We start from the raw sequence: 72,089 nt of genomic DNA, 5'->3' as shown, positions 1-72,089 counted from the left end.
TGTGAAATCCAGCAGATATCAAAACAAAGGTCCATATATATCTCAGCTCTACTTTTGTTTTTTTTACATTTCAGTGGACTGAACCCCCACTAAAAGAAAAAATAGTATTACAATATCTTATTTACAATGTCTTTATAATAATGTTTCATAACGGGTAGGATAATTCCACCCTTCATATTCTTCTTTTTCTGAAAATAGTATGTGAACTTCTTTAGCCGTTTAATCTTCCATGTAAATTTGAAAATCAACCTAACAGTTTTCATGTAAAACTTTGTTGGAATTTTTACTGGAATTACATTGAATGTATAGGAGAGATAGTGGTGAATTTACATCTTAGAGAAATGACTGCATGACATGATTTTTCTGGTATTATGGTAATTATATTTACATATTTTCTAATATTCAGGCAGTCTTCAATAAAACCACTTTGTCATGGTGTAGTACATTGTTCAGTAAATGCTGCATTTGAATTGGCAATATTTGCTTTAAAATGGTCACATCTAGATCTATGAGAAAAATGCTCTTCTAGTTGCCTTCTCATCATGTATTTTGTCTTTTTTGATACCAATTCCTTTCTTTTTTTGGTAGCTGGAATCACAAACAAGCTGGAAATATTTGCTGTTTTTGTTCTCTAGAAGACTTTGAAAAATATTTCAAAGATGTATTATTTGAAAGCAATTTTTAATTTATGTCATAGAAAAAAAAATAAAGCCTTAGACTTCTAATCCAGAATTTCCACTTTACTTTTCAAAAAACTCAATGCTGTATAAACCCTTTAAATTTTAATTCAAAGTACATATTTGCATGTCAAATAATTTAGCCCTCTAGTGTAACAAGAGATTAAACCCCCTATTTGAGCTCTACCAAATCTATCAAAATAAATTAAGCTTGAATATTTATTCATTATCACAAATTGCCTTTGAGATTAACTATTTTATTTAGAATGCTATTCTAAATGAACACTAAGTGTGGTTTGAAACTACAAATACGTACAGAATAAATCATTGAGACTTGATACTCAGGACTTCCTTTGAGGAATAACTTGCAATTTCAATTCCACACAGTACATTTTTGATCATCCTCAAGTAGTGCTCTTTGATCTAATCTAACAAAATGCAAAATTGTTCTTCAATTTGCTCAGATTAACTCATATATAGGATATGGGCTAAAGAAGAAAGGAGGGGACTTTCAATTAAAATGTAACAAGAATATGTCTTCATTTCTTACCACAGTTAGATTAGACTGTGATCAGTGACCCATTATTTGTTACAGAATAATCATAGAGATTGTTGTTCTGTTAACTGACTTCTAGGTTTTAAGAATGAATTTTAAATGGAAATTTTATTTATAAAAAATGGAGACAGCACTGCAATAAAGTCATTGACAGATGCTGAGAAACTGTAATTAATATATTTTATTTTTATTTTGCTATATAGGAAAACTCATAGTTTAAGAGCTTTTCTATGGATACTCCTCCCAGATAGAGAATAAGGAGAGAAAATATATCTAAATTAATTTACATAAAATCTGGTGGTGCAGAACATTCATTTCTCTCAGCAGCTCCCTCAAACTAATGAGCTGTCATACTAAGGGACAGCCTTCTAAAGTTGTTCGACTCCCACAGAAAGAATTGAAGGGTGTTAGCAATATCTATCGATAGATATTAGAAGACAAGTTTATGTAAGTATTGATATTAGCTATCACTCTTTTAATATTTTATCAAACTGTTAGTAGAAAAACCAGTCTGTCTACTTTCCTCACCTTTTCTCAAAAGTATTATATTTGGCATTATTCTACTCCTAGCTTACCTTTTGTTTTTGTTGATTATATTGTTGGTTAATATACAATCATCTTAATGAGTTGATTAAATAGGGAGAAAAATTAATCATTTCTAATATCTTCAGAAGACCAAAGCAAATGTTACTTTAAAGCTGTTAATTACTCAACTAGGACAAGTGTTAAAAATAAATGAAAAAACAAATCTTCACCATATTGGATACATTGATATACAAAAATGAGACAAACTCCAACAGATATTCTGAGATTGAGCAAAAATATCTAAGTACATTTATTAATTCAATTATTTATTCATTAATATATTCACAATTTAAATAGATACATTTAACAACTGTTTGATATTTAGTCCATACCACAGTAATAGTGACTATAGTTCATGGACTCTGTCCTCAAACACTAATCATACCAACAGATAAGATATTTTTGTCCTCACATCAGTAAAAGATGCATAAGGTAAGTAAATTGCTAGGAACATAGGTTCTGCCTTCAGCTTTTCTGCATTCCAAACTGCTGCTTATTTTTATCTAACTAAAACACAAGTCGCATCAGTCTAAACCTCAGTATACTTGTTCGTAAGATCAGGCTAATAGTAACTGCCACCTAGAGACTTTTTAAGCAAATGAATGATTTTATATAAACTTCTGTTTTAATTATTATGACTGTTAATAGAATTCACAAATCTGTTGTCTTAGCACACATGCAGGTGTTTTAAGGGCTCCTATGCTCCATCAGTCTTATTTTGAAACATTTTGAAACATATCAAAATATTAACTTGCCATACACAGTGAGAAGACTCCTTCAGTCCTTAAATAAGTCAGAAAAAAAGTCAACATAATTATGTAAATGTTTAGATCAGTTATGAATTATAAAATAAAGTCTAAGATCTGTAAAATCATAGGTTTCCATGTTGTCAGGAATACTGAAGTGACCTAGAAACTAATTAATTTTCACTCAATTCTCTTTCTCAGCCTTATTCTGAGTATATTTTCAGCCTTTGTTTTCTAGCCTTTGTTTTCCAATAGCTTTGAAAATAATCGCCAAGATTTTATGTGACATTTTCTCCTGCTCTCCTTTTAAAGACAAAACTAAGAGGTCACAGTGAAAATCTTACAAAAAACAAACTAATTATGCTGTTATCTTATAGAGGGAGACTGATTATCATTAACCACAAAGATTCATCTGCCAGAGGAAAGAAAAAGGTAATGTATTTTTCCCAAAAGGGAGTAGAAAGCATGGTGCTAAGAATGCAAATTTTAGAGTCAGAAAGACCTGCCTTAGAATGCATCCACAGTTGGTTAGTTGTATGAGCTTAGAGAAGTTAGTTAATTTCTCTGTGCCTCAGTTTCTTCTCCCATGAAACCAACAGGTATAACAATTTTACTTATTTCATAGTGCATTTTTAATGGTTAAATGAAGGAATGCTAGTAAAGTGTTTAAAACATGCACTGAACTTTGTTAACTTAAGCATTTGTAACATACTACTAGATTCAGTTAATCACTTGGCCTCTTCTCCAGCTGATAAGTAAGCATACAGATTCTGTTTAGGTTACTTAAACCCAGTTATAACTACCAGGAAGTTGAATTCTGCAGACACTTGTAGGACATTTAGTTGGCTCAGAGAGCAAGTAAAAAAAAAAAAAAAAATCACTGTACTTTCCATAAGTCAAAACCTTTCTTGTTTTTCAAATAAGCAATTTTCAGAGGTGTCACTCAGGAAGGTGACACCTGTATTGTGAACGTGCACAGGGAGGTGGTATCAGGGACATGCTGTCAATTCTTATGACATTGAAAGAAAAGGTGACAAGGACAAAGGGCCTTGATGACTTGCACCTGACACAACTCCACTCATAGAGCAAAGGAGACAAGATCAAGTTGAGACTGCCAGGGACAAGGGGATAAATACATTAAAGAAATCTGTAAATAGAAAAAGACATTAAACATGAAGGTAAGAAATAAAAATTTAGGGACTTCCCTGGAGGCGCAGTGGTTAAGAATCCACCTGCCAATGCAGGGGACACGGGTTCGATCCCTGATCCAGGAAGATCCCACATGCTGCGGAGCAACTAAGCCCATGCACCACAACTACTGAGCCTGTGTGCCACAGCTACTAGAGCTCACACACCTAGAGCCCGTGCTCTGCAACAAGAGAAGCCACCGCAACTAGAAGCCCGCACACCACATCGAAGAGTATCTACCGTACGCTGCAACTAGAGAAAGCCTGCTCACAGCAACAAAGACCCAATGCAGCCAAAAATAAGAAATTAATTAATTTTAAAAAAAGAAATAAAACTTTAAGTATAGAACCTTTCCTTCACTAACAAGCATATGTTATCTAATAGTAGAAGTGAAACTAAAAGATTTTTCTTCTTTTTCATTAATCTCTTTATGTCTTTCCTCAAAAGAAGAAATATGAATGACAGACAAGGAAAAAGACACTAATTACCTCAATATAAAGTGATTGGAAAGGGAAAACATAGGAAGAGAATGTGTTTGAATGTAATAAGCAATGTATGTGATGTACCTTAAACATATCAGGCATTTGATAAAGGGTAGTAGCTTTCAACAGCATCATAAAAACCTATACAGAATCCCCAAATCATCATATTTTCCACTTTTCTTTAATCCTAACTCATTTCATTTCACTTGGCTTTGAGGAGGAGAAATCAGTATCTTCTGAGACCTCTTTATCATAAGTACAGCATTACTGCATGCAAGAAATATACAGTGTAAGGGAATTAGCTATCACTTTTCAAAAATATAATATTTACTTCCCATCCCTTCTTTCCCCTTCCTCCCTCCCTCCCTTCCTCCTTTCTTCCTGAACAAGAATATGAATATTCTTAATATGTACTGTTTTGCATTCAAATGAACCTGGAAAATCTATATAAGGGTAAATTCACAATTATATCATTATATTTTCTTGGCCATAAGTAGAAGATGTAAGTCAATGGTGGTTGTTATTCAAAAAGAACCTCCACAATTTTATTTCAAAATGGCCACTGCCATCATAGTTGATTTACCATCACACTTCAGAGGAACAAGGTTCACACATCTGATTTTGGTGGAATCTTTTTATGAAAATGCAGTATGACTTTGTCAAATATCAGCTAATATTAATCATGTATACCTAAAACTTCATGAAAAGGAAATGATTCACATAACTAGAATCAAACAAAGAAATTCACGAAAGTAGAACTACCTAGATATAAAACATTGTTAATAGGCTTCCACATTTATTTTTTGAGAAACTGATAAATTATAAATGAAGTCAATGTTATTCCATTGGGATGCAGTTATTGAGCAATTTCATTTAAAAATATGTAATATTCTTTTGCTAAAAGGGAAAAAGCTCTTGAACATTAAAATTGTGGGTTCATATCTCAGTATTACATAACAAAAAGAATATAAAACTGAAACCAAGAAACTTAGTTATGCCAAAAATCTATAGTCTGACTTTGCCTCTATCATATTCCTGCACTATAATTTTCTTTATATATAATTAAAAGATTGTGTTTAGTCATACTTTGTTTCCTTCCTACTCTAGCATTTTGTATTTCTAAACACATAAAAGATAGTATAATGTTATTACAAATCACAAATGTAATGATAATATTGTAGCTAACGGAGGTTAGCAGGAAGTCCATTGTAAAATATCACAAAGACTCTCTTTCTGACCGAACTTCAGCCAGTCTCCTCTAAGCCATGTTCTCAACTAGGCTTCCACATTTGAACTTCCATGTCAATCTTTGCATTCTCAAGATTCCTACTAAGTCGGTTTAGCCAGAACCCTCATCTTTGATATCTGACTACTCTCCATATCTGATCAAATTCCTCACCTCGCCAACCCTAGGTAATATCTGAAAATTCTGACCTGCCTTCAGCAAGAAATCTGTTAGGTCTGTTTAGCCAGAATCTGGCTAGAAACATCTTCATGTTTCCCATTAGTTAGTGTCTATCCACTCATCGCCCCCCTTGCTTTTGGCTCTAAATCCCCACTTTTTTTTTGCTGTGGTCAGAGTGGAGCCCAAATGCCTCTCCTCTACTGCAAAGCCTCAGTGGGGTAGTCCCTTCTTGAATGAAGTCTTCCTTACCATCTTTAACAACTATTGGACTCCTAATCATAACTTATTTTCAAATGTCAATCAGATGTTGTTTTAGAAATCTGTTAGTCACTTAAATAATCCAAGCCAGTTTCTTACCACTTACATTTGAATTACAGTAGTTATGTTTAGATACAAATTATAAGATTACACCTAATTAACCATTAGGTCATTTCCCATTGAGATCAGAGTGACCTGCCATTTTTTGGGGTGTCCAGGATGTCTGTTGACAGGTTTTTATTTCTTTTTAGTTTCTTGAATAAAGAGGTTTTTTTAAAAAAAAAAAACCCTCAATTTTTAGTTGTTTTAAATCCATTTGCTAAGCTTCTGGCAGATTTTTTTTTTTCTTTTTAAAGGTTCATTTCAGTTTTTCTCCTCAAAGATTTATCAACAAACCCATTTGCGTGTATTCTCATAATTACAGCTTTATATGATCTTCTCTCAGTGAACTAAGCTGGTGAAGAGGAGAACAGAATCAGCCCATTACAACAAACATCTCATGCGGAGAGGCAGTGGGTGGTTGCACTAAACAGCTTCAAGGAGCTGAACACCAAAGGCTCTCCTGAGATGCAAAAGTGATGATATTCAACTTGTTAACACTGAGGTTTCAAACCTACTGAGTAGTGCACAGATATGGAAAATACAGAAGAGTGGAGAGTCACAGCTGGAGTTATTGGTTATAGGAGAAAAAATAAAACCTAAATAAATCCCTAGGTAAATGGAGGAGAACATTACTACCAGTAAATGAGCTGAGAAATCTTCAGTCCTGAAAGAGACCTGGACCACAGGGAATGGAAGCCAAGGCTGCAATACAGATACAGAGGTTTATTTGTAAGACCATGCATAGCTGAAAGAGTGTACAGTTTGAGACTGTGAGAACAGTAACAAACTCATGGCTTTGCCACTTGCCAGGAAAATTACTGAATGCCTTTGAGGCCATTATATCACCTATAAGATGGGAATAATACCTATTTGGGAACGTTGCAGCAAAGGTTGGGGAAAATCACCTACACAATATTCTATATGGTGGCTTATTGATATGAATTTAAACATAGATTTTTTTTTTCTGGTATAAAATTACCAAGTTAGGTGGACACTTAACTGATGATCTTAGGATTCTAGTTTTAAAGATTTGTAAATCATATTGTGTTATCCATATACATGTAGCCGCAATATTCTTTTTGGTGCACTCATTTAATTACAATCACGTTTGTTACCTCATAAGAAAAATTTGTCCTTCAAAAGGTAGCTTTATAAGTAGTTCAATTTCAAAGAATGTTGTTATATCAAAGCTAGCAGTGTTAGGTATTTTCCACTTGTGTGCAGAGAGGGTCTTTGTTGAACTAGCACTTCCTGAAGTTAAGGGTATGCTGTGTATTTTGCAGCATTTCTTCAAGAGCAAAAGAAAGATCTACAGATTCTAGTATTGACTTATCTTAGGTTTCTACAAATGCAAAACGTGTGCCAAGGACTTATAGAGTTGTAGTTTATTTGAAGATGCAGAAGAGGAAAAGCCAATTTAGGTTTACATTACCAAAATTGTTGCTCTGGGCAACAGTGCTTGATTCCATTAGGAATACCGGACAAGAGTCCAAATGCCTGCCATCATTCTCAACCTAAAGGATAGGAGGTGGGAGCATTTTACTCAGCTGTTCAGTCCACCACTCTTCCCAAAACTTGAGGGTTTTCCCTGGGGTGTTAAATACTCACACTTCTGAGTTGCATCTGTGTGCATCCTGAGGAACTCTGAGAGATGCAGAAGTGTCCCGAGGGAAAAAAACAAGACTAGTTGAAGTGAGATGTTGTCAGCTCAAACATGTCTCTCTCATAGCTTCTAGTGATTTGCTGGCAATCTTTGGTGCTCCTTGGTTTCTGCTGCATCACCCCAATCTGTGCCTTCATCTTCACATGACATTCTAATTATAAGGACACTAGTCATATTAGATTATGGGCCCATCTAACTCCAGTATAACCTCATCTTTATTAAATGCGTCCACAGCAATCCTATTTACAAATAAGGTCACTCCTGAGGAACTGGGGGTTAGGACTTCAATGCATGAATTTTGAGAGGACATAATTCAACTATATAAGTAGTAGCACGTGTTTGTATATCTACCAAAATAATGATTTTATAATTATAAATATTACTATATTGTTACATAAAATCATTATGTTACACATTTAAATTTAAATTAATGTAGGGATTTACTCACATACTTGAAATTGTTCTTGCTTTTAAATATCAATACTTCCTGTATCTCTGATCCTCTAGTGTAAATTATTCTTCTGTCTGGCATATAGACAGAATTTCTTTTTGATGCAGGTGTGCTGGTAGCAATTCCTTTATTTTTAATAAGTCTGAAAATGACAATTTAAATTTCATTCTTAATACATTTACTTACTATTGATAGGTTTTGGTTCATTTTTTATAGTTATTTGAATTGTTTCTGTTGAGAAACAAAATGATCAGTTCTAATCATTACCTCTTTGAATGTAAACTTTCTTTTTTCTTGTAGCTGTTTTGAGATTTTTTCTCTGTCTTTTTGTTAAACTATGATCTCCTATAATGTAGGTGACTTTTTATTATTCCATCTTTCAATGTAAAGAGCTTTAAGTCTGTAGCTTGATGTATTTTATCAGATTTGGAGATTTTTTATTCATCATCATTTCTAATATTACTTCTGCTCCATTATTCCTTACTAGTTCCTCTAGTGTTCCAGTTAAATATATGTGAGGATTTCTTACTCTGTCTTCTTTACTTCCTATTTGCACATCTGTCTTTTCTATCCTGTGATTTCTCCAAGTGTCACTTTGGCTATTTTACTCAACCTCTTACTAATTCTCTCATCATCTCTGTCTGTTATGTTGTTAAACCTATCAACTTACTTGTTAATATTACTTATTGTTTTTTTTTCAGATCTACAATTTCTATTTTTTAAATCTGTCATGTTTCAGTTTCCATTTCTACACTGAAATTCTAAACCTTAGACTTTTATTTTGTTGAGTATAGTGAGCAAAATTATTATTTTTAACAATTTTTATTTGAGATAATTATAGATTCACAAGAAATTGCAAGAAGTAGTACAGAGACACCCTGTGTACACTTTACCTAATATCCTTATGGTAATATCTTGCAAAATTATAGTATATCACAACCAGAATATGTGCATTGATATAGTCAAGATATAGAACAATTCTATTACTGCAAGAATCTCTCATGTCCTTTTATAACTACACCTACTGCTTGTATCCTTGTTCTTGTCCCCTGACAACCACTAATCTTCTCCATCTGTTACATAATAATAAAGTTGTGATAATGTAACATAAAAGGAGTCATAAAGCATGTAACATTTGGGGATTGGGTTTTTTTCACGCAACATGATATTCTGGAGATTCATTCAAGGTGTTATTATCATTGTTACTCCTTTTTATCATTGAGTAGTATTCCATGATAGGTATATACCACAGTTTGTTTAACCATTCACCCGTAAGTGACATTTGGGTTGTTTCCTGGTTTGGCTATTACAAACAAAGCTGCTTTGAACAAACATCCATCCCCAGGTGTTAGTGTGAACATAAATTTTCATTTCTCTGGGATAAATGCCCAGGAGTGCAATAGCTGGTTCAGATGGTAATTGCTTGTTTAGGTTTTTAAGAAATTGTCAATCTGCTTTACAGAGCCACTGAACCATTTTATATTCCTTCCAGCAACGTGTGAGCAATCCAGTTTCTCCACATCCTTGCCAGCCTTTAGTGTTGTCATTACTTTTGATTATAGGTATTCTAATAAACATATATTTATAACTCATAACAGTTTAATTTGCATTTCCCTAATGGCTGAATATATTGAATGGTTTTTCATATGCTTATTTTCCTACTAGATTAGATTTTCCTACCTAACTAGCCTTTTCAGTGAAATGTCAGTTTATGTCTTTTGTCCTTTTTCTTATAAGATTGAGAGTTCTTTTATATATTTATATATTTTGGGTACTACTACTTTGTCTGATAAGTGGCTTGCAAATGTTCTTTCCCAGTCAGAACTTGTCTTTTCATCCTCTTAACTAAATCTTTCACAGGGCAAAATTTTTAATTTTTATTAAGTATGATTTATATATATATAGTTTCTTTTATGGATCCTGTTCTATTGTTAAGTCTAAGAATGCTTAACGTACCCTTCTTAGGTACTGATGATTATCACCTATTTTTTTCCCAAAAGCTTTATAGTTTTTGTTTTTATAGTATTGTATTTTGCATAGTATTGTGTTATGAGCTAATTTTTGTATCAAATGTGACATTTATGTTAAGACTTTTGGAGGGCAGGGGGGACTATGGGAATCTTATTGCTCCAGCACAATTTGTTGAAGTCTATCCTTCCATCATTGAGTTGATTTTGCTCCTTCTCTATTCATTTGCAGATATTTGTGGGGGGTTATTTCTAGAGTCTCTACTCTGTTCCATTGATCAATTCTGGCAATATTCTGCCAATGGCAACTGATAACCGCAGTTATATAGTAAACCTTAATTCTAGGTATGCTGATCCATTCATTTTCTTCTTTTTCAAAATTGTTTCAGCTATTTTAAGTTTCCATTTCCTTTGCCTTTCCACATAAATTTTAGGACATCATGCCTATCTCTATAATGAATCTTCTAGGATTTTTTATAGGAATTGAATTAAATCTATATATCAATTTGGGTAGAATTGTATCTTTACTTTGTTGAATCTTTCAATCCATGAACACTGTATGTTCTATTTAAACACAGCATAATTTCCTTAAATCTTTTATTTCTTTAGTTATGATTTTGTAGTTTTAAGCATACTAGTCTTTTACATGTTTTGTTAGATTTACATCTAAGTATTTTATTTTTAGAACAACTGTAAATGGTGTTGTAACCTTTTTATTTTTTGTCCAAGAGTTTACTGCTCCTATGTAGAAATACAATAGATTTTGTTTGTTTATTTTGTATCTTGTGACCATACTGAACTCACTTAGTTCTAGAAGTTCTTTTTGCTGTTGTTGTTGTTGTTGTTCTTGTTTCTTAGTTTTCTTGGTATTTTCTCCATGGAAAATTATGTTGTCTGTAAATAAGTTTCTTTTCTTCCTTTCTAATCTGCTTACCTTTTATTTTATTCACTCAGTCATTCCTTTTTGCCTTATTCCATTGGCTAGAAATTGCAGTACTATGCTGAAAAGGAATGTGGAGAACAGAAATTCTTTTGCCATGTTCCCAACCTCAAGGGGAAAATTACTAATTTTTAGGTATGATACTTGCTGTACTGTTTTAACACAGGCATAGCTTGGAGATATTTGGTAACATTTTACCCACAGTCGGACTTCTTTGAAAATCAGAGTCAATTCTCTCAAACTCTGCTGCTGCTTTATCAACTAAGTTTAATATTCTAAATCCTTTGCGGTCATTTCAACAATCTTCACAGCATCTTCACCACGAGTAGATTCCTGCTCAAGAAACCACTTTCTTTGTTCATCCCTAAGAAGAAACTCCTCATCTGTTAAAGTTTTATCATGAGATTGCAGCAATTCAGTCACAACTTCAGGCTCCACGTCTAATTCTTCAAGAATTACCGAAATGTGACACAGAGACATGAAAATGTTGGGAAAATGGCACCAATAACTTGCTGGATGCAAGGTTGCCACAAACCTTCAATTTGTAAAAAATGCAATATCGTGAAGCACAATAAAATGAGGTTTGCTTGTATAAGCCTTTTATCAAATCAGAATCCTCCCTCTAAATCTGCTCAGTTATTATCATGAATGGGTATTGAATTTTCTGAATAAAATTATATGCTCTTGTGACTTTTCTTTTTTAGCCTATTAATATGGTGGAGTTTAGTGATTGATCTTCAAATAACGAACCAGCCTAGTATCCATGGAATAAATAAACTTGGTCATGGTATATATTTCTTTTAATATATTGCTGAATTATATTTGCAAATATTTTGTTAATTTTTGCATCTATATTCATGAGGGATATTGGTCTATATTTTCCTTTTTTTGTAATATCTCTGATTTTGGTATCAGGGTAATGATGTCCTCTTAAAATGAGTTGAAATGTTTCCCTCCTATTTTGTGGAAGAAATTGTCTAGAATCAATATTCATTCTTCTTTATAAATTTGGTAGAATTCTTCAGTGAAAACACATGGGCCTAGAGATTTATTTGGGGGAGTTTTAAATGAATGAATTCAATTTCCGTAATAGTTATAAAGCTACCAAAATTATTATTTCATATTAGATGAGTTGTGGAAGATTGTGCTTTCCAAGGAATTGATCTACTACACCAAAAGCTAAAGTTATGAGTATCAAGTTTTTTCTAGTGTTCCTTTATTATCCTTTTGACATCGACAAGCTCTTTAGTGATATCCCATTTGGTTCCATTCCTGACACTGGTAATTTGTGTCTTTTCTCTACTTCTTTGTCAGTATTTGAGGTTTATTAATTTTATTGATCTTTTCAAAAAGTAGCTTTTTAATTTTCCTTGTTGTTTTTCTGCGTCTGTTTCATTTATTTCTGCACTTACATTTTTATTGCCATCTTGCTGCTTGTTTTGGTTTATTTTGCTTTATAATATAATTATTATTTTTTTTTTTTAAGAAAGAGGTAAAAGTACCTGTAATTTTGATAATTTCTTGACATGGTAAAATAATTTTACGTTACAATCCAAAGGTGGTAGGGTGAGGAGGAGGGGCAGTGGAACAATCCAACAAACAAAAAAGAAATTGAGAGACACACGGTAGGAGGAGGGAAGGGTTTTAGCTGGAAGGGGTCTGGAGAGTGGGTAGGGGCACAACTAAAATGCAGTTGCTTTGTTACTGAGTACTCTTCATGGGAAAACAGCATCCTAACTCTTTATCTACATCATACTGGGAGTAAAAAAAATGATGCATCCAGGTGGAAATATAATTGGGGGTTGGAAGACGAGACAAGGAAAGAATAAAAGTCAGAAATAGACACTGAGATAGTCACCAGCAGATTGACAGCAGATATTGACTCTCCAGTAGTGGTAGAATAAAAAACTGGGGGTGTTATGGGTTAGTACAAAAGCTGTAACAAGTAATATCTCCGGAAGATTTGAGATATAGAGGCAACTTTTCTATGGTTTTGACTTACCTGACAGATTTCTATATACACACAATATGTACACGCCCGTGTGGGCATTTACACATATGCACACAAGTGACTGCTTTCCCTAGAAGTAAAATTCCAAAAAGAAAGCCCAGAAGGAGCAGCAACAACGGCAGCAGCTGACCTTCACAGCTGCAGACACCCCCCCACTCCAATTTACCAGGGCAGGGGGGTGCAGGTGACAGGTAACAGAGTAGGAAGGCATGTGCGTGCATGACTATGTGTAGGTGTATTACGGATATATGTGTATGTAAAAATCCTAGTTATAAAAACATCTGCAGGAGCTAGGGATTTGGCTGAAGGTCCAAGGTGTTTTTTGTCATGATCAGGTTCAGGTTCAAAGTGGAATGTATGTAGATGTGAAACCCTAAGTCATCATCAGGGCAACTGTGGCAGGCAGGATCCAACGTCCCACAGCGGCCAGAGACACTAATCTTTCCTCAGGAAGAGAGGAGTTGATCCACTTGACTCCAATTTCTAAAAAATACCTAGCCTTTTCTTCTAGTTCCCTCAGTTCCTAACCAACTAACCATCGAAAGGAAGAAAACACGAAGCCCAAGATATTAGCTTGTCTCCCCCAAAGGAAGGAAAAGTGGAAGAGAGAAAGCATATGTATTCTTGTTCTAACATATTGGGCACACAAACCTGGAGTTCTCCAGAAATTAGGACAGGTTTATTGATTTTATTTTATTATGAGGTATTAGGGAAGGAAATAGAAGACCTGTAAAAAAGAGGTAAGTCTGTCACAGAACTACATGACAGTTTCATTAAACTCTAACTAAAAACACAGAGAAGTGTGATTACTATTTCCAGCCAGTTTCCCCATCACCGTAGTCATGTAACAAACTAAGGTGATGTGGGTCTTGAGCCAGACTCACAGAGTCCCCTGGCCTTGGCCTCTGTACAGTGTTTCTGCATTTGATCTTTTTGATATTTTTCCAGATCATGTCATGTAGAAGGACATATTGATTCTTTAGCTCTGATATGATGAGCTAAAAGCTGTTATGTTCTTTCTCATCAATACCTGTCAGGGTGCAGGACAGTCCTCCACATGGGGATATTTAGCTTTTTTGGAAACCGATTTGGCTCTTGTAACATAATATCTAGAAATCTGATGCAGATGAGATGCAGCTCTCAACATTCTTAGTTCTGCAATTGTCTTCTCCTAAATGGACACCCCAAAGTTGTTCCCATCTTCTAACATAGGAATTAGGAGTTGTACCCACATTTTTATGGTGCTTCATTTCAGGATCAGCAGCCAGATCTCAGGTTTCACTGTCTCAAAACTCTCCGCTAACTCCTGGTTGCTTTTTAGCATCACATTGGGCATCACAAATACCGTGGTTCCTTGGAAGCCCTCTTCACACTCACCCAGTCTTCGCTTCTTGGAAGTGGGATCTTGCAGTCCATTGTGGCTATTGGTGAGAAGAATAGTCAGGGGCCAGCAGACTCATGTCTGAGTGGATCTGAGTTAGGTTATATATGTTTAGGATTGGTCCTTTCAAAAAACTGTCAAGTTCTGGGCTTCCCTGGTGGCACAGTGGTTGGGAGTCTGCCTGCCAATGCAGGGGACACGGGTTCGAGCCCTGGTCTGGGAAGATCCCACATGCCATGGAGCAACTGGGCCCGTGAGCCACAACTACTGAGCCTGCGCGTCTGGAGCTTGTGCTCCGCAACAAGAGAGGCCGCGATAGTGAGAGGCCCGCGCACCACGATGAAGAGTGGCCCCTGCTCTGAGCAACTAGAGAAAGCCCTCGCACAGAAACGAAGACCCAACACAGCCAAAAATAAAGAAAGAAAGAAAGAAAGAAAGAAAGAAAATTTAAAAAAAACCAAACTGTCAAGTTCTAACAACTTTTTGAGAAAATGCTTTCCACCAAGTCTTCTGCCTCAGTTGTGATCTGCTCTCTGAAAGAATCAACCTTTGAATGGTGGGTAGCGTCAGAGGAACTAGAGGAATCTCATGCTCCCTGGAGGTGGCTCCCCTTGCTCGGCTCACACACAGCTTGCTGATTCCCACCCCCAGTTCCTTCCTCCCACTTGCTCTCCTGCTGCCTGCTGCCTGATCACACTCTATAATTATCTTAATTACTCCCTTTACATGTATCAGTGTTCCAATTTTTACTTCAACCATCAAATAGAAAACTTGAGAAGGAAATTGAATTTGCCCACATATTTGCCATTTCCATGTTCTTTCTTCCTTCCTGATGTTCCAAGTTTCCTTCTTTTAGAGAACCTCTTTTAGCTATTCATTTAGGGCAGGTGTGCTGACAACAAATTCTCTATTTTCCATCATTTCAGAATGTCATTATACTCCCTGTCACTCCTAACATTTTTAAGCAATGGCTTTTTTTCTTCATTTCCGATGTTCCAAATTTCTGTTATCATTTCCCCTTTGTATTAGTTTCCTAGGACTGCCATAACAAAGTACCATAAACTTGGTAGTTGGCCTACAAAAACAGAAATTTACTGTTTCACAGTTCTAGTTGCTAGATGTCCAAAATCAAGTTGTTGGTAGGGTTTGTTCCTTCTGAGGTCTGTAAGGAAACATCTGTTCCATGCCTCTCTGGGTCTTCACATTGTCTTCCCTCTATCCTTGCCTTTGTGTCCAAAATTCTTCTTTGTATAAGGACACCAGTCACATTGGATTACAGCCCACCCCGATGACCACATTTTCACTTGATTCTCTCTGTAAGAAATCTGGGGGCTTCTATATACTGCTTTTTGGGAGGGGGGGACACATCAACCCATAGCATCCTCTTTTTGAAGAAATTCCTTTAAGTAATTTTTTTAGAGCAGTTCTGCTGCAATGAGTTATTTTAGCTTTGCTTCATCTGAGAAAGCTCTTATTTTACCTTTCCTTAAATAATATTTGCCCTGAATACTGAAACTGTGTTTAAAGCTTTTTTCTTTCAGCACTTAGCACTGTGGCACCCTTACTCTCTGGAGTCCATGGTATCTAGTGAGAAATCTGCAGTCATTGAAATTATTGTTCCCTACAGACAGTGTTTTTTGTTGTTTTCTGTTTGTTTGTTTTCTCTAAGAATTTTTTAAAGACTTTTTTCTTTATCTTTCATTTTCAGTAGTGTCTGGTCATGGAGTCCTTTGTATTTACCCTATTTGGGATTCACTAAGCTTCTTCAACTGGTAAGTTTATATCTTGGCACCAAGTTTGGGAAGTTTCTGTTTGTGATTTTTTTCAAAAATTTTTCCACACTTTGCTCTATCTCCTCTCCTGATACTCCAAATACACAAATAATATAAATATTTTGTTACATGACATAAGTCTCCTGTCATTAATTTTTTTTCCTCTCTGTTGTTCAGATTGGATAATGTATCTTTATCTTCAATTTCACTGACTATTTCCTCTGTTATCTCTATTCTACCAATTAGTCCCTGTATATAGTGAGGTTTTTTGTTTTTTTGTTTTTTCCCAAGTAACGTGTATCTTATATTTCTTTGCTGAAACAAATTTTCCTTTTGGTTTCAAATATCTTTTAAATTGTTTTCTGGAGCTTTGTGAAATTAATAGTTTCTTTCAAGTCTTTGTCAAATAATTCCAATCATGGGTGTGTCTTCATTTTTTTTTTCCATATGAAATGAGATTTTCCTGGTTCTTCAAATTCCAAGGATTTCTGAATTTTACCCTAGACATATTAAATGTTATACAATGAGACTCTGGGTCTTGATTAAATCCTGTGGCAAACGTTGATAGCCTTCCATGGGCTACTGTTTTAAAGTCAATTCTGATTCCAACCCTTTTTGCACTATTCAGAACTGTTCCATGTGTGCACCAGTCAACATCCAGACCTGGGTGATGGTCTCTCTGTTCAATTCTCAAAGTGTTTGGTGCGCTGAATGGGATCAGATGCACACATGTGGAGTTTGAGGATGAGCTCAGAAAGTCATAAATAGCTTAGTGTATCTCCTTCCTCAGCACTTTCCTCTCCACAATGTCCCTTGTACTTCCTGGTTTCTTTGGGTTCTGGGTTCGTCTCTGGAACTCTATTCAGAAATCTGGTGTGTTATATACTCTGCCTTGCTGGGCACTCCCAAAGCTGCTCCTGCATGCAGAGCCAAGCAAAACAAGGACAGAGAAAAAAACCAACCAACCAACCAACCAAACAAACAAACAAATGGATTTCCACCCATTCTTTTGGAAATACAGTTCCATAGAAGGAAAAAGAAGGCTCCTCTCCATTAGAATTTTGGCTCCTTCAGGCTTTTATTGCTGCCAGCTGCTGCTCTCACAATGAGATTGCTTAAGGGTTAGAGCGAAGGAGAATGGAAGAAAGAAAACAAGAGATAAAATTATATACTCTCTCTGAGTGTTAGGGGTTCCTTTTCACACTCCTTGAGCCAAACCAGAGGCTTTCTCTTTGAGCTCTCTCTGTTTGTGCCCCAGTGGCATATTCTGGTGCTTAAGTTTCAAACCATGAGATATCAGAAGAGAAAAAAATAGTAGATTCACTGCAGCTTTGATAGTATTTTGGATTCTAATCTTCTCCTCTATACTGCCTGTTCTATTTGCTTATGAGGGTTCTCAGTATTCATTAGGACACATAGTGTGTATATACATCTTATCCAGAACCTGAACCCCAAATACATATTTTTAGTGTAGTTTTATTTTACTAACACCAAAAAGGGAAATACATGGACAGAATAGTACTGACCAATTTCAATTCTTCAACACTGATATATAAAATCCTACATAAGATAGCTTCTTGAGTCCATTGCTTTGTAACATTTCAAGAAGAAAAGCAAAGCAAAGCAATTCTGTATGTCATGTGTATATTATATATTAAACATACACAATAAAAGAATAGTAAGAAATAAGGAAATGATGTTCACCAGTTTCAGGAATTTGATTAACTCTGGGGAATGAGAAAGAGGAAAAGAATAGTATGTGGACCTATAGTCTATGTCTGCAAGTTTTGTTTTTCTAAAAGAGAAATAAAATCATCTACAGGTAATATAATGTGTGTTTAATCATAATAATGAACTGATAGGTATATGTAATATTTATTTCTGCTGTGTTTTCTATGTTTGAAACATCACAATGAAAAATTAAAATATTAGAAATCTTATAAAAACAATTATTGTAATCAGCACACAAAGTGACGCTTATGAGCAGAAGCATTTTGGAAATAATATTCTTATACTGTTAACTGTAGTAACAATAATTCTGCAGGGGGATAATAGCAATATGGACATAGCGATTAAAATTAAACCCTTGCTAACAGTTTTAAGTCATATTTGTAATATTATGTGATGATAGAGTTTCGTATAAAAGACATCATTTGTAACACAAAAGTGACAACAACATATATCTCCAAATACAAATGATAAACCATTTGGGGCACATATATTTGAGCTGAAACTAGTGGGCTGGTGGATTAGATAAGAGAAGCAACACAGTGAATTAATACATTTCAAATCTAAGTGTATGTGTACTTATTAAAGGAAAATGTACATTTGCTATTAGCATAGCAACAAGTTTGAGTACCTCTAATTGATTTAGGAATTATTATTCTTACAAGACTCAAAAAGTCAAGTTATTTGGTAAAGTGGAAGTGATATTGTCATTTGAAAAGTGATATTGTCATTCAAAATTTCAATAATAAACATATATTATAAAAGGAATATAGATTTTAAAAAATACACTCCAGTGTGGTATATTTATTTGCCAATTATTTTCATTTGTTTGATTTTGTCCTACTCTAAACTTACACATCCAAAACTGAAAAAGAGATTTAATCATTCCCATTGTCATGACGTTTTGCAACCTTGTTTTACTGAGGACAGCACAGTACTTTCTTAAGGCCTGACTTATCTGGTATACACTGAATCATCTAAATCCTTTCAATCTTTCCTTTTAAGAAACAAAAAAGTAAGGAAAAAAAGCTATTACTAATTTGGTCCTTTATTTATCTAAACTATGTTATTATTATTTCGCTAATATTATTTTTCTCCTATTTCACAGCATTCGGGTAGCAGAGTCATCTGAACATAATTAATACACAATACGATGTGTAGACTAAATAAATTAATAAAGAATTATAAATACTTGGAAATTATTATTATTCTCATACTTTTTAGACTAATTTATATAAATCAGTAATCGTATAAAACTACTTTAGTTTAAAATAATTGAGACTATTTCAAAGTACAGTATATGAGTTGTCTCCCTCATTTTCCAAAATGGACATTTGTAAAGTGAGTCTATGCCCTGGATTTAGTTTTTCTTTTTTTAGTTATCAACAATCTAGCTGAGATTAAAAGTTATCAGCATACTGAAAACCATGTAATTGAAGGAATATTATCTCTTGGCTTTACTCTGAGTCTGAGAGAAGAACATAGCTACTAGAATAATGCGATAGTAAAGAGCCTTGATAAGGTCTAGTAACCCAACCATTGAAATGCACCATGGACAGGTATCGTGTGCTTTATTTCCCTCTAGTGGATAAGTAAATGAATAAATACAAGGAAAAAAGTCAGTTGTGCTTTGATGTGCTTGCTTAAAAGCCATTTATAATATTGAGATGTCTCACGTGGAGTACTTAGAGAACTGCACTGTAAAATTTGCAAACAGAAAATACATATGTGCTTATTATCAAATAAGTGTGCTGAATCAGTAAAATGAATTGCTAGAAAATCTGCGATCAGTATCATTTTTCTGTATTCTTAAAGTCAGTGCTCTTGAGGCAGAAACAATGAGATAAAGTGATGCTTTTCCTCTTTCAAGTTAATATAGGAAAGTTACAGAACAAATATTAAGAAAAGGAAAATTTAAATGTCATTTTTATTTGCTTTTGAGAGAATTAACTTTTGTAGATAATTAGTGTTTACATCACTAGCAATTATTTTTGATAAGACCAACTCTAAAATCATTTGCATCACCTGAACAGATGGTCCTAATGGTCCTGGGCAGAAAAATCATTAAAAAAGTAACATATATACTTTTTAAAAGACAGATCATATGCTAAACATTTAGATAAAATATTTAATTCCCAGGCCAATATCATAAGTGATGTACCATTTTCACTTTCACCATTTTACAGATAGTACCTGAAGGAGACTGGTAAAATGTTGCTTCTAAGGTGACAGGAAATGGTAGAGCAAGGATTTAAACCCAAGTAGGCTGGCTCCAGAATTTATAGTCTGTTAAGAAAGCCTCAAGGCATGTTATCTGGTAGAAGAATCTGGTATAATTTTAAATACTTACCATACCAAATGGATACTTGAATAATCTGGATTTATTTTTAGCATAAAATGCTAACAGAAATTGTTATTGAATTAGGGTTTCATAGTACACTATTTTATTCAACTGTATAATAAGATACAAAATAGAATAAAAATGTGTTTTTAAAATTTCTAATAAAATAATTGTTTAATATACATTTTCTCAGCAATTTTAGGATATCAGTGATATAATTTGTAAAGAGTACTTTCATAAATTTTAGGCTAAGTTACATACTTTATTGTTTGAAACATTCTGGAGAAAGTTGACACAAAACGATGAAATAGAGAAGAAAAGTGAGAGCTATTCTCAAAGATAAAATTACTTTTAACATTTGAATTAAGTATAGAAAATCAAGAGAACTAAATATCCTAATTTTTCAATAGTCAGTATAAAATACCTTTTAAAATCAACTGGTGAAAACATATATTGAAATTGTTTTTTAGGATATTTTTCTATAAATGGGTTAAATATGAATCAATTACTTTAATTTTAACAGTCCCATTATCTCAAGGACAATGTTTTCCATTTATTGAAGATACATTTAATTTTTTAGAAAATTAAATTAAATTGTGGAGGAAAAATAATTTTCTCCACAAGAGATATGAAAATACCAGTAAGTTCCCGTGCTTTATTCATATATTTGGGTAACATTTTTTGAGGAGAGATTACCAAAAATATTTAAGCAATTGAAGCTTCATTGGAAAAAAATTTATTATTTGTGGAAGACAACAAATGGTGGTCAATTTAATCAGTTTCCTATAATTTGCAATTTCAAAGAACACTTTCATAGGTTAAATATTTCTATTATAATCACTTCTCTGCACACTGGAAACCAACCCTGATCCTAGAAATTCCATAAAATGAAATTCAACAGAAGATAAATTTGTTTTGGCTGCCAACCACAAACTTTTAGTTGCTGAAATGAAAGCAGTAAAAGGCAAAACTGAAGCAAACCAAGTAAAAAGTCTTCACCTGATCACAAGTTTTATCTGATACATTTAGAAAAACAATTGCACCTTTCCTTTTGGCTTGCACTGTCATCATACATTATCCTATTAGTTTTAATTGGAAAATGAAAGGAATTAAGACAATTATTTTAGGCTTTCTTTCTAATCACAGCTTATATTCATGACTTGCTTCATTACTAATGTTGAGGTAAACATAGAAATGACTAGAAAAATAGTGTTTGTGACAGAAAAATAGACTTTGTATATGAAAAGGATTGCTTTTGTTATCAATATAATTCTTAACACTTGTATTTATTGATATATGACCTTACTTTTGAGGACCATGTATATCTTATACAGTAGACTAGAGTTCAGGTGCCTCATTTAGTTGTCTCAGCCAAAAGGTAGCCCTAAACCAACAATTTATCTGTCAATTGATAGTGATGGCCAACATCTGTGCTGAGTAGATTTCTAATGTCTGTACATATTGGAAGATTTGTGTATGTTTCATTTTACTATATTCACAATATTCATTGGAATTTTTCTGACTATGGTTAGGAATAATTATCAAAATATATTTATGTATCTGGAAAACTATCAGAAACTGCCACTAACTTAATATAAATAGATAAAGAAAAACACTTTTATAAACAATTCCATATTTTCCTCATTTATTTTCAAAGAAAAGTCTAAGAAATGCCTAAGAAAGAGATATTATGTTGTAACAAACTGATATTCTCTATCTCTTTAAAATAAAACCAAAAAATGAACTTCTAAAAAATATTCTAATTTAAATATAATTTAGAATAGAGCAATTTGAAATTAAAAGGTATAGAAGTAAAAAAATAAAGTCAAAAGGAAGAGAAATAAAAAATCATTGTCAATAGTTTGGTTAATTATGCTGTAGTTTGATAAAGAATTTTATAATTTTTAGGAGTAATTAAATACATTGTTTATTCAGCATAATAAAAATTATCATACTTGCATGAAGACATGTCCTAGATTTATGTAAAGTGGTAAATGTAAGCCAGCAATTATAAATATTTGTGAATAAATTTAGCAGAAGAACAACTGAAACATTAAAACTTACTTCATCAATGTTGAACTTAAGCATCTAAAATTGCTCGAATAATATAAGTGTGGAAACATGAGCTTTAAACATTTTTCACTGAAGGCTAAAGAGCTTATTTTGTCAGAAATATTGTGGGTAGATCATAAAGGGGCCAAGTGTGGAAGTTTGGATTTTCCAAAGATGGCAACCACCACATTTCCAGAATTTTACCACTCCTGAGTCATTAGGGGTTGATAACATCTTCTTCCCTTGAAACTGGGCAGAATTTTCTAACTAGGTCAACCAAGAAAGTGCAGCAGAAATGATTCCATGTGATTCTGAAGCAATGTCACAAAAATGATATGTCCTTCAGCCTTCCTGTGATTGTAACCAAGCCACCCGATTTTGCAGAAACCCAAGTATCCTGCAGAGACACCTTGGAGAACAGTGGAAGTGCCCTGCTGAACATCGTGCCCATAGCAGGCAGCACATGGCGGCCATGCCAATGATCAATCCTGAAAGTGAGTTCTCTGGTACCCAGGTGAGGCATACAGTTGAACTTTTGAGAGAGATGAGCAGTTTCCACCAGACCCATGTTTAAATTAATGAATAAGTTTTTCAGAACTAACTTATTAAAGTAGTTTATTTTTTTAAGGAATATTTCTGACTTGTGTAATGAAACCTCCCAAGAGGCCTTGTTAATGTTTCTTTACTAAATGAATGGTTGTCTCTTATTTTTTAATGTAAAAATTTTCATTTGAGTTTCTTAAGACTTAGGCCATGTGTGATAGACTTTTATTGTTTTGTTTCTGTCCCCTGGCCCCCCCACAAAGGTTTTGGTAAAGATCCAGTGAGATGGTTGAGCTCCCATGATGTTTCCTCCATTTCTTAACTTATTAAAATTTGTCTTACATAAAAGTAAAAACTAGGGCTTCCCTGGTGGCACAGTGGTTGAGAATCTGACTGCCAGTGCAAGGAACACGGGTTCGAGCCCTGGTCTGGGGAGATCCCACGTGCCGCGGAGCAGCTAAGCCTGTGCGCCACAACTACTGAGCCTGAGCTCTAGAGCCCATGAGCCACAAGTACTGAAGCCTACGCGCCTATAGCCCATGCTCCGCAACAAGAGAGGCCACTGCAAGGAGAAGCCTGCACACCGCAATGAAGAGTAGCCCTCGCTCACTGCAACTAGAGGAAGCCCACCCACAGCAATGAAGACCCAACACAGCCAAAAATAAATAGATTAATTAATTTTTTAAAAAAGTGAAAACTAGTCATTTCAGGGAACTGCTTAATATATGATTGGTTGTAGGAATAATCCATTTCTCTTGGGTCATTCTCATTCTCTTATCTATTCTAATTTTTCCAGATACCCAGAAGCTACAGCTGGTGGCTTGACTGCACACCTTGTAACAGTTTAGTCATATGTGTTCTTGCACTGTGGTAATCTGTTGGAACATAGAAATAAATATTGGAAACTATTTTCACTCAAACTCTCTGTCTCTGTGTCTCTCAAACTCTCTGTCTCTGTCTCTGTGTCTCTCTGTCTGTCTCCCTCTGACTTCTCTCTCTCTCTCCAATCAAGACCCTTAGCAAACCCAGAGGTAATCTTAAGGCTTGCTTGTCCACATAAACAGATAAAGCTAGTCTGAAGTAATTAAAGCACTGTTTTAACTTCATCTGGTACTATCTATCTACTTATATTTTAAGACAAATAACGTGACAGATACCTTGAAAAGTACTTTATATACTTATACTATTTAATGTAAAACATATGCATCAATTCCAAATATCAGAATAATAAAACCAGTAATTATGAATATGCACAAAATCACTAACTTCAAGTAACCCTCCTACCCAACTTCTTAAGATACTCCTGCAATTGAATTTTTGCTTCTGGGACCACATGTTAGAATATCAAAATGTTATAACAAGGGTCCCTCAAGAACTGTGTAGCTCAATTGAATAAGCTTAAGAAATTCATACAGCATTTGTATCAGCATAAGGCATCTGGAACCCTTGCTAATCTGAGTTCTACCAGACTCCACTGAGGGTCACTCATCTCTACTCAGGCTTCTCTTGATAAGATTTAAAATGATAACTTGAGCTGCCAACCATCCAGAAATCATATTACAATTCAAAAATTAAGAATATGTGATTATAATAATAGGAAGCTTCAGAAAACATGCAATTGAATTTAGCACTCAGGTGAAGAATATAAATGATTGCCCTTTATTATCTTAAATGGGTATATTTGGCTCACATTAGATTATTAATTCTACCTTAATAGATAAAAATTACATTAAATCTGGAACTTATTCATTTATCCAACCAATAGTTGTTAAGAAGCTAATGTGTGTCAGGTATTCAGGGAATCTAAAATTGAAATTAGTTTTAAAATGTATAAATAAATACATTAAAACAGAAAAAGATCCTTGCTTTCACGTGTTACATTCCAGTGGAGGGTGAGAATAGTGATAAAATTTAAATTAAAAACTGTAGAATGTATGTTGGATGGTGTGAAATGACATTTTTGGTTTCTGCTTTCTCTCCTTTTTTTTTTTTTTTTCTTCTCTTTCTATGTTTTAAGTTTTTTAGAATTTTTTTTTAAATTTAGAAGTCACTTTGCAGTTATTTTTTGGTGGTCACCCTAGTGGTTGTTCAGCATGTATATATCCATTTTCCCAGCCAGATATTTTTAAATTTAAATATTATAATTTTCAGTTCTAAAATTTGCATTCAGTTCTCTTTTGTTTTTTGTATTCCTCTGCTGAAATTTCTTTTCTTTTCATTCTTCATTGTGTATTTTGTTTTTTTACCTCATTAAGCATAAGTATAGTAGCTGCTTTCTGATAATTTCAACATCAAGTCATCTTGCATTGGCCTCTGTTGATATTATTTTTCCTTCAGAATGGGTCATTTTTTTTTTTCTTGTATGTCTATTGATTTTAGGTTGTAACACTGACATTGTCAATATTATGTCATGGAGAATCAACATTCTGATATATTCTTGTGAAGATTGTCACATTTTTATTTAAGCAAGCCATTAACCTGGTTATATTCAAACTGTTTTCAAGGCAAAATCTGTTTTACGTTGGTGGTGATGGTGCAGGGGCAACTCATTAATCCTTTTATACTCAGTGCTTTGAGTCTGTCTGCACATGCTTGGCTTGTGGTCAGCCAGAGACAGGTAAAGTTAATATACAGAATTTGGGACTACCATAGTTTAGGTTTTTTGTTTGTTGTTTGTTTTTGATCAGTAACCCCTCTCACTCTGCATGGGCCAAGGAGTCCCCAAAATTTTCTCCCACTCTTTTCAGGCCAGAAAGATGATGGACTTTTTCCCTCTTGGGTCATTAGCCACCATTAGTCACTCAGCAAACCTTTCCCCCGAGATTCAACTGCCGTCCAAAATGTGTCTACTTTGTTTTGTTCTCCAAATCCCTCCAGTAGTTTTTGCTTGTGTGTGTCCAGGGTTTATATTTATGAGAAAATAATTTTGTTAAAATTTTACAAAGCCATCCTAGCAGCATAAACAGTACTTGACATTTGGCAGACTTTTTCTTTTAAGAAAGAGTAAAATGAAAAGCCCTGGAATAATCCTGGTCATTTCCATGTTACTGTAGTATCACTGAACCTCTGACAGTACATGGAAAATTACTTTGTGCACAAAGAGAAAAAACATCTCTCGAGCAGACATAATTCTACAACTTGTTCTTTTGAAGTTTTAATGAGGAAATTATCCTGCACTTATAAGAGAAAGTGACTTTCCGATCCAGGTATACATAGAGACCTGTTTTGGGGCTTTTAGTTAATCCTGGAGAGTAAATCAATGTGAATACAGTCTTGATCTCATTATGTAGAGAGGAGTCAGAAAATTGATTTAACTTTTTTCTTTGCCTACTTTGACTATCATAGCCATTTCAATGATTACTAACTATGGTAATAAAAAAAACATACTATAAAAATCACTCCTCAATTTCTTCCCCCCAAAGGAAAATATGTATTGCATGTTCTAAGACAAATTATTCCCTATTTCAACAAAACTCAGTAAACATTATTACAATAGTGTCATTTCAACTGTGAATTCTTAGTCCTGCTTCCCTGCTAGCTACTGTATCTGCTCAGTAAGAATTCTGTTATGAAACAAAACTGTTGCGTACTGTGGAAGATGGAAATATGCAAAGGGTAAATGAAAATTACTGTTCTGTTTAATGCATTTTTAACACTCTGTTACTAATTCCAGTGCTCTAACTAGAAAAGCAAATTGCAACAAATCCTTAACAACTACAATCTAGGGTGCAGTTAGTAGGGAGGAAAAGCTGACTGGTGAAAAACTCTGATGAAAAGAAATAATCGATTTATACCTGAAACCATCAGACAGGTTTCATAATTGAGCTGCCACTGTAATTCGTTTTGCAACACCAGATAACTAATGCATATAGCATCTCCCCCATACAGATGCAATAGACACAAATAACCTTAAGAACATAGAAGATAATTATGTGGAAAAATTAACATAATTAAGAAGTGATGAATTTTGAGTGTTTATTGCCTTTGTTCATTGTATAATATATTTAATTGCAGGTTTATATAATTTTTTTTGTAAATAATGACTGTATTTAAGAAGCAACTCATAAAATTTCTTTGATTTAACAATTGGCTCTTGCAAGGTGGTATGAGCTGGCTCCAGCAAACCACTCCATCCCTCTCAAACCATGCCATTCCCTACTCAGCAGTGCTTCCTCCCTTTCTGGCTGGCCATCTCGGTAGTTCCTTGTGAAGGTGACATTGTGTTTTCATGAACCTTCTGCATCAGAATCACCTGGTGAGCATAGCCACATTCAACCAATACTGGTTGAACAGACTGGTTTTGACATTTGACAGAATAGGTTCCTAATTCCAGATCTACATGTTTTGGGAAAATGCTCAATGACGTCATCTGAAAATGAGGGACACTATGACCATTCTATGAAATAATGCCTGTAAGGGGGTGGGCACAAGAGAAGTGCTTAATAAACAGAAGTTTTCTGTGCCCCTTCACTCCTTGCTGGGACAAACTCTCTGATCATGGTACCCTTTTACTGGCCATGGCAGTGCCTCATCCAGGCATTCCTGCTTCAGAATCTTTCCTCCTACCTTCTGAAGTCCAAATGCCAATGTCTGTCATTCCTTGTTAGGACAGAGAAATTATCTTAGCCAGCCTCCACTTAACCATCTCTTCGCCAGCACTCGGAAGAGTACTGATGCCTATGTACCTGGCCTATTCCTGTTCAGTGCTGTGGCTCACATTTATCTCCTCACTGGGTTGTGGGCACACCAAGAGTTAATCAGGTGTGTCACCAAAACATTCATGCCACTGTTACTTGTAGCTGTGTGATTCATTAAAAATTAGGTTAACTGATAGTTCAGGAGGAGAAGAAAAGGCCAAATGCTTTGGAAACACTTGAGTTTTAAAAGTGGAATTAGGTATGGATGAGAAAACAGTGAAGAACTGAGGAAAACATACAAATCTCTAAAGATCCTGCTCTTGGATTTGTTCAAAAACCTGTCACTTCACTTTAAAGAAACTGAAATTAGTAGTGGTAGAAAGTGCATTATGGTGAAAAGGCCTAGTTCCTACAACCAACAACCAACCAATGGACGAGTATATGTTTATGTTTTAAGTTTAAATAAATTATTAAAATTGTGCTTGTATACTTCATTTTTTATAATTCTCTTCTTTAACTGATTTTTTTCCATTAACCAACCCACTACATGTTCCAGTTGAATAGTTAAGAGAGTAGATATGTACCAGAGCAGACAATTAACAAACAATAATAACAATAAATGAATAAATAAACAAATAAATAAAATTAAAAAATTAACTTGCCTAGTTGAAGTAGCCACATATTAAGTGCTTAATATTCACATGTGGCCACTGGTGGAAATGTCTTCAACAGTGCAGATTTCAGTCCTAAGAGAGGCCTATATGTATAACTTGTGAGTTTTTTCTTATTGAACTTGGGAAAAACATGTTTTCACTAAAGGCATATGAATTAACTTATTTTTACTGTGGCAAAACACATATAACATTCATCAGTAAAGAGTGAAAATTCACCATTTTAACCAATTTAAAAATGCCATTCAGTGGCATTTGGTACATTCTTTTTTTTTTTTTTAATGCTAGAAAAGTAACCAAAATTTTTCATGATAGAGAATTATAAGAATAAATTATTAAACATCTGTTCCCTGCTTCCCTCTTTAGATGCTGGGTATTCAGTAACTGTTTGTGCAGCTAACTCTTAATCAAAAAAGTAATGAAAAATATATATCAACAAAAAAATTCCTTCAAACATACTCTGCTCTATCAGCAAATTGCTCAGGTCAGAAAAATATTTTATTTTTACTTCAGAGGGTAAAATGCAATGTATAATATCATTTTTGATACTACTTGATATTTAGGGTTTTTTAGACATGTCAATTTTAGTTTCAGCATTGTTGGCTGACATCCTCACTACCTGCTGCTGGTTCTGTTCTTGAATTGGTATCTCTGGGAGTTGTCTGTGTGTTCCCTCTGGATGGAAAATATGTCCATGCTTTGCAAAAAAATCAATTACCTTTTTTTTTTTTTTATTCTCTCATTTATGTTGGCAGCTAGAATCTTATTTAAAAGTCTACAGTAAAATAGCTTAAAACTATCTTAACAAATAGTTATTGAGAACTTCTAAAATATATTTTATGGTTTTGGGAATGTAATCATTTTGCTTTGACCTGACATTAGACTGAGACTATTTTAAAATTCATATAGCACTATTTGTTTTATTTATAATCCACTGTCTTGATGAAATAGATATCCTACAAATTGGAGTGAAGCCTGAAGGTATAGTAAACCATAAAATATATTCCAGAATAGAAGTGTCAACTGCACTAATCAACAAGATAAATGAGCAAGCCTACAGGGGATGATTAAAATAAATTGTATTGAAATCCACTTGGGAAAAAGAGACTATACTTGTGTTCTATCTCTTCAGTTTTTGTCAGCTATGGGGAAGCCAAATCTTGAGAGCATTTTCCAGAAATTACATTTTAGAGACAAAGATGTTTTACTTATTGGACGATAAAACATTCCATAGAGCAGTGAATGATTGATGGAAAATGTAATCAACAAATGCTATTGAAGAAGCAAAGAAAACTGATCTTTTCAAAGGGGTTTTCTCCATCTATCCTCTGAGCAAAAGAGAATAACACTTGGGATTGAAAATTCAGCCATATTGCCATGTAAGAGTGGCAAAGTCATAAAGTGTGTATAAGTGCCTTAGTTTTTACTATTTATTTTCAAATCAAATAATTTCTATGGGAAGTAATATTTTTATTACTTAAAATTCTTTCCTTAAAGGGCTAGTTCTTGTGCATATGAAGTCTTTCATTGTATCAAGATCATGTTTTAACCACCTGTTTTACAATACAATTGTATCCACTCATTCTGTTTATACTTATGGAAACATTAGGACAATGAAAGTTAGTAAACTGACAAATACCAGTTATCAGAGTGAATATTAAGAATATCAAAGAAACACATTTTTATTATCAGTGCTGAACCAATGAAGAATAAATTTTGAAGAGCTACTTTTAAAAAATTCCCTAGAAATGTGAACCCGTGGGACCCAACTGTCCAGAGTGCAGCAGGTTTTCCTTTTGCTTTTACCAGGCAAAACCAAGTTTCATCATAAGGCACAGGTTCAGCTTTTCGTTTAGTTTATCTTACCATTAGATAGTTTTAGTGACTATACTGCTAGAGGGTTATAAGTAAACTGAACAAGAAAGTATAGAAAATTTCACATTTTTCATATCTCTTGAGTCATTCCCCCCTTTTTACCCAGTTTTAATTGATCAATTTTATCCTACTTTTCAAGACAAGACTTATGATGAATTTGTAGGCTGAGCAATAACATTACTGACGTTTTATTTACCTCATCACTTATAAGAATTTTTCCTACATTAAAAAATATTCTGCAATACTGTAGTCACCTGACATTAAGAAACTGTTAAAAAGTCTATCATGACATTTTGGAAATAATTTTAAATTAGTAGTTAAGAGTCAAAAAAGCAACCTCATAATTCAGTTTAATGAATTAAGGATATTCATAAAGAATATCCTGGGATAATACATGAAATACTTTATTGCCTTGCTCAATATTGGGATTAACAGGCAAATCTATTTGATTAACCATATGAAACTGCCATTTCTGTAAGTAAAAGCTGATTTATTATCAGTGTATTAGTTTTCTTTGCTGCATAAAAAATTACCACAAACTAATCAACTTAAAACCATACCCAATTATTATTCCATTATATATTCATTATTTATTATTCTGTTGATCAGCAGTTTGAGTTGGCTGAGCTGGATTCTGTGCTGAGGATCTTACAAGGTCAGATTCAAGGTTTCAGCCAGGCTAACTTCTCATCTTTTCAATATCATGCTGAAACTCCTAGCTAATGCTATATGACAAGAAAAAGCAATAAAAGATACACAGATTGGAAAAGAAGAGATAAAACTGTCTTTTTTTGCAGATAACATGATCATATACGCAGAAAATATGAGAAACAAAAATAATCCTGGAACTAATAAGAGATTAAAGCAAGGTTTCAGAATAAAAAATTAATATACAAAAGTCAATTGCTTTTCTATAGACCAAAAATGAATGAGGAATTTGAAATTAAAAACACAAAACCATTTACCTTAGCACCGCAAAAAAGAAATACTTATGCATAAATCTAACAAAATATACACAAAATCTTTATGAAGAAAACTACAAAACTCTGATGAATGAAATTAAAGAAGTAATAAATATAGTGATATTCTATATTCATGGATAGGAAGACTCAATATTGTTAAGACGTCAGTTCTTCCCAACTCTGTAAATTATATGTGATCCTAATCAAAATCCCAGTAATTACTTTACGGGTATCAGGAAACTGATTCTAATGCTTATATGGCAGGACAAAAGATGCAGAATAGCCAACACAATATTGAAAGAGAAGAACAAAGCTGGAGGTCCGACTTTGCCCAATTTCTAGGCTCACTACAAAGCTACAGTAATCAAAACAGTGTAGTATTGGCAAAAGAATAGATAAATAGATCAGTGTAATAGAATAAAGAGCCCATAAATACCCACCTATAAATACCGGTCAACTAATCTTTGACAAAGGATCAAAGGCAATACAATAGAGCAAAGATAGTCCTTTCAACAAATGGTGCTAGAACAACTAGACATCCACATGCAAAAAAATGAGTGTAGACACACACTTCCTCAAAAGTAACTCAAAATGGATCAAAGCTCTAAATGTAAAATGCAAAACTATAAAAATCCTAGAATATAGCATAAGAGAAAAACTATATGACCTTGGATGTGGTGATGCCTTTTTAGATACAACATCAAAGGTATGATCCATGAAAGGAATAAGTGATAATCTAGACTTAATCAAAATTAAAAACTTCTGCTTTGTGAAAGGTAATGTCAAAAGAAGGAGAAGATAAGCCATAGACAGGAAGAAAATATTTGAAAAAGACACATCTGATAAAGGACTCTTACCCAAAATATACCAAAAAACTCTTAAAACTGAAGAATAAGAAAACAAATGCCTAGATGAAAAATGGGCCAAAGACCTTCACAAACACCTCACCAAAGAAGATATATAGATGGCAAATAAGCATATGCAAAGATGCTCCACATTATATGTATCAGGGAAATAAAAATTAAACCAACTACCACTACACACTTATTGGATACCACTACAGATCTATTAGAATGGCCGAAATCCAAAGCACTGAAAACACCAAATGCTGGTAAGAATGTGGAGCAACAGAAACTCTCATTCATTTCTGGTAGGAGTGCTGAACAACATAGCAACTTTGGAAGACCATTTGGCAGTTTCTTACAAAACTAAACATACTTTTACCATACTGTACAGCAATCACCCTTCTTGGTATTTACCCAAAGGAGCTGGAAACATATGTCCACACAAAAACCTGCAAAAAGATATTCACAGCAGCCTTATTCAAAATTGCCAAAACTGAAAACACCAAGATGTCCTTCAGTAGGTGAATGGAGAAACTATGGTATGTCCAGAAAATGGCATATTTTTCAGTGTTAAAAAGAAATGAGCTATCAAGCCATGAAAAGACATGGTAGAACCTTAGATGCATATTACTAAGTGATAGACGCCAGTGTGAAAAGACTATATATTGTATGATTCCAACTGTTTTGACATGATCAAAAGACAAAACTATGGAGACAATAAAAGATCAGTTGTTGCCAGGGTTGTAGTGGGAGAGAGATGAACAGGCAGAACACAACTGATTTTTAGGGAATTCAAAATACTCTCTGTGGTAGTCTAATGATGTATATTCTATTATTCATTTGTCCAAATCTATAAAATGTACAACACCAAGAGTGAATTGTTAGGTAAACTATAGACTTTGGGTGATTATGATGTGTCAGTGTAGGTTCATCCTTGTTAAAAAATGTACCACTCTGATAAGTGACGTTGATAATGGAGGAGGCTATGCATGCGTGGGGGCACGAGGTATATGGGAAATCTTTGTAACTTCCTCTCAATTTTGTTGTAAACCTAAAACCACTCTAAAAAAATAGTCTTTTAAAAATCAATTTACTTAAATCCTCTTTTCATATTGGATGGGTTGTGATATTTTCCTATTTACAAGAAAATAGTTAATTTTATCTAAGTTGCCAAATTCATGTGTGTAGAGTTGTATATAGTATCCCGTCACTTCTTCTGTCACAAGGCTGCTTTCAAGGAGGATGTAACACTTCACATTTCTTCCAGTAATGTGAAAATTTTATCTGGGTTGGCCGAAAAGTTCATTCGGGTTTTTCTGTAAGAGCTTACTGAAAAATCTAAAAGAACTTTTGGCCAACCCAATATAATTCAACACAATTCTTCTTCTAAATTTTTCTCACTTTGATGAATTTATATTTCAATTCCTTTCTGTTCTTGTTTGGAGTCATTGTTTGATGAGCATTCTGTCTTGGAAAACTTGTGGTGTACTCTAAATTCTTGCATATTCAGAAATATCTATCTTGCACACTAACAATGAAAAGATGTCTTCATTGGGTGTAGGATTGTTGAGTTATACTCATCAAATTTCTCTTAATAGGGTGTAGATAATATTCTAATGTCTTCTGCTTCAAGTGTTTCAGAATGTCTGGTGGTGATACTTTAATATCTTCTTCCTTCTTATTTACCTATTTCAGTTTTGGAAACATGATGTTTTCTTTTTACCTTAGAATTGCTTTTTTTCCAGGAACTCCATGAAACTTTCAAGCTTAGACATGAATCTTTCTCCAGATGAAAAGAATATTTTTCTATTAACTAAATTCCTTTTCTCATATATTACATTTTCATTTCTTAAACTTTTTCATTTCCATGTTAGTTCTCTTGTATTTTTCAGATAAGTTGCTAAGATTTTCTCACATATATTCCTTCTCTTTCAATTTTTTTCTTATTTCAGCAAAATTCTCCCATTTGATATTCTAGTCTACTACTTCAGATCATTAACTGTAGTACAGTATTTAATGTACTAAATATTACTACTATTAAGTACTACTTAAAGGTAGCATCAATTTACTCATTAAATTGTTTTCCTAAGAAATCATGTTACCATCTGCTTCTGTACTGTAGCTCTACTTTACAGATTTTTGTGGCTTGTTTTTGTCCATCTGATATCCCTTTATTGTGCTGCAAGGCCCTGTGAGAGGGCAGTTATTTATTTGTATGTTTGTTTAATTATTCATGTATTTATTTATACATTAAGGCTCGGGTCTTTATTATGGATCACTCTAGGTATCTTCAGTCCCACAAGTGGAGAAAGGAAATCAGTCTCTCCCCATCGTGAGCCAACTGTGTAGAGTAAAAAGGCCTCCAGTCTCTGGCTGAAGTCTCTTGCAGTAAACTTCATTCTTCTCTAATCACTGTGCTCTCCAACACTCAGGTACAAGAGTGATTTAGCACATCCAATCTGCAAGTCTTGTCATGTGTGGTTCCAAGGGGAGCAAAGACAGTTATTTGTGATGGTCAAAGCAAAAATCATACCAGATATTGTCAGGAAGACCTTATTCGGAAATAAGGATGAGAAACTAGAACACAGGATGAACTCAACTTCCCTGAAACAAAAGGTAGGGGAGTTTATAAGAGCTGGGGTGGAGATACTAAGCCATCTGTTTTCTCATTGGCTTTACCCAAAGGAAAAGTAAACTTTCTCATCTCTTCATGACAGGATGTAGTTTTACAAGTTTGAGAGAGGTGCCCACCTAAGACAGGTTCCTACCTTTCTACTGAGAACAGGAGATACAGACACTTTCTTATTTGATGATTACATTTCAAAGGGATGGTTCTGAGGTCCTTGAGAAAGTCCCAGGTCCTGGGTTGTAAAATGACAAGAAGATTTTTAAAATGATTTAGTTATATATTTAAATATATATAATATAATATATAATATATATATATATGGAGAGAGAGAAAATTTACAAGTTTTCTAAGTAAATACTCTAAGAAAAGGGAGGGGAGGGGCCCCTGTGGTTAGGCCATCTGAATTTTGTAAAGCCCTGGCAAGCGGAAGGTCAGGGGTCTAAAGGCAAGAAGAAGCCTGTCTAAAGTTCAGTCAAGCTGTGGGAAATGTTAAGGCTGTCTTTATCAGGACTGAATTCCCATCTAATATCAAACAAGCATCTGAGAAGAGGATAACGTTTGGAGCTAGTAAAAGAAGAGGTGGAAGACAGACTCACAGTATCATTTGCTAAAACTCTTGAGCATTAACACTCATTATCTTTGTTTTGTTTTTTTTTAAGAAACCAAAGGAAATCTTTAGATTTTTATTAGGTGCTAAATATAAAAGATTCTTGAACTAAGACAAACATTTGTATTACCAGAGGACATAGATCTAAACTTAATGAAAGAGTAATCTTGCATGGTAAATTATTATACTAATTTACAATACTAACTATAAAATGTCACTATAGTCAACAAAGTATTTTAAATAATATATGCTATTCACCTGTATGCTTAGATGATAGAATTCTCACTTCCTATGACTGATTTAACATTTTGATTACAAACCAGTGGCTTAATTAAGGCCATATTTCAGTCCTGTTAATTTTCTAATAAAACAAATTGATTATATATGCTTACTAATGTCCTGTTCTTTATTCTCTTATAAGTGACCACACTACTATGCACATAATTTTAATATTTAATCCAAGAAAAATGACATTCTTAGATCTATGCTATACTGTGCAATGATTAAATTATGCAAATATAACAAGACAGGAATCTTGTTACATGAAAAATGCTGACTCATTCAAAAATGCTAATGTCCAACTGTTAAGAACTTCCTCGGAGAAAAACTTTCATGTAAAATTAACTGTTCTAACAAGATTTGACATAAATGAAATCTGCAAATGAATGAATAATTTATAGGTACTATATTAATGTCAGAAGTTTCCTGGTTAGATTTGCTTATTCTAAATTGCCAAGATATGATCTTAAAGGAAAATTAATCTTCAATCCCCAAAGTTTCTGTTACCTCATCTATTTAATGATTGAATTTAACATATTTATTTGTTCACCCCCTTTTCACTTTATACTCTTAGTCAAACAATTTAATGAGGACACAATTCATTATTTTTGAAATCACTGGATTATTATTCTGTTGGACTAATTGAAATATTGGATAAAAATAGATGAAGAGTCATGAATGAGCAGGCTTGCTGAAAGCCAAATGGCTTTAACAGTGTATGAAGGGGTTACCTTTTATGATAAAATCTTTAGTGATTCCACTAAAGAAGAAAATATGCATCCGTCTGTCACTTTGCTCTCTTAACATCTGTACCAAGAGAACAGACAATAGATGTCAATTAATAAAACATCCCATTCTTAAATCTTTCTAAATTGAAAGTTAATTTGCTCATTAAAGAACTTTTAGAACATATAGAAATGAAAAGGTAAATGATGACAATGTAACATTTTAGCAGTAAACTTGATAAAAATCAAGATGTAAAAAGGAGAAGGGGTAAATGTGAATTATAAGTTTATAGTTAATGTGAGGTCTTATTTTATGTAGTCTAGTTCTAAGTTGAAAAATGTGTATTATGTGTTTCTAAATGAAGACCAATCAACTGTCTTCGTGAAGAGAAATTTTTTAAATTGACGTAAAGAAATGTAATTGACAGAGAGTTGGTACAACTTGCCACATTCCATGGGTATTTCTTTTTTTTTTTTTTTCCCATGGGTATTTCTAATGGGGTATGGTTGTAGCCATTTCACAGGAGTGGAAAGTCGGGCAGCACCTCCTCATCAACTATGGTGGTAAAGGAGAACAGTTCTATTAGGAGTGATGCATCAAAGTCGTTGGCAATTTTCATCCACATTATGAAATATAATTTCTAGTATTTTCCTAGTATTTACTTTTCAAGGAAAGTTCTATTCAAATAAACTTTGGATTTCTTTTCAAAATATATTCTTGGGAGATAAAATATTTTATGTATAAGATGGCCACTGGAGACAACAATACTTATTTCAGAATTACCTGGTACTGCACATTAATTAATGGCATTACATATTTATGAACCAATTACAATATTTACACAGGCCAAGCAGATCCCTATTCATTTAATTATAATTTGATAACTCTTTTGAATAAACTTAGCAACAGTGGCAAAACCCAATAGATTATATTAACATTTTACAAATGAATTACACGTTATGAGATAGAAAATTATTTTTGTGACTTTAGGGGTCATAATCAAAATCCAATGTGCCTGAAGACAGGAACAGTTGGGATGTCTTACCAGTTGTCATGTACATGGGTACAGGAAATTATTTTACAAGCCATGCCTCATATTATTATTATGCTATGACACAATTATGTTACCATCACATTGTTTATTTAGATGTATTTTAAATATCTAGTGCATAGGAAAGCATTAATTCATTTGAGACTTGGTAAATTTGAATATTTATTTACATTATGATCTTCAAGTAATTACCTTTTCTGGAAATTTATAGGAATTAATAGTCCATTAAAGCCAAGTAATTATGGAGTAAGGAAATATAGGATATGATCACATAGTAATTTAAACATATCATTTTATATTCTGCAGATTTAAATAAAACTATTAAGGCCTTATAAGAAAGTTCTGACTGGAGAAAATCTTGGGATGTAGTTATTTTGTCCTGTTTGACTTTTGTCTAATTTATCCCTGCAACAACATTTTTTTTTACTATTTATTGCCTTAAAAAAAATGTTAGCATTCTCATCTTTCTGTATTCCTTTGCTTTTAACCTGTGTCTTTATATATAAAGTGGTTCTTATAGACAATAGATCATATCTGGAAAATAGTTACTTCCCCCACCCTCTCCTGCCAGAAACAATAGGGTATTTTCACTCTTCACTGGGAGAACCCCCAAATGTGTTAGGGACCCCTAAGACCGCACTCCCCTGGGAGTTTCTCAAGATTAAGACAGTCCACATTCAGCCTCCAGCAATTTGTCATTATCACTTCAGTGTTCTACCGGATTATGACTCCAGCAGCTTCTCGTCCAGGTAAGCTGATCTCGGCCGTGACTCCCTGGATGTACCTATCTCCCCAGATTTCAAGGTGACAGTTTGCTCTATGTTCTCAATGGTTTGATGGGTCCAGTAAAAGTCATTACCTTTGAGTTTGTTCAGGTTTTTCTTATTGTAAGGAAGAAAAATGTTACTGACTGGAATGACCACTTCCAAGCTCTTGACATGTCAGAGATGAAACCAGAATTCTTAAGTACATTTAAGAGTAAATAAAAGTACATTTTTAAGAACATTGGTTTGTATCAGAAAGGTACCCAATCTATTCAAGCCTTGAAATAGATAAGAATTTTGCTTTCTGAACAAAGAAAACATAAAATTAATCACTTGAAAGAGTAAATAGACATGTTAAATTTAGTGATTAAATATTTTCAACTCAAAACGTGAATGGTAAATATATAAATGATAAAGATAGGAGATGTGTGTGTGTGTGTGTGTGTGTGTGTGTGTGTGTGTGTGTGTTATGCACTGACCACACAAAGAAAACTTCCAGGTAATCTCTAAAAGGTTATGTTATATTGTGATTTATAATAAGAAATATATATTTTGTTTTCATCCTGTTTCTGGCACAGAGCTCCTAAAAACCTTGGAATTCCCTGTGAAGAGAGCAATGAAGATATCTTTTCTTCTGTTGATGAGATTTAGTTTAGAAAGCCCCTAGGTCACCTAAGCATGGAGGCTAGTCACCAGAAGAGACAACCACATGACTAGAGCCTTGGAACTTTCTTTCCCCAGCCCTCCAACCCACCTACTGAGTGGGGAGAGGGAGAAGAAATTGAGTTCAGTCACCTATGACCTATGATTTAAACAATAGTGCTGATGTAATGAAGCCTCATAAAATCCCCAAAGGAGAGGGTTCAGAGAACTTCTGGGTGGGTGAACACGTGGAGATTCAGGGAGAGTGGCGCACTGGGAGAGAGCATGGACACTCTGAGCTCCTTCCCACATGTCTCGCCTATGCGTCTCTTCCATCTGGCTGTATCTGAGTTATATCCTTTTATAATACACCAGTAATCTGGTAAGTAGAATATTTCTCTGAGTTCTGTGAACTGCTCTAGCGGGGGCATTGGAAACCCCTATTTATAGCCAGTTAGTCAGAAGCACAGGTGATAACCTGGACTTGCAACTGGCTGGCTGAAGGGGGGTGGGGGGGGCATTCTTTTAGGACTGAGTTCTTAACCTGTGGGATCTGATGCTACCTCCAGGTAAATAATACCAGAATTGCATTAAATTTTAGGAAACCCAGATGGTGTCAAAAATTACTTGTTGTGGGAACTCCCCTCCCCCTGGAAATGGGTGTAGAATCAGAGAATACAAAGAGGAATGATAAATTATCCATAATCTCAGTAGCTGGAGATGATGATTGTTAAGAGTTTACATAATTTCATGCTGTTGTCTCTTTCTTTTAATCAGAAACTACACTTATTTGCACAACTATATCATATACATATTTTCTGTTTCAAAAACATCTACATTACAGGTAATGCAACAACACCTCCCCAAATACATGACTCATTTGATAGCTTCAGAGAATACAACTATTAACATTATGCTCTGTAGGCGTCCATTCTTTTTCTATACATAGACACATAAACATACATATTCATAAATCATTGTGCTGTATGATTTTATTAAAATTGTATGATATTGTGCTTAATGAATCATAATAAACTCCTTCAATTTAGCAGTGTTTTTTTATGCTTTTGTCATATTGGTTCAAATGAATCCTTTCCTTATGGTTGGCCTCTGAGTAGGATTTTATACCCTGCGTCTTCTTTATTCTGTTTAACCACATTGCTATTGATGACAGTTAAGACTGCTCCAGTATTTTTTTTTCTAATGGTATAGACAATCAAAAAGTTTATCCATGCTATAGATTCTATTTTTTTCCACTTAAAAATCAACCTGCTATTTAATTTCTTAAAATGCCTTACTTTCTTAATAACTAGGCTAGTAGCAGACACACCTCAGTGCAAGATTTTCAATTAAATATTGAAATGAAGCACACAGCTAATATTAACAATTTGAAGGGTCTTTATATTACTCATCCCAAGTCTAACAAAACACTTAGCATCAGAACATTCCAGCATTCATGGGAGGAGGAGGAACAAGTTAAGTCTAGGTTTGCAGAGCAGGTGCCCACTTTGCTTCTTCAAACTGTGGGAGCTGCAGAGGAGTTGGAAGAGAAAGAGGTACTGGTTGAGCATCCCTGAGAATTGCTGGCCCCGCCTGTATTTCAGGTAGGACATATGTATAAGCAAGAAGTGCTGATCTTTAAGACACAGTAACTTCACCCACTTTAAAAACAACCATAGAAGCTTTCCAGCTTTTAAGAATCCATTCTCCCAGAAGTCATTATTTTTATACTTTGAGAGGATTTCATATACTAAATATATATGTCCTATATGCATATATATTATATAAACACTACCTATTTTTTTCTGGATTTCTCTTGAAATTTGCTTTTTTTAACACTCATAAAGGCAATCAGCTTGCCAATAATTCTGTGCCATCACAGGAGAATTCAATATTAAGCCAAGTGAATGACCAATGACCAACATAAATATTTTTAAGTAATCTCAAATAAACTTAATTTTCTTAAACACTGGGACAAATTTTACATGGTTCGATTCATACAAAAACCCACTAAAGAAGATTCTAGCACATTTCCACATCTACATAATGAGATTATCGGCTGTTTCTGCCCGGGTTTGGTTAGGAAAATAAAAGCAAGGACATGTATTCCAGAAATAAAGAGTTTAATATGGGAATTACGAGCTCACACAACTGGGAACAGCTGAGGAATGATGAACATAGAAGCATCTAATAAATATCTCCACCTCAAGTCCTGAAGAGTGTGGTTCTCAAGAGCTCAAAATAAAGTTACTGCAATTTTAAGAATCTTTGCTAAGCTCTCACCATCTACCTCAGTCTGTGGCAGCTGTCTCTTCTCAAAAGCCTGCCAGGAAGCCACTTCAATTCAACTGTCCCTGGGGAATAGTTTTGTCTTTCACTTTGTAAATCACTCATGAATGTCGTGCAATGTCAAACTCTAGCCTGAAACCATATGTGGAAGGGAACTTTGCAAAATTAAGCTCTGTGCTATTTTCTGTGAGGCAGAGGAGACCTGAGAAGGGAATAAATTGGCGACAGACAACCCAGCATAGTCTACACCATCTCAACTCTATATTTATATGCGACCCATTGACACACAGTTCGCTTCTGAATGAAGATGATAACAGCACCATGCCTGCCTGATGTGATGTATTTGTTCTTTGTACAACCACACACATGCTTACATTCTTCCTAAAAGGGGTAACTTCTTTCCTTCTTTGCCTAGTCACAATAGTTTATGTACTATAACTTAAATGCTGAATTATAGAGCTGAATGTTATTTACACAACTTATATCTATTATCAGATAGTGGGGAATGGAAAAAGAAAATATTTCATATAGTTAAATATCAAGGCAAGGAAGAAAAATACATATAGTTAATATAGTCCTCCTGCCTGCAACTGGTTACGTGGCTGGAGTTAGGAATCATAACTTCCTTTCTCCAATTCCAACTCAATGTTTGCTTTGCCCTCATCCAGCACTTAAGCTGGACATATTTATTTGGCAGACAGACCTAAACATGCACTCCTAAGAAGGCTGTGTCATTAATGGATATTCTTATTTTGGCTTGTTATAGTTTTCTTTTTACTTCTAATTCTGGATGAAGTGCAGAAAATCCACTAAGTCCAGACATCCTCTTCCCTGTCCATTGTGTAGTAGCCATATTATTGCCCATAAATAGTTAGAATCAATTATCTAGTTTTTTTTTCCCTTTGAGTGGTATCAACACAGTAACTGTAACTATCTGAAAACAAGGCCCAAGTGCTTCTTATCTAGATGCCTCTCTACCCCTCTGAAGAAGTGTCTCTCAATGAGCGCTCTGCTCACAGAGTGCCTTCTTCCTTCCCACTGCTGCCATGATTTCCTGCTGTGGCAGAAGGCCTTGATAAAGCTCACAGCTGACTATGCAGAAACGGAAAAGGAGGAATAAAGCTATACTGTGGGTAAATATTCACATTTTCTAGATTTGCTTGATTTACAGTTTTTTGGTTGTTTGTTTCTTAGCTCTTCTGGCTGACCACAACACTTCTTAGTTCCTTTTGTAGGTTTTTGAAAAAGTCACACTTATTTAAATCTTTATTTAAAACCACTTATTAGACAAATTCTCTTCCATTCATGAAGAACAATGGGTCCCTCTAGTATGAATCAACCAGAGCTTTCCATTCCTTTATTTCTGCACCCACACACATCTACACCCATGTCATGTTCCCTTACCCTCAAGGTGTCAAGATGTGGTGCCCCTCATCTGGACAAATATAAGCCCTGTAATTCTTATCCTTATTGCATTCTTTTCACCACCTTGATCTGCTATATCCTCATTCCTATTAGCTTTCAAGATCCTTTTTACAAAGATAGAAGGAGCACACACAGTCTATAAGACTATCCTCACTTCTGACAACAACTGTAAGTTCAGGGATGGAGGGTTCCCAAAACCACCCTCAGGTTTCAAAATTCACTAGAAGGACTCATAGAACTTACTGAGAGCTGTTATATTCAAAGTTATGAATTATTACTGGGAAAGGATACAATCAAAATCAGCCAAGGGAGGAAGCACAAATGGCAGAATCTAGGAAAGTGTCAAACACAGACCTTCCATTGTCCTCTGTCTGTGGAAGAGTATTCCTTTCCTGACATCTACATGTGACAAAACACATGGAATATTGCCAACCAGGGAAACCTATCTGAGCTTTGATGTTCAAAGATTTTTATTGGGGCTACCTGGTCAACTACCTATATGGCAACCTCACTCTACAATACCTCTGGAGGTCAAAGTGATAATGTGTGACTCAAAACCCTATCCTAAATCACATTGTTAGACTATAACAATGCCCCAGGCCAACAAAGACAATCCTGTAAGACAGGAGATTTCAAGAGTTTAGAGAGTAACTCTCAGAAGCTTAGGGCAAAAGCCAGCCTTCTCTTTGGATACGATTAAATTATTTACTACACACTTTTCTAATTTTTAATTTTCTCTCAGTCAATAAATATGTTCAAATTTGCCCATCTTAAAAATATTTTTTCCAACATCTCTCTCTAACAAATCTGTCTTCGCTTTTTTATTCAAAATTCTTCAAGTCTCCTCTTATTCATCTGCCACTCACTTCTCAGAGCACTCAGTTCTTGCTCTGTTCCTTTCCTGTCATTACTCTATCCCTCCAATATTGTTTTCAGTGAACCTTTAAAACTCCAGATCTCAGGAAGTCTCTTCAGACTTAATCTTGTTTATATTCTGCCATTAACAATCACTTGGACATCTTGAAAATGACACTGTTTCACAACCATACATCTCTTTTGTCTCTAAAACATCTTTCAAAACCAAAAATGGCATTATATTTATTCTGAATATTTTCCAACCTCCGTCAGTTATACTTGAACCACTAAGGATTTATCATTTTCTCCTTCAACTTACATCAGCATATTACAAATACGTATTGGTTTAGATCATAAGTATGTTTATAATGGGCTTGTCTACCCCATTATGCTGGAAATACATTGTCATATTTATCAACTTTTTTTTTTTTTACCCAGTGTTTAGTACAGTGCAGGAGACATATAATGCTCAATAAATATTTGCCAACTCCACTGCTCAGGGAAACTTCAAAGAGAAATTGAATTCTGAGCAGTGTCTCTAAGAATGAGCTGAAGACAGAGCAGATATTTAGTTCAATGTATCTAGGTGGTGCTATTTTCTGATGACAAGGTACGAAGTGACAGATCACAATACAGTTAGGACATATGAAAAAAAGAGAGTGCTAATTGAAGCTAAATGGGTGTATCCTACCTGGATATAGGATCTTATTATGCAAAATATTATATATAAACTACAAAATATATTATATACCAGGAAACTTAGCTGTCATTCAAAGATAACTGGGAATCAAAGATAATCAAAACTTGGTCCTCTAAAAGTATACTGTAGAGTAGGAGATATTGAGCTTTGAGGAGTCTAAAATTCACACTCTTTTATTTTCCCTCTAGCCAATTTCAAAATGAAGAAATTAGCTGATATTGGAACAAGTGACTTAGGTGACACACTGGCAACACTGAGATTTTAGGAGTGATTCAAAAAATTAGACAGATTCACTGATCTAATAAATACTAATTTGTCTAGTCATTAGGCAGTTCTGAAAAATTGCAGGCTTCACTTAGAGTGGCCTTCTCTCAAAAAAATTTGCAGAATAGAGTAACAGAGTATGATACCTGTTTCTTGAAGGCATCCAGATTCCATGTGAGAAAACAAGGAAGGAGTTTTGTTTTTCATGACTAGCTCTTGCTCTTAAACTCACCAATCAACTCACTCCTCTTCTCTGGAGGAGTGTGTGAATAGGTTTAGAAGGGTCAAGAGCTTTACTCTATGGGTGTTTCTCCACCTGGTAGGAAAATCAGGCATCAGAACTTAGCATTTGCATCTAACAGTAGGCATAAGACAGATAGTAATAATAGCTAATGCTTACTGAGAACTATTTTTAAAAGTACATTTATTGTTATAAGTACTGTCATTATGCCTATTTATAATGATGAGAAAAATCAATGATCAGAGAATTTCAGCAACTAGAAGATGGCAGAGTTAAGATTCTAACCCAGTCACACTACATACATCCTTAAACTTTATACTATATTGTTTCTAAAATTATTGGACTATAAGGTTGGCCTTGATACTTTGCATAAAAATTGACAAGCATCCTGACTACAGTCCCATCTGTAAGGCATCATGCTGGTACCACATGGCTGTGCTGTCATTGTTTTAAGAGTCATCACCTGACCCAATTGCAGCTAAACTATAAACAAGCCAGCAGTCTCTGAGGGGAAAGCTCTGAACATAGAAGATAAGTCATTACAGTTGAACAAATATGATAATATGATACTGTGACATGGAGTGTTTGGATATGATGCAATGGGTCTCTTAGCTGTTTTGTAGAAAGAAGTTGAAAGTCTGCAACAAAAACAGAAAGAGCAGACACTTCACAGCATTAGATGGAAATTTAAAAAATCCTCTGCTGTTTCTGAAAAGCAAGAGAATCTGATCACCAGAGAACTCTAGTAATTTGAATAACTTCAATGTTTCTTTCCATTGTTAGCAGCTGTCCTAGAGTCCATTTGCTTAGGAAAACAATGGTATTTGTTTTGGTCCTGGCATCCTGTGGGAAAAAAAATCAAATATCCATGAACTGGTTGCCTTATTTTCATGTGTTGTTCTTTAAATAAACTCCCCAATTGCTTTAGAAAGCACAGAAAGAAGTCTGACACAATATCATGGGAGTTCAGGAAAGAAGCAGGAAAAGAGAATTTCCATCTAAAAATTAACTGCTGCTTATTTTCAGTACCATAATAAATAATCCACCAATAACTAATGGGCTTTGACAAGCAGGCCTTTTCTATTTCTACATATGCTTATCAACACTAAAGAAACAGAAGACTCTAAGAGTATTAAATAAAAATAGCTAGCATTCACTGAGAACTTTTTCTGTGTCGGGAATTGTACTGTCTTTAAATACATTATTTAACCTCAAAGCAACCCTATAAGGTGGTTACTATAATAATTTACTTTATAAATAGTAAAAAAAAAAAAAAATACAGAAAAAAGTAGTAAGGCAGAATTTACAACTACAAGTGTTGAAGCTGGAATTCAAATCCAGGCAACCTAATTCCAGCACAAACTTAGAATTTATATTTTATATTATTTCTCATGTAGAGGAATTGATAATGTTTGTCCCATTAAGATATTTGTAGGAAAATACCTTATGATGAATTGCTATGTTACTTTGTTTAGTTCTCTCCAAAAGAAAAATTAGAAGTTATAGGAAGAAAGAAGGAAAAAGAGGAGGAGGGGGAGGGGAAGTAGAAAGTAAGAGAAGGGAGGGGGAGGAGGGGACTAAGAATTAACGATAAAAACAGAGTGTGGTATTTGTGGAAGAATAGGAAAATTGATCATGGAATCTAGAAGGAAATATGAATACGATCAATTGATTTTTAACAAAGTGGCAACAGAATTGAGAGTTTCAATGATAATTAATACAATGTCAGGTTTTAAAAAAACTGTTGCTCACAAAAAGAAACTGCTAAGAAAATAAAATGGCAACGTACAAGTTAGAAACATTTTTTGGACAGACAAGAGTCATGGACAATTCAGAGGAGGTACCACTTTAACTCTAAAAAAGCATTTAAGGATTTCAATAAGTGATGAAAGGGTGTGGTAGGATTATATTACATGACCACTTAGTATTTAATGCAAGACTTCTTTCTGAAGAAAACTATATATGGAGCTTTTTTATGAATTAGATAGCTGTGAAACCATGGGTTATAAAGTCCCACAGATGAGGAGTTGTGTCCAGTACAGAATGAGACTGAAGAAAAGAGCTAAAATCAGATAGAGTCAGATTTAGCAGCATCAACACTTAATCAAATACAAATATAGAAAAAGATGAAAACTCCTTCAGCCTTAACATGCCAATAAGGGGCTTCTTTTTTCTGATATTGAGTTATTTACTAAATGTTTCTATTGATAAGTTTGACCCAATAAGTCTAGCTTAGTCATTTTACAAAACCTTGGCATAGAGTGATATCATACTGGAGATGCAGTTTCAATAAGAAAAAAATCCACATAATCAAAAGTGATTTAACACTAATATATTCTAAAAATGATTTTGCCATTGAATAATGATAATAACAACAGTTGGGGTGTATTGGGGATACATCAAGGGACATATAAGTATTATATATTTAATATAAAAGTTACATTGTTAAATTTAAAAACAATTTTAATACCTCTAGCAAAAAAGAGGTATGTGCAAAATGATTAATTGGGATTTATTTATTTAGAATTTTATTTCTGAACATAATAATCCCCTCATTCCCTTTTACTATTGTGAATTTATATGTTGATTAAAGTTGTTAACATCTTAATTATCCAAAAGTAAATTTAGATTTCTTTCACCTAGTAGCCAACATATTGTAGGACTAACACATAATGTACACATGCCATCTTAAAGTTTTAAAAATAAGGAGACACATAGTAACTCATGTCATGTTTTTATTTCTTATTGAGACTAATATATTGCAGCTAAATTTACAGGTGTTTTCTCAGAAGTTTCTAGGTCATGTAGTATGATTTTTCTATTAAGCAATATTACAAAATATTAGGCAACTCTCCTTATTATAAACTTTGACTTAAAGCAGAAAAAAGACGGCAGTTTTAACTTAATTTACCATACACTGTTTAGGAAACATTTCAAATTGTTAAAAAACATCTTGTAATGATACAACCAGACTTTTGTTAATAATATCAACACATAGTATTAACAGTAAGCCTTAATGGCTCAATAATTAAATCCATCCCAGGATGGTTACAGGACATTACCATAAATGTGTATTTGCAAAATACATTGTCAAATGAATACTCCTCACAACACACACCTTTTCAAATAGGCTTTTAATATGGTGACAACTCTTTCACTATTTATGACACTGTAAGGTCTATAAACCAATCATTCTTACCAATGTCTTACCTTGTTTTAATTTACTTAATTGTGGTTGTTTCTTTGTTGTATCTTAATTTTACAGTTAATGTGTAATTCCTTATAGTTTTCCCTCTTCCCTAAAGAAATGAAGAAAATAAATGACCAACTCTTAAGCATAATCTATTTTACATTTGGATCTTTTTTGTTAAAAGGGTCTTAAATTGTCCTAATTTACTGTTTTCAAACTGATTTATCTCCTGTTTCCATACCCTTATGCATTTTTCTTTATATAAAATTAATATAATCCTAAATAAGAACATATATCATAATCAAACATAGCATATTAATAATACATTTACATAATTGAAATGTATCTCTTAAATAATAAAGGTAGATCACCTAGAAATTATTTAATATTATAATTTAAAAACAATGATTAGTTTGATCGCTATATCCCAAATGAGAGGGTAAGCCCCAAAGCGCCACTAAGATGCCTTTATTTTATAAGAAAAGAGAAGCCTCTCCGATGAAGTTTGTCTCTGTGTGCCTACAGAACTAGGAGTTACTCAATAAATGAACCACTTTCATGGAATTTCCTTTGAAAAGGTTTCATTTTTTTAAAACTTATATGTATTGATTTCTTATCTTTATTTTTACAGTGTAACTACTTTGAATATTATTCTTCAAAGTAGTAAGTAGAGATAGTAAGCACCAATACAAAGACAAAAGTCACAATTCGGAATTATCCTTATCTCCCTCAATCGAACTAAAAGCTTCCTTCTCTTCTTTCTGTAGTTATATCAGATATAGTTTTCTAAAACTAAAAACTAAATTGAGTAGTTTAGAACATATGGTTTAGAGACATTAATGGTGTAAATTGGGCCAAGTGTTTAATATCTAGGAATCTAAATATGTTTAACTCTATAACAGGGATATAATATTATTTACCTATTTGACAGAATATTGTGAGTCTGCAATGAAATAATTATAATTCACAATAGACTATTTTGTGAACTATGAGTTTCCATAAATATATTTAATGTGTTCACTTCTAAAATCAGAAGATTAATTATATGCTCTCTCTTTTGGCCCTAAATGTATCCTATTTTGTTCCTATTAGAATTATTGCAATCACTTATTTTGAATATTTTAATATTCATCTCCTCCTGCTGATAACCTACTCATCTTTGAGCAGATGTGTGCTCACCTTTCAGGAACCTTTATGCTACCACCTTATTTTTGGAGCCACCCATACCAGGAAGCCAAATATCAATACTCTCAAATTACTTTCAGTTACCCTTGCCAAGTTCTCATTCTCTTGGAGCTCTTCTCTCAGCTAGCCTGGTGCTCTTCATCATATCTTATGATATTAATATTAGACCTAAATGTAATGTGTTTCTATATACACAAATACTGACAGTTTTCCAATATTACTGCTAAAGATGAAAATATTTTAAGTATAAGGGGTTAATATCTAATAGTAGACCTCTGTCAGTTCATGTAGGGCCAAATATTGATAGGGTAATCTCCTCCGATACTCTTAAAATTATAAACACATGAGAATATCTATTCTGAATAATTATGATGTATCATATCTGTCACCCATGAGTTTAGTCCAAGAGATCCTTGGGGCAATAGGCTTAGTGGACCAATGTCCTAAATTGTCTATTATTTTGATAGAACTCATTCTAGTTTTGAGCCTCAGAACTTTATTATAATTAAACTTATAAGATATTATTATATACAATTAATCCTTATCTCTCAGTGGTACTCGCTGTTAGCATCTGAAAGCATGTAATTTCTTATAATATCTTATAAAGCTCAGAAAATAAATCCAGTAGCATAGAGTGGCTCATCAAAAATTATAAATAGTGGGAGATTTCTTTTGGTACCTTTCAGTGTTTCAGTTTCACTTCTTAACTCCTCTGTGTCTTAATGATCATCTTATTTTGACTTTCTGCATAATTCACTTAACTCATATTTTTAGCATTAACTGTATGTCTGGAACCATTAAGTTTGCTGATACTACAAGGGAAACAACACAGACAAGATCCATGCTCCAATGAAGACTGCAATTTATTGTAAGAGAAACATATAGTAAATATATAATCAAATAAGTGATGAAGATAATTTCAGTTAGGAATAAGTTAGAAGAAGAAAATAAAAGATGGTAATGAAGTGTCTGAGGAGGCAAATTAATTTGTAGGAAATCCTCTCTGTAGGAATTCATCTCTGAGGAAATAATATTTGAATTGAGGCATTCACCACAGAAAGATCTATGGAGCAAAAGGTCCTGATTAGAAATACACATAGTATGTTGAAGAAACATAAAGTCTGGTATAGTTGGACCATAGTGAGCAAGACAACAGTGACTTGAGGATGAAGGATGAGGCAGGCATTATGACTTGTAGTGCCTGGGAGCTGGCAGTTTGGACTTAATCCAAATTCTACATCAACCCATGGAGAATTTCAGATAATATATAAAAAGCTATGATTGGCATTTTTAAAAGTAAATGAGCTATGCACCAAAGGGAAATATCCAAATGGTACCGTTACAAATCACTAAATGAGTTCATTTTGTGAGTTGATAATTTTATATAATCACTTTGTCATCTATAATTCACAATGAATACGTTGTGTCATTTGAAAGTATAAGAAAAGAGAACACACTTTGCTCAAGATTCAAATGACAGATGAGGGTGTGAGTGAACAGAGGAATGATAAGAAAGAAAAACATTCTTACTGTTGATGTGGAGAAAGTTTTAGTGGTCTGGATAGAAGATCAAAGCAACCACAACATTCCCTTAAGCCAAAGCCTAATCCAGAGCAAAACCCTAATTCTCTTTCAATTTTATGAAGGCTGAAAGAGGTAAGGAAGCTGCAGATGATGAAAAGTGTGAAGGTAGCAGATGTTGGTTCATAAAGTTTATGGAAAGAAGCATCTCCATAACATAAAAATGCATGGTGAAGCAGCAATTGCTGATATGGAAGCTGCAGCAAGTTGTCCGGGAGATCTAGCTAAGATCATTAATGAAGGTGGCTACACTAAACAACAGATTTTTCAACGTAGACAAAACAACTTTCTATTTGAAGAAGATGCTATGGAGGACATTCATAGAAGACATCATTCTTGTTCTGGAAAATGAAAGCCATGATTTAGGGGACAGAACACCTCTGCTCTTTCCCTTACCCCCCAAATACTCCAATTTTACCCAGCTCTAAGCCCATTTACAGATAATCAAAGAAAAATTACCCTCCTAATTTTGTTCTCCTTGCCAATGCCATGATTCCATAGATCCTGACATCATTTTGTTGCCATTTCCTTAGCGACAAGGGCAATTTATTTAAAAGTGCCCTAGTTTGATGCACCTTGCTAGAGTGAGTGGGTTGTTCCCTCTTTGCCAGAAGAATCATATTGGTTCTTAAAAATTGCACTGAAGTTAGCTTTTATTCTTATTCAGTTGAGTTGTTTTCTTTATGAAGACTCTGAATTATTTGTTCAAAATAAAAATCCAATTGTCAGAACATGTTAGGAGCATTGAGTCTGGGGGAAAAATGAAACATGATGTTTTCATCATATCTCATTGATTTCTTCCCTCTGGTTAGATGATCACTTCAGTGTAAGTTTTCACATTATTTTTATAAAAGCTTTTTTTTGAGATAGCATATTGGGATTCTGTACAAAAATAACGAAAGCCTAAGTTGTGATTATGCTTAATCTTGTTGTTCTATAAGATGCATGACTTAATAACACATAAAAATTGCAGATTTTAGAGTAGTACAACTGTAGGAAATAATATACTTTCAGGAAGCAAAGGCTGCATATCAGTCCAACATGCTGTGTAGGAAAACAATATTGTTTTCAGTTTTGGAGAAGAGCCATTTTGTATGAAGAAAAGTGAAAATAAGAGAAATCCCCTGTGAAATTTACTCATAGGGTGACATTCAACAAATGTAGTTCAATAAAATCTGCTTAAATTCTTAAAAAATTCTGATTTATTTACACTAAAATTTTCATAAAAGTCTCATTTTTGCATTTTTTGTATAGGTAATCATCTTCAATAGATTTTCTGCTTTTTAAGATGCAATAACTGTATTTGACCATAATAAAATGAGTTCATTTTATATGGGAAACCTAAAACACTTTACAGATACTAAAAATTTCAATTAGTTTTATTGTCACAAGCTAAGTAGGGATTACCCTTCACCCTCAGTTTCCAAAATTTTATGGACTATTTTTTAATGTTATTGTCCTAATTAAGTCTGATTATACTTAACACAAATTTAAAATAATTGGGCATCCCCAGTTGTGCTGACTTTTATTGTGATTTTTCCTCCTTTCTATCTTCAAAATCTTTCAGGATATTTTTTAACTCACTATTTTATAAGCAGAGATATATAGTATAAGCTGATTCCCTTGACTAATTTTCTCATTTTTCATTAAAAATATCTTCAAAGTTCATCTTGATAAGAAATAAACCTTGAGTTTAGGCCTCATTCATACACTCACAAAATATGATACAATTAATATTTTAATCTAATTTAGAATCAACTACTGGATCAATTATCTCCTTCTGCAAAACAAACTGCTCAAAAGTTAGTAGCTTAAACCAACCATTTTACTGCTCATGATTCTGTGGGTCAGGAGCAAAGCAGGCTTCCTCTGAGTTGCCTTGTCTCTCCTTGTGGTGTTAGCTAGGGCAGCTTAACTGGGACTAGGAATCCAAGATGGCCTTCCTCACATGCATGGTTGTTGGTAAGAGGTGAGAAAAAGTCTGGACACTGACTAGTCCTCTATTTCTTTGTAATCTCACATCTTCTAAGACATGTCCATGTGTCTTCTCTCTCTAGTAGGTGTGTGGTGGGGAGTGGGGTGTGAGACTTTTTTCCATGGTGATTTGGGGTTCCCAGGGGACACAGACATTCTATTACTAAAAGCTTAAAGCAAGTCACAAGACGAGCAAAGGAAGTCAGGGGAGAAGGTAACAGAATCACCTCTCTATAGTGGATCTAGAGAAGGAAGGAATTATTGGTAGCTGTCTTTGTAGACAATCTATCACAATCACTATCTCCTATACTCTATTCCACACAAACTGTTCATTATTTCCTGTCCCTTTGCTTTTGTTCCACACTAACTCTATCTGCTAAAATCTTACTTGTCTCTCAAGGGGTGTTTCAAATACTCTCTCACACATTAAATTTTATATGATGGCTCCCATAAGTATCTTAGAAATGATGGCTTCCCCATGTATCTTAGGTTTTATTCTCACATTGAAAAGAGTAAAATTAAGTATCTTATTTATTTGTTAATTATCTTTGCATTTTATGTAATCCTCTTGGCAACTCTGAAAACAAACTAAAACCCTAAATCCAGTGGTCACTAAGTTATTATCTCACCTGAGTTAGCGGCATCATTTGACATAGTGTATTACCCCCTGTTTCTTGAAACCTTTCTTTGCTTGGCTTCAGAGTCGACACACTCTGGTTTTCTTGCTACCTCATTGGTCTCCTGCTTTTCACTGTCTCTTGCTCGATTTATCCCATCTTTTTGATGTCAAATTATTGAAACGTCCCAGAGGTCAGTTTTATGACCTCTTCTCTTCCCTATTTATAACAATTTCCTTGCTTTCATCTATACCCATGGCCTCACTGCCATCTATAATCAGGAATTCAAAGTTATATTTCTTTAATTCTAGAAGCATACCTCCCACTGACTAGTTAACATCTCTATTTGTATGTCAAATGAACACCCAACATTTCCAAAATCAATGTCTTTATTTTTGAACTCCACTTCTATCTGCTGCTCTGCCAGCTTCGTCATGTAAGTAAACTGTACCAGTTGCTTAAGCTAAAAATCTTATAATCATCCTTAAATCCTTTCTTTTTATCACATCTCAACCATCATCAAGAATTATCCTTTGGCTTTAATCCCAAAATATATCCTGGATCATGTATCACCGCATTCACTGCTAATGACCTTGTCACCATCATCTCTCAATGCGACCACTACAGGAGCCTCCAAACTCCCCTTCCTGCTTCCACTCTTGGTTCCTCTATATCTTACTCTTCACAATCAGTTGGAATAATCAAGTCATTATTTTTCTTCTCAGCACAACAACCTCCCCTCCAAATATTTCATCACACTGAGAATATTACCCAAATTTTTAACCACAACATATGTGTGGTTCTTACCACAACACTCTTCCCATGAGGTTTCAGTTCTAACTCTTACAAATTCTCATTTGCTGTGTCCAGCCACACTGACTGCTCTGCTCTTTCTAAATAATGCTGAGCATATTCTTGACCCCAGGCTTCAGAACCTGCTAAGTACTCTTTCTGGAATGCTCTTTTAGATTTTCGTTAGAGGTTGCTCCATCACCACCTTCAGGTGTTGGCTCAAATCACATCATAGAAAGGTCTTTCCTGAACATCCTACCTCAAATTGCAAACCATTCCTGTTACTCTTTTTCACATTATCTAGTTTTATTTTCTGTGCAACATTTATAACAAATCATTTTATATGTGCTAAATTTTCAGGGAGATATATAACCTCGAAACCCTGAATTCAGGGGATAGTTCTGGCTTGAGAGATGAATTTTAATTTAGTGATTAGCTACTTCCTAATTTTTCACTCTTAAAAATTCATTTTAAAATTAAACCATTCTATTGAAAGTGTATATAACAAAAGTCTTAACCCCAGCCTTCCTCTCCCTATATATAATTTATAATTTTAATTTTTAATATTTTTATAATTTTAAAATTTAATTTATATATTTTTATATAAGTATTTTTTTTTAATTTAGCGATTATGAAACTTAAAAATCACTGAAATAGTTGTCAGAATACTAATGCAACATCATTTACTGGAGATGCCTCATAGGACAAAATATCAAAACTTTTCTAAATGTCAGTTTATTGACATTTGAAGTGGGGATAAAAAAGCCACTGTTCTGCGTTGTTTTGTTTTGCGTTTTTAAACAGGGTGTTGTGAAGACTGAGGTAATGTTTTGAGCACAGTGCACATGTTATTATTATCACATATGACTACAAATCTATTTTATTCACCACATTTGGATGTTGTCTTCACAGTTCTGGGGTTCCTTCTTATGGGTGTAATAACAATAAGAGAGTTTGTGAGGATACTTAGGGTAAAAAAGCAAGTCTCTTTCTCTCAATTTAGTTCACTTTTTAAAAAAATTCTTCATTTATGTCTTTTGGGAGGAATAATAAAACTCAATTTCAAAAAAACCAAAGGAAAATCTGTTTAAAGGAACACAACTGTAAAGCAACTATACTCCAATAAAAAACAAAATGAAAACAAAACAAAACAAAAAACCCAGAAAATGATAACTATAGTCCTATGATAGACATATGAATAAAATTCAAATTTCTAAACAGACTGCTATCTTTGCTGGTCCTTGGAAACTTGGAAGCATCTGCAAATCTTGCCCATTTTTTTATTGCTTCTGAAGTAGATGGAGCAAGGCCCAGTGACCACATAAGGCACAAAAGCCAGGACCACAGAGGAAGAGAGGACCCCAGGCTCGGAAGCCCTGCATCAGGACCCTGCTACGTCTATATGCAAAGCCACCAGTGTCTGCGATCACGCACCCAGGAATGATTTGATTACATGGCAGGGCAGAGTTCATGGAGACGAGGGAAGCTTTCATGTAAAATTTATATCAAAAGCAGCATTTGCCCATATAAGAAACACCTTTACATGATTCATTTCCTTGTCAAAACAAATATAAACCTTTAAGTTTTTTGTATTATTACATTGTCTTATCATGCTAAAAAAGTACATAAATAAACATTAAGAATGCAATCTGTGTATGAAAAAATCATTCATAGGAGAAGATTGAACAAATGACGAGTTTTTAAAGCCAAATCAAGTACATATTAGCTTGAAAAACATGCAATTACACAAATAATTGTAAAATCAAGTAGCAAATACAAAAACTATAGTTTGATATATACTTTGGCCTCTCTCTTGGGAGAGTCACTTACTTCATCTTATAATTGAAGAATAAAAAGATATATTTACTTAAAAAGAAATAAAGGAACACAACTGTAATTTCCACACTTCAATGCTCATTGAATCAATTAATATCTTAACTGTTAAAATTTTACCACATGAAAATGTCATAAAGCAGATTAACAGATGTGTTGAATATCAGTAAACAAATTGGTAGAATAATAAATTTAAAACCCCTACTCCTGCTTTCCCACATCAGTCTCCTCTAGACACACTTTTTCTTCTTAGGTTAAAATACAGTCAGAGCAAGCAGTAATCCTCACTTAGCATCTGACTCATTCATGTGGCTTGTTATTTAAACTTGAAATACATTTCCATAGACATAGTAGCAATAGAATTATAAATGGACAAAACCATTTCGAATGTGCCAAAACTCTTTTGAGATTTGGGCCTTTCACTTTCCATGGAAAGGAAATAAAATGGTTGGCATTAAGCTCAGTTTTAAAAATAATTATGCATTTCAAAGCATTCTTTGGAGACTGAGCAATAAAATGTAATCATTGAAAGTAAAGTATTTTTTAAATTTATACAAAATTTTATTCTCTTTATAGGAAGATATAAAACACTGCATGTTGGCATCTAACATCTCAGATTGATGGAATTTAGCTACATTATTTTTGTAAAGAAGTTCAATTCAAAATTCACTTTTTTCATTCTTATTTACCACTTTAAGCAGACATATGTGAATTTTCAAACATATTAATTCAAATAGTAAGATTTCTTTCATAAAAATCATCTATCACACACAAAACCCTGGAAGGTGATCCAGTGTAACTTAATAAATGGGCCAACTGATAAACTTTCTGATAAACTTCAATCAACTCCACAGACTGCAGTTTTCAGTGTCATCAGTTTGCTTTTAAAGAAACTCACCTCCAAAGCCTTTCAATTAAATAAGAGTAGGTCCAATTATCTCTTGTGGCAGTTCATCAGTAATAAAAGAACTCCTGTGTTTTCAGCATTTCAGCTTTATTCCACTGAAATAGCTAAAATTTCACCTTTACTTCCACAGCTTCCCACCACAGTTGAGTTTAATGGATTTTGAGTTTAATGAGTATTTGGCATTGCATATGGGGTGCATTTACCACAGTTCATGTATTTTTGAGCTTACCAATGACATAATGTGACGGTGGGTGGTTTCTTCAGAGAGAAAGGCAAAAATAATATAGTAAGAAAAAACTGAGAATTTCAGTGCAGTTAAATCGTTTTGACCGTGTTCAGATCTAGTCTGGCATCTTTCCATCAGAAAAATTAGGAAGAAGAAATTGGATGAGGCATTTAAACTCTTCAAAGAAAAATTACGTACATTTGGCACTTTTTCAATTAGCACAGACCTAATTTTATTTCTATTATTAAATTATTAACTTTATATTAATAACTCATAAAATTTAGAGAAAAATAAGAGCCGACTGAAACGTTTTAAACCTAAACTAAGTTCTATGGGTAGGATATTACTATGTAATTGAATATATATATATATATATATATATATATATATATATAAATATATATATATATATATATATATATAATTTTGTTTTCTCACAGTAAGACTGTATGTTATAATCTCATAGCAGTAATTGTAACCCTGTCAAATTGATAATGTAGGACAGAACACTAAGATTTCTTTAGAAAGTATAAAATGTATTTGGTGAAATCTTAACATATAAACTAACAAACACTTGTGTAGCATAGAGGTGATTTACAGCTGAACTGAAAAAAAGCTCTGTCTTCACTGGGAAGGGCTGGATGTCTGGTTTTGACTCTTGGCCGGCATAAGGACGGTGGGATATAAGGTGTTCTTTCTGAAATCAGAAATTCCCATGGCAACCCCCAAGGTCACTTTATTTATTAATGATTTTTATCTAGCATAACAGTTTAGATAGCCTGACTTGCCTATGAGATTAGAAGGGCATAAAACCCCTGCTGGGAATTTCTGCTTTGAGCTCTCCTGAAGCCAAGATTCCTAGAACAGAGCTTGGTGATTCAATTCAGAAACAAAGTGAGAGCTCTATGCAACTATGGGCCCTAGAGAGCTTGCCCCTAGAAGGAATAAATTTTACAAATTCAATGACACAATTCACCAAATTTACACAAGGGAAGTCAGTGGAGAAGCTAGATTTAGAGAGAAGATTATTTAGCTACAAAGAAATCTACACAACAGTTTCCATAAGAACTAAAGTTAAATGGCATTTTGAGATTGTTTAAAACCTAGAGTAAGAGATAAAGAAATACCGGGATTTGGATGCCCCTTTGTTACTGTATGGTCAGATCATTCAAGATGGCTGCTCTTCTGCTCTCTGTACATCTCCTGCTTGAGCACTCCCTACTTCACTCATATGACTATCCAATCCTCTTAATGATAGGGCTGAATTAGTAACTGTCTACATGCTTGCCCCCTGCCCCAGCCTCTGGTTTTCCTGGTAACTGACCAGGAAAGTTTTTCAAACTTATAAGATCCCCTACCCAGTAAATCATTGATGTCTCTGTTGCTGCCTCTGGGCCGTTCAGGGCTAGGCAATTATAAAGCTTACAGGCCTGCAGGGTGCAGCCCTGAAGATTTACACCCATTGATTGTGATGGTCAAAACAGGAAAAACTGTTTCCTTACCAAGAAGAACACAGCTTGTTCATAAAAGTTATTCCTCATCAACAGGTTAAACATGGAATATAAAAGGCCGTTAGCCCATAAGAACTGAGCGTTCCTGCACTTTTGCATAACCCTACCCTAAGACAGGTTAACTTGAAACAGGGTGCACATCAGGGAGCTAGGAGTCAGGGAAAGCTTTGAGAGGATAGGCTGAATGAGTCAGTATCTCGGATAAATCAAAACATATATTGAGGGTGGGGGTGGGGTCTCTTATCACCCATTTGTATTGCACATGAAAAGCTGCTGTAACATTTGTAAATGGGAAAAGAGAACGAGTGGAATTATTTATCTCCATGTTTTAGTTCGCTCCTTTAAGATTATATGGGTGCAATACTTTTCCTAGAGGGTATGTTTCAGAAGCAAAATTTGGATGGAGTTAAGTCATGTATACACAAGTCCAAATCCTCTCAAAGGTAAGTGATGTTGAACAATAAACTTTCTAGAAGATATTGAGGACAGCCATGAGACTCTTTATATGTCTTGACATTCATTAGAGGCTTTATTTGTTCCAGAATCTCTGATTTGCCCCTCTCATCACACTCAGTAATTCTCCATCTCCCACATATATACCTCCATTCACTGCTGAAACTTAACTTAAAAACTGTAAGATTACAGTCTCTTCAGCTATTAGGACATGACAAAGTGTGAATGAAAAGTTTTTAACCACTGAATATGTGGACCAGGCCCTGAACCAAGATGGCGGAGTAGAAGGACATGCTCTCACTCCCTCTTGTGAGAACACGAGGGTCACAACTAGCTGCTGGGTGATCATTGACAGGAAGACACTAGAACTCACCAAAAAAGATACCCCACCACCAAAGACAAAGGAGAAGCCACAGTGAGACGGTAGGAGGGGCACAATCACAGTAAAATCAAATCCCATAACTGCTGGGTGGGTGACTCACAGACTGGAGAACACTTATACCACAGAAGTCCACCCACTGGCGTGAAGGTTCTGAACCCCATGTCAGGCTTCCCAACCAGGGGGTCTGGCAACAGGAGGAAGAATTCCTAGAGAATCAGACTTGGAAGGCTAGTGGGATTTGATTGCAGGACTTTGACAGGACTGGGGGAAACAGATACTCCACTCTTGGAGGGCACACACAAAGTAGTGTGTGCATCGGGACCCATGAGAAGGAGCAGTGACCCCATAAGAGACTGAACCACACCTACCTCCTAGTGTTGGAGGGTCTCCTGCAGAGGTGGGGGTTGGCTGTGGCTCATCATGGGGACAAGGACACTGGCAGCAGAAGTTCTGGGAAGTATTCCTTGGTGTGAGCCCTCCCAGAGTCCGCCATTAGCCCCACCAAAGAGCCCAGGTAGTATTCAGTGTTGGGTTGCCTCAGGCCAAACAACCAACAGGGAGGGAACCCAGCCCCACCCATCAGCAGTCAAGTGGATTAAAGTTTTACTGAGCTCTGCCCACCAGAGCTACAGTCAGCTCTACCCACCACCAGTCCCTCCCATCAGGAAACTTGCACAAGCCCCTAAGATAGCCTCATCCACCAGAGGGCAGACAGCAGAAGCAAGAAGAACTAAAATCCTGCATCCTGTGGAACAAAAACCACATTCACAGAAAGATAGACAAGATGAAAAGGTAGAGGGCTATGTACCAGATGAAGGAACAAGATAACCCCCCAGAAAAACAACTAAATGAAGTGGAGATAGGCAACCTTCCAGAAAAAGAATTCAGAATAATGATAGTGAAGATGATCCAGGACCTTGGAAAAAGAATGGAGGCAAAGATCGAGAAGATGCAAGAAATGTTTAACAAAGACCTAGAAGAATTAAAGAACAATCAAACAGAGATGAAGAATACATTAACTGAAATGAACACTACACTAGAAGGAATCAATAGCAGAATAACTAAGGCAGAAGAACGGATAAGTGACCTGGAAAACAGAATGGTGGAATTCACTGCTGCAGAACAGAATAAAGAAAAAAGGATGAAAAGAAATGAAGACAGCCTAAGAGACCTCTGGGATAACATTAAATGCAACAACATTCGCATTACAGGGGTCCCAGAAGGAGAAGAGAGAGAGAAAGGACCAGAGAAAATATTTGAAGAGATTATAGTCGAAAACTTCCCTAACATGGGAAAGGAAATAGCCACCCAAGTCCAGGAAGTACAGTGAGTCCCATACAGGATAAACCCAAGGATAAATACGCCAAGACACATAGTAATCAAATTGGCAAAAATTAAAGACAAAGAAAAATTATTGAAAGCAGCGAGGGAAAAACGACAAATAACATACAAGGGAACTCCCATAAGGTTAACAGCTGATTTCTCAGCAGAAACTCTACGAGCCAGAAGGGAGTGGCAGGATATACTTAAAGTGATGAAAGGGAAGAACCTACAACCAAGATTACTCTACCTGGCAAGGATCTCATTCAGATTCGATGGAGAAATCAAAAGCTTTACAGAGAAGCAAAAGCTAAGAGAATTCAGCACCACCAAACCAGCTCTACAACAAATGCTAAAGGAACTTCTCTAACTGGGAAACACAAGAGAAGAAAAGGACCTACAAAAACAAAAACAAAACAATTAAGAAAATGGTCATAGGAACATACATATCAATAATTACCTTAAACGTGAATGGATTAAATGCTCCAAGCAAAAGACACAGGCTTGCTGAATGGATACAAAAACAAGACCCATATATACGCTGTCTACAAGAGACCGACTTCAGACCTAAGGACACATACAGACTGAAAGTGAGAGGTTGGAAAACGATATTCCATGAACATGTAAATCAAAAGAAAGCTGGATTAGCAATACTCATATCAGATAAAATAGACTTTAAAATAAAGAATGTTACAAGAGGCAAGGAAGGCCACTACATAATGATCAAGGGATCAATCCAAGAAGAAGATATAACAATTATAAATATATATGCACCCAACATAGGAGCACCTCAATACATAAGGCAACAGCTAACAACTATAAAAGAGGAAATCGACAGTAAAACAATAATAGTGGGGGACTTTAACACCTCACTTACACCAATGGACAGATCATCCAAAATGAAAATAAATATGGAAACAGAAGCATTAAATGATACAATAGACCAGATAGATTTAATTGATATTTATAGGACATTCCATCCAAAAACAGCAGATTACACTTTCTTCTCAAGTGCGCACAGAACATTCTCCAGGATAGATCACATCTTGGGTCACAAATCAAGCCTCAGTAAATTTAAGAAAATTGAAATCATATCAAGCATCTTTTCTGACCACAACGCTATGAGATAAGAAATGAATTACAGGGAAAAAAATGTAAAACACACAAACACATGGAGGCTAAACAGTACGTTACTAAATAACCAAGAGATCACTGAAGAAATCAAAGAGGACATCAAAAAATACCTAGAGACAAATGACAATGAAAACACGACGACCCAAAACCTATGGGATGCAGCAAAAGCAGTTCTAAGAGGGAAGTTTATAGCTATACAAGTCTACCTCAAGGAACAAGAAAAATCGCAAATAAACAATCTAACCTTACACCAAAGGGAACTAGAGAAAGAACAACAAACAAAACCCAAAGTTAGCAGAAGGAAAGAAATCATAAAGATCAGAGCAGAAATAAATGAAATAGAAACAAAGAAAACAATAGCAAAGATCAATAAAACTAAAAGCTGGTTGTTTGAGAAGATAAACAAAATTGATAAACCATTAGCCAGACTCATCAAGGAAAAGAGGGAGAGGACTCAAATCAATAAAATTAGAAATGAAAAAGGAGAAGTTACAAGAGACACAGCAGAAATACAAAGCATCCTAAGAGACTACTACAAGCAACTGTATGCCAATAAAATGGACAACCTGGAAGAAATGGACAAATTGTTAGAAAGGTATAACCTTCCAAGACGGAACCAGGAAGAAATAGAAAATATGAACAAACAAATCACAAGTAATTAAATTGAAACTGTGATTAAAAATCTTCCAACAAACAAAAGTCTAGGACCAGATGGCTTCACAGGTGAATTCTATCAAACATTTAGAGAAGAGCTAACACCCATCCTTCTCAAACTCTGCCAAAAAATTGCGGCAGAAGGAACACACCTAAACTCATTCTATGAGGCCACCTTCACACTGATACCAAAACCAGACAAAGATACTACAAAAAAAGAAAATTACAGACCAACATCACTGATGAATATAGATGCAATAACCCTCAACAAAATACTAGCAAACAGAATCCAACAACACATTAAAAGGATCATACACCATGGTCAAGTGGAATTTATCCCAGGGATGCAAGGATTCTTCAGTATACTCAAATAAATCAATGTGATACACCATATTAACAAACTGATGAATAAAAACCATATGATCATCTCAATAGATGCAGAAAAAGCTTTTGACAAAATTCAACATCCATGTATGATAAAATCTCTCCAGAAAGTGGGCATAGAGGGAACTTACCTCAACACAATAAAGGCCATATATGACAAACCCACAGCAAACATCATTCTCAATGGTGAAAAATTGAAAGCATTTCCTCTAAGATCAGGAACAAGACAAGGATGCCCACTCTCATCACTATTATTCAACGTAGTTTTGGAACTCTTAGCCGCGGCAATCAGAGAAGGAAAAGAAATAAAAGGAATACAAATTGGAAAAGAAGAAGTACAACTGTCACTGTTTGCGGATATGATACTATACATAGAGAATCCTAAAGATGCCACCAGAAAACTACTAGAGCTAATCAATGAATTTGGTAAAGTTGCAAGATACAAAATTCATGCACAGAAATCTCCTGCATGCCTATACACTAATGATGAAAAATCTGAAAGAGAAATTAAGGAAACACTCCCATTTACCATTACAACAAAAAGAATAAAATACCTAGGAATAAACCTACCCAGGGAGACAGAAGACCTGCATGCAGAAAACTATGACATACTGATGAAAGAAATTAAAGATGATACAAACAGATGGAGAGATATACCATGTTCTTGGATTGGAAGAATCAACATTGTGAAAATGACTATACTACCCAAAGCAATCTACAGATTCAATGCAATCCCTATCAAATTGCCAATGGCATTTTTTACAGAACTAGAACAAAACATCTTAAAATTTGTTTGGAGACGCAAAAGACCCTGAATAGCCAAAGCAGTCTTGAGGGAAAAAAATGGAGCTGGAGGAATCAGACTCCCTGACTTTAGACTATACTACAAAGCTACAGTAATCAAGACAATATGGTACTGGCACAAAAACAAAAACATAGAGCAGTGGAACAAGATGGAAAGCCCAGAGATAAACCCACGCACCTATGGTCAACTAATCTATGACAAAGGAGGCAAGGATATACAGTGGAGAAAAGACAGTCTCTTTAATAAGTGGTGCTGGGAAAACTGGACAGCTACATGTAAAAGAATGAAATTAGAACACTCCCTAACACCATACACAAAAATAAACTCAAAATGGATTAGAGACCTAAATGTAAGACCGGACACTATAAAACTCTTAGAGGAAAACATAGGAAGAACACTCTTTGACATAAATCACAGCAAGATCTTTTGTGATCCACCTCCTAGAATAATGGAAATAAAAACAAATATAAGCAAATGGGACCTAATGAAACTTAAAAGCTTTTGCACAGCAAAGGAAACCATAAACAAGACAAAAAAGACAACCCTCAGAATGGGAGAAAATATTTGCAAATGAATCAACGGACAAAGGATTAATCTCCAAAATATATAAACAGCTCATGGAGCTCAATATTAAAAAAACAAACAACCCAATCCAATAATGGGCAGAAGACCTAAATAGACATTTCTCCAAAGAAGACATACAGATGGCCAAGAAGCACATGAAAAGCTGCTCAACATCACTAATTATTAGAGGAATGCAAATCAAAACTACAATGAGGTATCACCTCACACCAGTTAGAATGGACATCATCAGAAAATCTACAAACAACAAATGCTGGAGAGGGTGTGGAGAAAAGGGAACCCTCTTGCACTGTTGGTGGGAATGTAAATTGATACAGCCACTATGGAGAACAGTATGGAGGTTCTTTAAAAAACTAAAAATAGAATTACCATATGACCCAGCAATCCCACTATTGGGCATATACCCAGAGAAAACTATAATTCAAAAAGACACATGCACCCCAATGTTCATTGCAGCACTATTTACAATAGCCAGGTCATGGAAGCAACCTAAATGCCCACTGACAGACGAATGGATAAAGAAGGTGTGGTACATATATACAATGGAATATTACTCAGCCATAAAAAGGAACGAAATTGGGTCATTTGTTGAGATGTGGATGGATCTAGAGACTGTCATACAGAGTGAAGTAAGTCAGAAAGAGAAAAACAAATATTGTATATTAACACATATATGTGGAACCTAGAAAAATGGTACAGATGAACCAGTTTGCAGGGCAGAAATTGAGAGACAGATGTAGAGAACAAATGTATGGACACCAAGGGGGGAAAGCGGCAGGGGGTGGGGGTGGTGGTGTGCTGAATTGGGCGATTGGGATTGACATGTATACACTGATGTGTATAAAATTGATGACTAATAAGAACCTGCTGTATAAAAAAACAAATAAAATAAAATTCAGGAAAAAAAAAGTAATATGTGATAATGATCAAATTAAAAGTCCATGCATTGAAAAAAAAAAAACACAATGATTGTTTTTCAAGGAAAAGATAAAAGCTTTTACCACCAAGTTTCATATATAATAATACAAAGTCTTATGATGTAACTGAAGAAAAAGAATAGTGAAAATAATTTTTTCAATACAAGCAATATTATAAAATGTACCAAGTCATTTCAGTAAATGTATCTAAAACTACATTATTGAGAAAAATGCTAGAAGATAAACACAGTTCAATGTGACACTTCTTAACAGCAAAAAAGAAATAATTTGAAAATAGGGAATAAAATTAGAAGCTTTTATTCAAAATATCCCGGTTTTTAAACAAAATGGGAAAATGCTGTTTGTACCATGTAACAAATTTAGTAAGCAGATTATTAAATCTAGTTTAAAACATACTTTTGCTCCATCACATCTGCCAGAAGCAATATTTCCATGCTGAATATTCTTGTGTTGAAACATTGTTTTAGCCTTAGGGAGCTCATTTATTGTGATTTTTACTGTACTTTTTTTTTTTTTTAATCAAGTGCATTATACAGTTTCTTGTACTGTTATAAATAACAACCCAGCAAGTAGAATTATTCAAATGAAAAGATATGTTTAGTATAAATTATTACTCATTTTCAAATTTTACTGAATATGTTAATATAGCAAATTAAAGACTGAAATAATTTCTTAAAATTGACACTGTATTCTATATTTCCAGTTGTTTCCTTAGGAAAAAAAATCTGTTTGGAAGGTCAGGATAAAAGCTTTACTTACTAGAGGCTGATTGCTGTCCAGGCTGAGGAAAGACTCCTCCTTCAGTTGCTTTCCTGGCCAGGAACACAGGAAAGGCCACCCCTGGGCAGAACTCCCAGTTTAGATAGACTAAATTAGGGTATTAGTCTACCTTTGTTCCACTCATACATGCAAAGAATTAAAAGCCAGTTTTTTTCCTCATTTGTTTCCTTTTCAATAATGTGGGTCCTCAGTTCAATGCTTTGGTGATGAAAATTAATCATCTTTTTAATATGGTGGTGGTAACATCTCAGTTCCCTACCACATCCCAGCACAAATGCCATTATGGTATTGAGTAGCAGAAATAACTGGGCTCCCAAGATCCATAAGACGTTCATGTTTAATCCTGCTTTGTTATTTTGTGTATTTGTTTCTGCTTAATCTCTGTAATCTAATTTTCCTAATCTATCATGTTCTAGTAAATTTACTACTCCTAGGATTGCTTTATCTTTTCTTTGTCTTAGTTTCCTTTGGTAGGTTTGTGTGTTTGTTTGTTTTGATTTTGGTTTTATTTGTTTTGTGTTTTGTCTTTTTTTTCTTTTAGCCCATGTTCTTTCTTTCTTCCCTATAAGTTATTTTGCTTCAGTTCTATTCAACCCTGTTGAAAGTGTTTTTCTGAAATAAGCCATGTTATTACCTAAGGCATATATCTTTATTTTTAATTAGATGACATATGCATACATACTGCCTCAATCTATTTGTAAATTCATAAACCACAAGAAAAATGTTAGAAAACTAAGTAATTGTCTCATAGTGCCAGTGTTTGATTTCTGGCATCTTATTTGTCTACTTGCTTTGAATGGGGTCCACATATAGCTTCTTCAGATATAACTTTTGCTTTAAGGATACTGGACTTCATCTGTGAAGGAAGGAAAGGCAATAATGGCAGTTTTCCTCAAAGACATATTTTGATCTACAGTAAATAGCAGATTATCACAAGATCACTCTTGCCTCCAATTATCACAGAGCTACACAGCTTGTTACAATAGCCAAATCTGTGTTCTCTCAGATCATTAGGCACATTTTGAAAAGGGGCTTTGGAACCTACCATTTTGCATACTGTAAACAAAGTACTAGCTAGCAAATTAAAATGTAAGCAATCATTTCACAAGCATTGTTTATTGTTGGTCAAAACTACTTTTTAAAAATATAGCCATTGTACAAAGCAGTATCAGGCTTTGATATTCCCAACAGGATATTCTCTTGACTATTCATTGTCTGAAGATATTTTTGTAGCAAACTATTTCAGAACTTGATTTTATTAACAGTTTCTTGCCTAAATAGAGATAATTTAAGAAGTTTATACTTCAGTTAAAAAGCAGGAACTGATATATTCATTACTATAAGTCTCTTTCATATCCTACTCAAAAGAATTTAAATGTACCCAATGGTCAGAGTTCAATAAATATCTTACATATTTTAAATCCGTATATTATTTTTCTCAGTCAGAAAATCAGCATTTTATGTGCATGTCCACCTTTGCTCATCAATAATTACTTGTGCCTTAATGTTTTAATAAATCCTATTCTTTCCATAGTATCATTAAGTAAATGTTCATTATTCTCGCTATTTCTAAATCAATGACATATTTTGAATGCTAAAGAAAGTCACATTTCAATAGATCAAAGTACATATGTTAAGGGAATATAGAGTATTTTTAATTGTATAGCTGGTTTTAATAATAGACTGGTTTAGAGAAATCAAAATTAAAAAGATAGTTTGAAAGTGTCATAAATTACTATTAGAAAGACATGTGATTCTTATTCCCAATGAGGCATTTTTCACAGTATTGTAATTTCCTGTTTATTCATGTACCTCATCTATTACTTTCTAAATTCCTTAAGTTAAAAAAAAAGCTTTATTTGTAAACCAAACACTTATTTGAAATAACACAGTGCCCAGACTATGTTAGAAGCACAAGTACTTTTTTTAAATAAATTGAATAAACAATTGCCTGTACCATCAATACCAGTGTAACAAAAGTGAATTTTTTAAAACTTGTTGTTGATGATACATAATGTTATAAATTAAATGGCTTAATTCCTTATGGGCAATGGGAATTAGAGGGATATTTCAGGCATAAACCATTTGATTACCTCAAAGAGAAAGTCAATCTAGGATGGCTAAGGGAATATTCATGTAAGGTTTCATACAAGTTTGATGTTTATATATTAGTAACTGGGTACTCTGAAGCTAGACATTTATATTTCTAATCCACTAATGTGGACAAAGTGATAGTTGAAAATTCCAGATATATCCTCCTGTGGCTCTAAGGATTGGAGCTGATATTTGTCTCTGGAGAAATACTTTACTTTTGGAGGCAGTTATATGGACACCATGATTCTCTTCCTATATCACAATATGCTTCACACTGCTGTTAGGACTATCTTCTGAAAATAAAAATCTGCTCCCAAATACTTGAAGCCACCCATATACTTCATGAAGCTCAGTTTTACCCCTTAGCATAATATATATGCCCCAGAAAAATATGGTTTATCTCTCTCTCTTCAGTTACCATAGCTTAAACTTGATAAATCCCTTATCACCTCACAAGTGGATCATGCAATTTAGTGTCTCAAAGCTACTACTCTTACCATTGCCTGGAGTCTCTTCTCTATACTTTTTTGTCAAAATTTTTATTTAGTTCTTAAAGATCCAGCTCAAAATTTACCTTTTTCAAATATATCCTCAAGTAACTGCATGAAGTAAATTATGGGACTCCCTTATCTTGCTCCTATAGCATTTCCTTCACACCTATACAACTGGACCTACCATGATGTTAGGACAGTGTCTGGGACTGTCACCTTGTACTGTATTTTGATACCTACAAGACAAGGCTCTATGTTTATAAGCTCCTAAGTCAGTAGCTAGAGAGACTAATGAGACATTTAAAGGTTTATAATAATAATAGATGTCAATAAAGGCCATAAATCATTTTTGATTTATTTTAGCTTATATTAAAGATATATAAGCTAATAAGATAACTGGTTATAAAAATCCTTTCACTCTGCCTATACTATTTAAATGAGGACTAAAAAAGATCTTTCATTAAAAATAATAAGTAAAGTTTTACACAGCAAAGGAAACCATAAACAAGACAAAAAGACAACCTTCAGAATGGGAGAAAATATTTTCAAATGAAGCAACTGACAAAGGATTAATCTCCAAAATATACAAGCAACTTATACAGCTCAATGTCAAAAAAACAAACAACCTAACCCAAAAAGGGGCAGAAGACCTAAACAGACATTTCTCCAAAGAAGATATACAGATTGCCAACAAACACATGGAAGGATGCTCAACATCACTAATCATTACAGAAATGCAAATCAAAACTACAATGAGGTATCACCTCACACCAGTCAGGATGGCCATCATCAAAAAATCTACAAACAATAAATGCTGGAGAGGGTGTGGAAAAAAGGGAACCCACTTGCACTGTTGGTGGGAATGTAAATTGATACAGCCACTATGGAGAACAGTATGGAGGTTCCTCAGAAAACTAAAAATAGAACTACCATATGACCCAGCAATCCCACTACTGGGCATATACCCTGAGAAAACCATAATTCAAAGACACATGCACCCCAATGTTCATTGCAGCTCTATTTACAATAGCCAGGACATGGAAGCAATCTAAGTGTCCATTGACAGATGAATGGATAAAGAAGATGTGGAACATATATACAATGGAATATTACTCAGCCATAAAACGAAATGAAATTGAGTTATTTGTAGTGAGGTGGATGAACCTAGAGACTTACAGAGTGAAGTAAGTCAGAAAGAGAAAAACAAATACTGTATGCTAACACATATATATGGAATCTAAAAATTAAAAAAAAAAAAAAAGGTTCTGAAGAACCTAGGGGCAGGACAGGAATAAAGACACAGACATAGAGAATGGACTTGAGAACACGGGGAAGGGGAAGCTGGGACGAAGTGAGAGAGTGGCATGGACATATATACACTACCAAATGTAAAATAGATAGCTAGTGGGAAGCAGCTGCATCGCACAGGGAGATCAGCTCAGTGCTTTGTGTCCACCTAGAGGGGTGGGTTAGGGAGGGTGGGAAGGAGACGCAAGAGGGAGGAGATATGGGGATATATGTATATGTATAGCTGATTCACTTCATTATACAGCAGAAACTAACACACCATTGTAAAGCAATTATATTCCAATAAAGATGTTAAAAAAAAATAGTAAATGACTATATGATCTACCTGTGTTCTAATTATAATTTATATGAGTAAGAAATTAAAAATATGTATTCATTAACTAAAATATTAAAATTTAATCTAATTATTTAATTAATCTTTGAAAGAAAAATTGTTTCACTTTGTGTAGCTTTCTTATGGAATCCACCAAACCTATATTTCATTGTCCTCCTGCTCAACTCTCAACATTATGTAAATTAACTTGAATTTGCAGAATTAATGTGTCTAAAGGCCATATTCCATTCAGTGAAAGCTTGGTAAGTGCGATTTCCTCAGCCAAAATATCTAGCTTACAAATAACCTTCAAGAGTTATGAAACTTACCTGTAACATTTGGTCATGCATTTCCCATTAGTGTTTCCATTCAGTCATTCCAGTCTCTTTCTATTATTCATCAACAAATATATTCAAAAACATGTTTACTTAGTCCTTGTTAGTATAACCAATCCAAAATTGACCACAGAACCACACGCAACTTTTGTCGTGTGTAAAAAAGCACATGCACACATGTAAGCACGTGAATATAGCCATATGGAATAGGAATACCATCTCCTTTGGTTTATGTACTACTGTTAAAGTATATTTAATCTCATTTTGGTGAGGTGAACTCCACTATAGCAATAAATACATGATTGTATTGTTTGTTTGTTTGCTTTTGTCACCTTCAACATTGTAAACCATATCCTCTGGGTCTAACATCTCTCTCTCTCTCTCTCTCTATATATATATATATTTCTTTTTTTTGGTACCAATCTGTTCATTTATCTATTTACAAAGACTTTCACTTCCAGTAATGGAGGACAGAAGAAAATAAAATACCTGGAAGAACAATTTTAACTGAAGAACTTTCTATACGTACCTTATATACGCCTTTCCTGGCTAACATCTGTGGGAAAACAGAAGTTGAGAGAGGTGTGGTTGGTGTTTGGAGCTGCTCTTTCTTAGGGACATTCGCAGACGTGGAAGATTTATCTGTGAGTCTGAGTAGCACTTTTGATCGCTGTAATGGAAAAGGAGGAGGGGCAGGAATACATGTTGGGTGCAGAGTCATAGCTGGGAAAGTGACAGGAGAACCAGGAGGCCACAGCATCAAACCCAGGATTATGGTGACTGCTTGAGAGTGAGGTTTGATCAAAACAGAAAAGATTTCCACCTTCCTCCTCCCCCTACCTCCCCTTCACCACTGCCCAGCCTCTCCCCACCAGGCTACGGAGAGTTGAGTAGTGTATAGCAGTGCAATACTGCTGAATTTCAACAAAAGTTATGACGCATACTAAAAAGTAAGAAAGCAGATCAAAAGGACACAGCAATTTTCAGAATCACAGATGTATGAAATATCAGACAAAATTGTAAATGATTATGATTAATATGCTAAAGGTTTTAATGTTAAAAAAAGTAGAAAAAATGTAGGAGAAACAGTATTAAGATTTGAGATAATATTTCTATATCTTCTTTATAGTCAATACTCTCCAGTCAATATTCTCTCAAAGGTATCGATATAACCCATTAATCAAAGACATGATAAAATAAGTCATAATTGAGCAACATATACCTTAGGAGAAAAAAGGAGAGTAAACTGTGATTTTATGTGACGTTAAGAATGTGACATTGCTTCTTTCCTAGAAATATTTTAATGTCTTATTCTGGTGTATTTTTAAAAATTTATTTGGAAATAATTTTAGATTTATAGAAACTCACATATGTAATACTAAGTATTCCCATACACCCTTCAATCAGCTTCTCCTAATCTTAAAATCTTACATAACCATGGTATATTTCAAAACAAAGACATTAATTTGATATAATACTAACTAAACTACAGATTTTGATTTGATTTTCCAACAAAATGTCCTTTTTCTGTTCCAGGACACAATCCGTGGTATCACGTTGCTTTCAATCACATCTCTTAGATCTTCTCTAATCTCTGACAGTTCTCAGGCTCTCCTTGTTCACCAGGACTTTGATACTTTTAAAGAGTACTAGTTAGATTTTTTGTAGGATGTCCCTCTATTTTGGTTTCCCTAATGTTGCCACATGGTTAGCAAATGTAATTTTAAAGATGTTTGTAAATACACATTCTGCTTTCTTCCTAATTTATCCATTGATTTTCCTTTCATATAAATGTTCTACATTCAGAGCTACCACATGTTTGTGCAGACCCTGCACTGAGCAGTACTTGGGGGGGCTCCATATCTATTACAGTGCTGTATTTATTTATTCACATGGTCCCAAGGCTATAAAAATAGTTGTATTCTGTAAATACTGTGAAAGTGTAATTTATTTTAATTATTAATCAACCTGAGGGAAATTCACACGTGCA

General features: G+C 34.4%; 1 pseudogene; it reads right to left on the bottom strand.

Moving 5' to 3' along the window:
• Positions 1-13,840: 13,840 nt before the first annotated feature.
• Positions 13,841-70,820, bottom strand: LOC118889899 (annotated as a pseudogene).
• Between the last annotated feature and the right edge of the window lie 1,269 nt (positions 70,821-72,089).

The sequence above is a fragment of the Balaenoptera musculus genome, chromosome 2, assembly GCF_009873245.2.
Source record: "Balaenoptera musculus isolate JJ_BM4_2016_0621 chromosome 2, mBalMus1.pri.v3, whole genome shotgun sequence".
Classification (NCBI taxonomy): Eukaryota; Metazoa; Chordata; class Mammalia; order Artiodactyla; family Balaenopteridae; genus Balaenoptera; species Balaenoptera musculus.
Note: the sequence above shows the minus strand (reverse complement) of the source record. Positions and strands in the feature narration are given on the sequence as shown.